Source organism: Acinonyx jubatus, chromosome A2, assembly GCF_027475565.1.
Source record: "Acinonyx jubatus isolate Ajub_Pintada_27869175 chromosome A2, VMU_Ajub_asm_v1.0, whole genome shotgun sequence".
Lineage (NCBI taxonomy): Eukaryota > Metazoa > Chordata > Mammalia > Carnivora > Felidae > Acinonyx > Acinonyx jubatus.
Window position 1 is genome coordinate 120,836,523 of NC_069383.1, and position 72,089 is coordinate 120,908,611.

A 72,089-nucleotide genomic window follows, 5' to 3' on the forward strand; every position below is an offset into this window, starting at 1 on the left:
GGTTAGTAAGTGGCAGAGCCTGTATTTGACCTTAGACAGTTTGACTCTGGAGCCTCTACTTCTGAGAACTTTGCAATTAAAATGAGGGTTTTAAATACAGCACTCTCGTCTTGAGCATCTCAAGTTCATGTTTCAACTGCCAACTTTACACATCATTTTTGTGAAGAACAGGATTTGCCGAAACCGTATAGCACAGAAGGCTGCTTGCTGTCTTCTCTTACATGGCACAGTTATTGCGGCCTCTCAACTTTATTTCTATTGGCAAAATTAAGTCACTTGTTTTAATCTCTTCTTGAAAACTTAATTTTCAACTCCCAGAAGTTCTGTGTTTCTGGAGAGTCAGGAAAAAAGAGCAACATATGAAAGAGGAATTAGAAGAATAGGGTAATTAGACCGAGTGATGTGTGGCTGGGCCTATTTCTATGGGCGCAGTTTGGTATGGAGCAGATCTCAGTGGGTCATAGATCTTGATGTTTTCTTTGCCTTTCTGAGAAATTTTCCCATCCATTCTCTCCTTCTTTGAACTCCTGATGTAGGAATCTAGATTATGCAATTTAGTATTTGACTTTGTATTGTGTAGATGTTTCTTAACTGCAAAATGTTCTAAAATTCTAAGATTTTCCAGAGTCTCAGAGAATGTAAATGACTTGCCTAAGGTCACAAAGCAGGCAAGTGACAGGGCTAGAATTGGAAGGCTGGTCTGCTTGTTTTTAGATTAGGAGTATAGCCACCAGATCAAACTGCCTCTTGCCCTTTACATTGGATTTTTAAACATCTCTGACAATATTTATTATTGCACTTAGCTAACAGACATTTATAGAATGCCTCCTATGTGCTGTGAATGCAGTAGATATTGAGGTACAAAGAATAAGCTGTGGTCCCACCTCAAAGAGTTCAGGCATAGAGACAAAAAAATTCTCTGAAAACACATCCTCACAGGTGGTGAGCAGGAACAGAGATGTGTAGAGAATGCTCCCAGGGCCTCTCTGTGTGCCCAGATGACTCCCTGGGCAGGAGTTTCCCAGATACAGTGGGAGGTGAAGAGAACACTTCAGAGGGATGGGCTTTAACAGTGGCTGCTGACTGAGAGGATGGTGTGAGGATGAAGTGGGCCACCTAGAAGGAGGCATGTGCTTGGGGAGTGGTGGATGAAGAGACTGAGAACTGTGGTCCAACCTGTGAGGGGCTTAATATGGTACACCCTGAAGGACAGCCTTTATCCTCTTGGCAAATTACTGCTGGGTTTTAAGCAGGAAAATATGATCAGATAATATTCCATCTACTGTTTCTGAAATCCCCCACACAGACTCAGGTTGGTGCTGGGAATATAAAAACATGAAGCTGGGATGCCTAGGTGGCTCAGTCGGTTAAGCATCCAGCTCTTGATTTTGGCTCCAGTCATGATCTCACAGTTCATGAGTTTGAGCCCCACATCAGCCTCTGTGCTAACAGTGCAGAGCCTACTTGGGAGTCTCTCTATTTCTTTTTCTCTAACCCTCCCCACCATTTCAAAATAAATACATAAACTTAAAAAAAAACCAATTAGCTTTTTTTAAGAAGTATAATGTATTGAGGTGGCCAATTAACTTAAAACAGATATTAGATTCAGTGATAAGTTTTCAATCACATATGGACTTTCAGGAATTTCTGGAAAATTGCATACTTCATTAAAATTTAGCAGTGTGTTGGACAACTATAATGCTTTATACATGTGGTGGTTGCTGTAAAAGTCACAGCCTTTAAGGGGTACCTGGGTGGCTTAGTCCGTTGAGCATCCTACTTCAGCCCCAGGTCATGATTTCACAGTTTGCGAGTTCGATCCCTACATCAGATTCTCTGCTGTTGGCACAGAGCCCATTTCAGATCCTCTGTCCTCCCTCTCTCTCTGCACCTCCTCTGCTAGCACTTTCTCTCTCAAAATTAAACAAGTAAAAAAATAAACTAATTAAATAAAATAAAGGCATAGCCCATATGTTCTGTCTCTTATTTTTTTTGCATGTTTTTATTGAGATGTAATTCAATACCATAAAATTCACCCTTTTAAACTGTACACTTCATTGGTTCTTATTTTGGTATATTCATAAAGCTGTGCATACATCACCACTAATTCCAGAACATTTATTCACCCCAAAAGAAACCTTGTACCCATTTAGCCATCCCTTCCTGTTCTCTGCTCCCTCTTTCTATCTCCTGACTATCACTAAAAGTCTGTGGGCTTTTTTCTAAAAGTTAGCTTATTCTGGACCTTCATATAAATAGAATTACACAATATGTAGTCTTGGTGAATGGCTTCATTCACTTAGCATTAATGTGTCAAGGTCCAGCCATGTAGGAGCATGTATCAGTAATTCATTCCTTTTTATGGCAGAATAATATTCACTTGTGCTTGTGTGTGTGTGTGTGTGTGTGTGTGTGTGTTTGTGTGTGTATGTGTAGCTGACCCCAAACAACGTAAGTTTGAACTGTGTGAGTGTGCATATCCATCCTTTTTTTTACAGTATGGCACTAAATGTATTTTTTCTTACGATTTTTGTAATAACATTTTCTCTTTTCTAGCTTACTTTTTGAGAAGAATACAGTATATAATACATGTAACATACAAAATTTTGTTAATGTTTATGTTATCAGTAAAGCTTCCAGTCAACATCAAGCTATTAGTGGTTAAGTTTTGAAGTACCAAAAGTTATACATGAATTTCTTACTGTGGGAGGGGTCAGTGCCCCTAACCCGCATTGTTCAAGGGCCACCCATGTATGTATGCATGCATGCATCTATGTATGTATACCCACACATACCACATTTTGTTTATCCACTCATCAACTAAAAAAAAATTTAATGTGTATTTATTTTTGAGAGGAAGAGAGACAGAGTGCACGCAGCGGAGGTGCAGAGAGAGAGGGAAACACAGAATCTGAAGCAGGCTCCAGGCTAAACTGTCAGCACAGAGCCCAGTGCGGAGCTCAAACTCATGAACTGCAAGATCATGACCTGAGCCAAAGTCGGATGCTTCGACTGAGCCACCCAGGTGCCCCCATCCACCCTTCAATTAATGGAAATTTGAGTTGTTTTCACTTTTTGGCTATTACGAATAACATCACATCTGTGTATAAGTTTTTGTGTGGACTTATGTTTTCAGTTCCCTTGGGTGTATGCCTAAGGGTAGAATTCCAGGATCGTATGGTAACTCTGTGTTTAACCTTTCAAGGAACAATTTTACACATCATCTGTATCATCTTACATTTCCACCGGCAATATACAAAGCTTCCCTTTGTCCATATTCTTTGTAACACTTGTTATTAATTTATCCTTTCTTCATGTGCAGTCGTTCTCCATTGGGCACGAATACCAGAATCTCACTATAATACTGCCCTACATACATGCACATATATGAAGTAGAAATGTAGAAAGAGGCAGCATGGACTAATTAGTGGAAGATGCTCAAAAGGAACTTGAGGGATACATACTGAGCATTTAATTATCAGAGGGTGACAGTGGATATTTCAAACTCACCTTGTCCTTCATTTCTCTTTGGGTTATTTCCTTATATATTGCTTATATCCTACATTCCCTTCTATAGATAGTGCAATATAATAACATTCTCCAAAGAATTTTTAAGAATACTTTGATAGACTTCTTCTGGGTTACAGTATAAATTGAGATTCTTTGCTTTTCTTCGGCTTGCCCCGTAGATGTTTGTAAATTGACATTTTGTCTTATCTATGATACTTGGATATTAAACATTGCAAGAAGATATCATGAAGCTAAGTTTTACCAATGACACCACTGTATTATAAGCCTCTGTCTTTATCTGGGGGGCCTTTTCAGTGATAATAGACAAGGCTATGTTCCCAAATTGCCAAGAATCCCTAGCAAGAAAGTAACATTCTAAGATGAGATTCACAGAGACATGTCAAGGTATGACTTTGTCTCTTTCAATAATACTCCTCATTGCTTATTTAAATGATTGAATTGCTTTGGCAGAATAGAGGGTGTTTGCTGCTCTGGGAGGAGATTAGGAAATAGGTTGCAGTTTGGAGATATAGTAGAGGCCGTCAGTATTCTGTCCTTATGTTGTTAGATGCACACCAGCCCAAGGTGTAGATGCCTACACCTGTGTCTCTTTGCCTGAGGCTTTTCCTACCTTAGTACACTGCAGGCCAGAAATACCAGAGAGTTAACACTTAAGGAACAGTCCCTAACCAATGACTGATAAGAGTTGGTGTTGTGTATTAGTTTCCTCTTGCCGCTATAACAAATTACTACAAACTCAGCAGTTAAAACAACACAGATTTATTATTTTATACTTCTGGACACCATAAGTTCAACACTGGTCCCATGGGGCTAAAGTTAAGGTATCAGTAAAGCAATGTTCCTTCTAGAGGATCTAAGGGAAAATCTGTGCCCTTGGTTTTTCCAGCTTCTGAGATTGTTTGGCTGTGGTGCTATATCACTTTGACTTCTGCTCCTAAGGTCACATTTTCTTCTCTAACTCTGATCCCCGTGCTTCCCTCTGATAATGCCCTAATGGTTACTTTGGGTCTGCCTATAACCCAGGATAATCTCCCCATCTCAATATCCTTAATCTAATCACAACAGCAAAGTCCCATTTGCCTTGCAAGTTATACAGACTCTGGGAATTAGTATGTGGATGTCTTTGGAGGTCATTGTTTACCTCAGTGTGTAAACACCCCAGTTCCCTCACTTTTTGAGTGTGAGAACTCTGAGCATATGTTCTACACAGTGCCCAGGTATTCCCAGTGAGATTTAGCTCTAGCTATCCACATCGGTTACTAGCTTGATGAAAAACCCTTTTCTGGTTTCCTTCCTGTTCTTGTTTTACAGCTCCCCTATTTCCTGGAATAATCTCCCAAATTCAAATACTTGCATTCAAGTCTGCTTCTTGTAACTGAATAGTTTAACTTCTGCCAGCCCTTAGAACAGTGAGTTTCTTTGAGTTCTCCAAAAATGATGGAAACAGATTAAAGGACAGAAGAGTCACTTGAAGGAACTCCTACTGATCAAATCAGGGACAATTGGAGCATCAAAATAAATAATGAGCACAAAGTATTATAACCTATTGACTAAAGTAAGAATCCAGGAGTACATTAATACATAAAAACAATAACAACAAACAAGAAGTGGAAGCTCTTTGTTACAGTCAAAACCCAACTAATAAATAAATGTAGGAGGGAGGATGGAATCATAAATCATTATTTGGAAAACATAGTATAACTGATCCAGTCAAGAATAGTCAATTCAGCAATTTCCTTACTGAAACCAGGAAGTGAAAGTGAGAATAACAGGAATTAACATAATCTCAAAGTATTTTCCTACAAGATCATTACAAAGGGTAAATGAGTAACTTTACAGTGGAAAAACCTGATAGACATTACCTTATCCAAATGACCTAATTGGTTGATGGGATGTATTCATAGCATATGCCTTCTGATATGATATAGAGAAGAGCTCAACATCACTTCTATGGTATTCCAGCCCAAAGTGTATAACTTGGATCTAATCTTGAAAAGAGGTGTGGCAAAACCAAAGTGAGGCATGTTTTATAAAATAACTGGCCTGTTTTCTTTAAAAATGTCTGTGTCATGAAATACAACGAAAGATTAAAGAGCTATTCCAGATTAAAGATAGGAAAACCTAAATGAAACATGTGAGCATGTGGTCTTGTATTTTTGTTTTCCTCTGAATAACATTATTAGGGCAATTGGAAAAATCTGAGTCAGAGCTACAGAATATATGATAGTATTTTATCAATATTAAATTATCTTGATTCTGTAAATTGTACTAATGTCATGTATAAGAATATTCTTATTTTTCTATGTTTAGAATACCTAAAAGAATATTCTTGTTTTTAGGAAACACATACTGAATTATTTAAGGATAAAAGGACATCACATCTGAAACTTATTCTTAAAACAGTTCAAAAAAAGGGGACTGGGATATAAAACATATATAATAAAATGTTATCATTTGGAGAATCTGGATAAAGTGTCTGGGAATTCTTTGTAGTATTCTTGCAACTTTCATGTATGCCTTAATCGTGACAGAATTTTTAAAATGTAAAAAAGTGTAAGTGATTTAAATCCTTGAGTTATCATCCTGCTTGCCTGCAGGGTGCTATCTTGTCATTATAAGTAAAATGTCCTTAGCATTTTTTTTAAATATATTTTTTAAAGTTTATTTATTCATTTTGAGAGAGAGAGAGAGAGAATGGGGGAGGGGGAGAGAGAGGGAATCTCAAGCAGGCTCTGCATTGTCAGTGTAGAGCTCGATGCAGGGCTTGAACCCAGAAACCACTAGACCATGACCCAAGCTGGAAACCACGAGTCAGACACTCAACTGACTGAATCACCCTGGTGCCCCTGTCCTTACCATTCTGTGTAATGGACACAATGTCCATGTCTTTCCTGTGTCCCAAGGATGTGTTGACTACTGAGTAGGGTTTCTGATACCTTAGCAGAGCACTGGATTTAGGATCAAGAAACTGTAATTTGAGTTCTGGCTCAGAATTTGTGAGACCTTAGAAAAGTCATTTTAATTTTCTTGGCTTTAAACCACGTCTGGAATGGTAAAGGTTTGAATTAAGTGATTCTTCTTCATCTCTTCCAGAACAATCATTTATGATTGTCTCATGTCCTTTGATTATTTAAATAACTGAATGTATTCTTCTGGATGTGGTTCATGATGACTCTTAAAATAAGTTCCACTTGATGTGACTACTAGAATTTCCATGAAAGAAATTTCCAACGTAGGGTTGTTTGTTGCAAAGAGGATAAAGCTAGCTGAAACACTCAACAAAAGTATTCAGTTTGTGATACCATATACTAGATTTCTCATAGGTAGGAAATTTTATAAGTTTAGGTAAGCAAACTTCATATTAATGACTATTGGGAACAATTTTCTTGGTGTAACAAATAAGCCGTTTTGCTGAGTTGGGATTAAGCTGGTTTGCTTCCAGAACCTCCAGGCAAGCATGAATTGCCAACTTATGCTGAAAGATAGAATGAATGGTCTAGTGGAAAAATCTAGGAACAGGGGGATCTGAGCTCAGCTACAGCATCAACCCCACAGTTGCTTTGCTCCTTGATATTTGGCTGGGGGTAATTCTCTAGTCATTGCCCTTCCTCTTTCTCAAATAGAGGTAATGAGGCTTGAACCTCTCCTTGGCTCTCAGGAGTGCTGCAGTGATGAATGAGCATGCCATTTGCAAACTGCTATGAATCCTCTGCTAGGGAGATATTTAAGTAACAAGGCATCCTCATCAGAATACAGTTAGGTCTCACTACAAAGCCAACGCCAAGAGATTTTTCATATTAGCATGATCTAGAATGTATTGTAGATAGCCACACAGGGGAAAAGGAATGGGCTGCCCTCTCTCCACACCAGTTATTCTTATCTCAGTACTTTTATTTTCTTTATTGCACTTATCATAGGTATAATCAAGTAGCTAATTCTTTAACTTATTGATTCCAGTTGGCTTTGTTCTCCTTGTGTCCCCAGTACCCAGCATGGTGCCTGACAAATAGTAGAGGCTCAATAAAGTCTTATTTAGTGGTAAATGAAAGAATTATGTAATTCATGATTTGATCTCTCTATTCCTGTATGACCAGATTTGAGGTTTCAAATTCCAATAACCAAATAGGCAGTTTCCCATTTATGTAGTTTTAAAGATACCAGCTGTGGACAACAAATCAACAAGGTGACACATGATACCTACTATGTGGGTCTCTCCTATATCAATGGGGACTTCTTAAGGAGCCTAAGCCTATATACCTGGTAGTAGTGAAATAGATAATTCAGAATGTGGATTCTTTTTTTGTTTGGAAAGTAATTTGTATTATTTTTTTTATTTTTCTCGTGAAGAACCTCTCACATTTTATTTTGTTAAGTTGCTGTAAAAAGTACATCAGTTTTATGTTAGTTTTGAAAAGCTAAATAACTAACACCACTAAAAGCAGAAAGGTGGCGAGAGAGTGGTAGGGATACACATTGGGTTTAATTACTTGCCCTGGATAATTCCAAACCTGTATCGTTTTTCTATGCGTGATTGATTTTTGTTTCTATACGACTTTAAAAGATAAGGCAGTTTGTGTATTTAACCTTTCAACAACCACCTGTGAGGATCTGAGTCATCTGTCCCCATAGCTTTCTTTCTTCTGGTGACCAAAGTTTGATGACCTGAAGCCATGCATGAAATGGGGGTGAGGAAGGACTGCATCAATTCCTTAATGGTAGTTGAGATTAGGAAATAGCCTTTGTTCTTGAAAGCTGTGCTTCTTTTTTTTTACTCTCTATATAAATTCTACTCTCTATATAAATTCTATGTAAATTTTTGTGTATTTTTTGGACACATGATCTATGACCATAGATCCCTTTGCATTCCTGAAGAATGATGTTGATTATGTCATTCTCATTATTCAAAACCTTTCACTGGCTCCCCAACACTTGCAGAATAAGATCTCAGGCTTTTATTCTGGCACTCAGTTTTCCTCCTAATCAAATTCTAGGATAGTATTGTGGTTATGAGCATAGATTCTGGAATTAAATATCTTGATTCTGCCTCTTGGGGGACCTTGAGCACATTGCTTAACCTTTCTAAGCCTTCCCATTTTCTCATGGAGAAAATAATGGAATCTAGCTCCTGGGGTTGTTTTGAAGATTAAATTAAGTTATGCACATAGAATGTTCACTTTTGTGCCTAGAACACTACAAAGTCTCAAAAAAAAGTTATTTTTACCACCTCTCTCTCCTGATCCAGCAACTGAACTAATTACTGTCGCAAACAGTATTGTCAGTACCCCATAATTTACATTTTCTTTCAGATGTCTTTTCCCTGTGCTTTTTCTTACTCCTTCCCCACTTTCCCAAGCTCAAGTGTTCTTCATTCTCTGATGCCCTGTCACAGTGTTGTTGTCTCATCTCTAAATGCTTCCATAGAAGTAATTCCTACTTTCCTGCTCTAGGCAGTTATAAGTGATCTCTCCTTTCTTTAAATTCCCTTGACATTTTTTTCTGAGTGTGAAAGTGGCAGCCACTTGACTCAAGAATGCTCTTCTGGACTCTCACTTAGGTAGTTGAGATCTGGAGCAAATTTCTTCCTTTTCATGCATCTCTGGAATGAGGTAATATCAATCCTCTGTCGCATGCTACCTGACCCTAACTAATAAACACAACCACTCTGTGACCGTGGACAACGTACTGTAGATGCTCTGTATCTGTTCAAGGAAAGGAGCTTAGCAGGTGAAAGGAACTTTCCGTGACGACCACCTATGTCACTCTATCAGAAGACCTTGTTTCAGCCTAAATTGAAATTTCTCAGGAAGTGTTTATAGTGAGATTCTAAGAGCCTTGGAGCTTTGAGCCTGGGAATATTTGGTGACATGTTAGATACATTTTATGATTCACGAATTTAAGTTGATTTTGACGATTCTATATGTAAGAGCTGAGTCTTTTTGGATTAATAGTTCTTTTCTCTATGACAGCTATCATTTCCAGTCATGGCCCAGGTTAAAAATGACTGCATGGGAAGCAGAGGGTTTTGGTATTTGAAAAGATTATGATGGATTATTTCTGTCTTGCCATTGTTTTGCTTCACAAGATGGCAGGAAAAAATTAAGTTCCTATATTTTGAATAAATGTCTCTTTTTAAGAAGAATAGATATGGCCTTGGGGAGGTGCTGCCTGTGTTTTTTCTCCACATACTTTATTTGGGTAAGATGTTGGGGGATAAAAACAGAAAGGAATTTTCCACATAATTATAGGAGCTAAAAGTAAGATTTTCATAATCAGAACTAAATAGGACCACAGATTATTCATCCTCAACAGACTAAATGAAATAAACCTGAGGCAATTATCCTGGTAATGCAAGGTAGGAAAGTCTGGGGGCAAAGCTTAAGTTTTCCTATTTCTGAAAGTCAGTTTCAGTTTCTACACTCACTGCTTGGGAGATCTTGGCCAGGTTGATATCTTTTTCAGTTTATCCATCTGTAAGAGTGTTAAGCTAAATGATCTGTGAAGGTTCCTCCAACGTTCATTTCTCACTAAGCCTCTAGGAGATGCCATCAGGTCAGAGGCACCCACCTGATGAATGAGGAAAGCAAAACTCACTTTGTATGTCAGTGTGAAGAATGTGCTCTACCTAGAGTTCACAGTGACAGCTGGCTAATTGTATTTATCCATCCAAGCAAGCCTTCCAAGGAGGACTGTTGTGGGCTGAATTGTCTATCCCCCAAATTCGAATATTGGAACCTAACCCCCAGTCTCTCAAAATGTGGCTGTATTTGGACTTAGGGCCTCTAAAGAGGTAATTTAGGGTGAGCCCTAAGCAAGTATGACTGGTGTCCATATGAAAAGAGGAATTTGGGACACAGACACAGAGGGAAGACCATGAAAAAGACACAGGGAAAAGACAGCCATCTACAAGCCAAGGAGAGAAGCCTCACAGGAAACCAACCTTGCTGACACCTTACCTCAGATGTCTAGTCTCCAGACCTTTGTGGAAATAAATTTCTGCTGAAGCGACCCAGTCTGTGGTTCTTTGTTATGTCTTTCATGGAAAACTAGTACAAAGACTCTCTGTGCTCTCTAAAGAAAAATAGAAATCCTATTAGGGGGTGGGGTGGGGGCAGAATTTTAGAAGAACTGGAATAAGAGGAAAGAGTTTGAAAGGCTACTCATAAAATTTTGTTTCCTAAGTGCTCAGTCCTTGGGGCAAAAGTTGGACATATATTTACTCATTATTTGGTTGGGGAGGAAAAGAGAAAATAACAGTTAAGATTCTGGAGATGCATTAGTGAATAAGGATATGGTTCCTCTCCTGGTATTTTCTCTTGGCGGTTGAGGTCAACAGCCTTCACAATTGCTAAGAAGGGAAAAACAGGCTTATGAGAGAAGGTATAACAGGCTGAACTAACTTAATCTGAGGGTTTGGGGGAGCCTTTTCTAAGGAAGCTGCAAGGAGAGAGTGAGGATTAGGTAAGGAAAGAAGAGGAGGTGTTCTAGGGAAGGGAAGGTGGAAAGGTATGATCAAGGATCTGAAAAGCATTGTAGTGTGGCCACAGTGCTGAGAGGAAGCAAGGATGTAAAAATTGAAGGTTGTGAGTTAGAAAACATAAGAATTTAATGCTTTTCATAGAGGAAGCATCCCAAGACTAGGGGTGGGATTGAATCATTCAACCCATTTGACTGTGACTGTGGGCCATACTAGACCCTGTCATTCATTTTCTGATCTCCGAGAGGAATAGCCAAGGGATACTTAAGCCAACCATGTGCAGTTTTTTTGAATTCATGGAAAGAACTTTTGCTCTGAATTTTCCTTTATATATTCCCCGGGGAACTGACTGGGACAACTTAAAAGAAAACCTGCCTCCACTCTTCTAGGTCTAACCTGGAGTTCTCTTGACTCCCCAGAATATGTGTTACCTGTGAGGAAGGGAACCCAAATGAGACGGGTTTGGAGTAATTGCAGCAGTGTCAGAAGCTTTGCTTAGAGGAAATGAGAAATGGAGAGGGAAAAGATCAGTTTAAAAGGCTCTTCTTTTAACAAACTTTGATTTGTCCTTTCTCTACTCCTGCCATGGTTACATGGTACAGAGCTTTTAGGGAGGGAGGCAGATGTCTGTGCACTCTGCACCTAAGCGGTTTTCAGTCTATACTGTCCCCAGTGTCTAGCATTTCTGTGATGGCTGTGTGATTTTTTTTTTTTTTTTTTTGATTCCTCTTTTGGAAAAAAGTGTCAATACTCTTTCCCAAACACCTCCTCAGTGGAGTCATTGGTAGTTATGGAACATGAGGGAGAGTGCTTACCAATTCCTGCTAGCCTTTAAAGTGCAAATTTTTCTGGGAAAAAAATAAAACAAAAAGGATGGCTGTGCTGTTTTGAATAAAGCTTTCTGAGTTTAGGGATTGGGAAAGTATATTTCACTAAACTATAAAGAACACGTACTCATCTGCATAGGGAGTATTTGAAGCTACTAAACCCAATGACAATTGTTATATACCCAGAAGAATGTGAGCTGGTTTGTTGTGTGTTCAGGATGGCAGCTTGGGGGCTAAACACAAATCCCAACAATCCTGGGTCACCACAAGTAGCTCAGCGTAAGCAGATGTCCTTGAGTTGCATGATTTCCACAAACTTGGAATGACGTTAGGGGAAAAATTCCCAGGCCTCAATACAGAAGAAGAAAAAAAAGAAAAAGAAAGAAAGAAAGAAAGAAAGAAAGAAAGAAAGAAAGAAAGAAAGAAAGAAAGAAAGAAAGAAAGAAAGAAAGAAATGCTATCTGTTTCCCAAATCAACCAAATGCCAGCTTGCTGTCTGCAGCAGTCTAAAAATCTATTACTAGACAAAACAAAATCTAACTACAAAGATGAATCTGCTTCTAGCAAAAACTTGTTATACACTCCACAGTCAAAGTTATGAATGACTTCATTCATTCAATAAACCTCTATTGACTTTTGGATTGTCCAGTGTTTTTCATTGTCTACAACACTGCTTGTCTCAATATATGCTTCTAATGGGAAGCTAACTATAACTTACATTGTCTGTCTGGGGAAAAGGAATGGAATGAAGCTATCTGTAGAGTGGTTATTTGAATCTTTGTCCAGAGAGAGACCAATAATTCACAGGGTGGGTTGATGGATTCTGAAAGCAGCCTGGACAAATCTCCCAATGATAAAAACACCATTAAGTATTGTGTCCACAAATATACTTGTTAAAAGCAGAATTAGGGAAAAGAAACATTTGTGCTAATCCTTCTTGTTATCATGAATTTCTATTCTCAGGAATTAACTAAATTAAGAATCCAAAGGAAATCCTGTAGGAATAGATTCTACATTCATAACTATTTTGTGTTAGGTTACACTACAATGTCTCTCACCTTTTTTACTTTTGGGAACAAAGAGGGTGAGGTGTGTGAATTTGGGAGTAGATGTATCAAACTATGGCTTGTCCTTTATTGCTATTCCCAGCATGAGATCTTGTTATAACACTAAAAACTCAGATTTTTTTTTTTTCTAAGCAAGTGAACCAGAAATATCTGCATTTAGTGGGCAAGGAGCAAGTTAAACAGAGGATTAATTTGTACTTTAAAACCCCACATAATCAGTTTCCATTTTCTAACCACACACTTCCTATTTCTTTGACACCACAGACACCAGAGGAAACCTGTACTGACTGCAGGCCACTGACTGGGATCGAGGTAAGAAATTTGTGCTATCTCTCATTTGTTTAAAACTTGGGTTTTACATATTACCACAGCTCAGATTCCACATTGAGGCCCCAGGGCATGGGAGGTTTATCAAGCTGCTCTTGTAAGTTTCTTTTATCTCACCAGGAAAGTACCTCCCCCGGGATGACATGGAATGGCTACAAAAAATTAAATCAGAAACAAAGCTCTTTCTGGGGCCCATAGCATCCTTGTATTACTCAGCCTCTCCCTCTCACCTTTGCACAAAACCTTGCTATCTCTTCTCTCCTACCTCAGCATCCTATTTAGTTACTCTAAGTTTTTGGTAGCCTCTTCCCCATCACTAGAATGCTTTCAGAATCACCAGTTTATCTGGAAGCTTTCTGCCAGGTCCTCGGACACTCTGCAGTCAGGGGGATCTGCCCCCTCTGCCTGAGATGCCCTCCCTTTGCAGGCTGGCTTGTTAAACACTCACCTCATCTTCTAAGTTTGAGCGTAAATTGTGAGATTTGACGTTTGAGTTCCCAGCCTGACTGAGGCTCTTCTTCCTTGTGCTTTTGTGCCATCATTTCATCCTTTTGGTGGTAGTCCTCATCCTGGGTAGTCATTTATAGAGATGTCCATCTTCCTCTGTGACTGTGCCTTGGAAAGCAAGAGCACAGTAGGCTCATTTTTGTGCCTCTGGGGCTTGACATAGAAGAGGTGAAATGCCCCCAAAAAGAAGGAATTGTTCAATTACTGGATAGTTATATAATAGATCGTTATACAGATTCTAACATCATGCTTTCCAGAAAATTTTAATAATATGGAAAAATGTTTACTTCTTTGTGTGATAGAAAAAGAACCCAGTATACAAATTATATATATCACGATTCTAATTCTATATTCATAAATTCTAAAGTATATTTATAATTATAGGTATGTATTCATATATGAATATATGTGCAGACGGGTAAAAGAGTAGAAGAAAGTACACCAAAATCTCACTTGTTTTGTTTGGAATTGTGGAATTATATGCTGGTTTTTTCATACATATTTTTCTCCAGATTCTCTATAGTGAACATATATTACCCTTATAATTAGAGTAGAAAACTACCATTTCAAAATGAATGGCAGATAGGACCTATTTTCTGATGTGGAGGAGGGGAATACACCTAACCCGGTTAAAATAAAATTAGGTGAAATCAAGCATCGTTTTAAGTGTGTGATGTTTTAACAAGAAGGAAAATAACATGGGAGCGTGTTTTTTAGTTAACAGTCACAGTGGCCTTCTTGGCACAATTTCATCAATAGAATGGGGGATATTTAAAACAGTTTGCCTCTTAGAAGATAGAGAGTAATATATTTTTTTTTTTAGTTTTTAAAAATTTTTATTTATTTTTGAGAGAGAGAGACAGAGTGTGAGTGGGGGAGGGACAGAGAGAGAAGGAAACACAGAATCTGAAGCAGGGTCCAGGCTCAAGCTGTCAGCACAAGGCCTGATGCAGGGCTTGAACCCACAAACCATGAGATCATGACCTGAGCTGAAGTCAGAGGCTTAACTGACTGAGCCACCCAGGAGCCCCAGAAAGTAATATATTTTCTAATTAAGGGCTATAAAGATCACAAAGATATGGGATTAGGTGTAAAGCTCGTCACTTTAACAGTTCTCTAGGGAGGGTATCCTCCCTGCACCCCATGCCCTGGAATGATTTACAGGAAAGTTAAGATTAGATAACCCTGGGCGTCAACAAGTCTTTGCTCTGAATACTGTGCTATAGCTTTAAAAAACAGATCAGAGAGATGATTAAAATGTGACTAACTTTACAGGTTACAAAGGAAAAGGATTGAGTAAGGATTTTTCCTCTTACCTAACTCTGTGGCATTAATTCTATGTTAACAAACATTTTAAGAAAAAAAAAAAAAAAAACCCAAAAAACAAAACACGTTTTGTAGGAAAGTCCATGAAAGCTCCTAGACAGGTCAGGAAACCTATTTTTCTTGCTCCTAACTCTCCTAGAAGAAATAAATCAATAAAGCAAATGAGATGACCAGCCTAGTAGTTTGAGTGCCTATTAACTAGACAGTAGTCTAGTGTTTAATCTGGGGCCTTGGAATCTGACAGCCAGGGTTGAAACCTTGACTTCATCACTAATGATTGATGAACTGAGGCTCAGTTTCTCTACATGAAAAATATACCTACTCATAAAGTTATTAAATGTTACATGAGATGATATAGGTCAAGTGCTTAGCCTATGTGGAACATACCAAGTGTTTAACACTTATGGTAGCAACTTATGATACCTACTCACACTTCTAACCCACTCCACCATTTTTATGCAGATACTGCATTTTATTTGTATGCACATATTGTCACACACTTTAAATAGTTGTCCTTTATCTTTTCCTTTCTTTGGCTTGCTGTTATTTCCATGTATTGATCTCAGGTTTGGGCCTTAAATTAGACCCCTGTGACTCTGAGGCCTCACTGCTGGGCATTACCTCCCTTTGCTCCTTTTTTCCCTTCTGTCTCAAGGCCAAATTGATTTTTGGGCTCTCTGTTCTACACTCCTGATCCATATTTAGCTTGCAGACCATTTTATAAGTGAAATTCCACAAATTTTAGTCATAAAGACCTGGAATTTAAATTCTTCATACCAGCTGATTTCAGTTAAGTTGCTTGTGTCTCTAAGGTTGAGTATACATTTTTATCATCTCTAAGGACAATAGTACTCACCTCCTGGACCAATTAAGAGGATTAAAAGTAAATGATCTATGTGAAGTTCTTAAAGGAGACCTATATACACAGTGATTTTTCTCCTATTCCTTCAGAAGTCACTATTGTAAATGGTTTGTTTTCCTTTCCTTATGAATATCCTGTTTTCTGCTTATATCAGTGAGACATGCTAACATGAAGACTGATGCATTAAAATACTACTTAATTCAGGACATCCCCCTTATTGGGAACTCGTGACCATTCTCTCAGGGCCCAGGATGAAATTTACCTTGTCATTTTAATCCTCTGGGAGAATGAGGACAAGGAAGAAAGGAGAAAAATGGCGATGTCTGACCCATCTTGTGCCCAGAGCTACTTTAGTGAGGAGCATGAGACTGGTTTTGGTTCATAAAAAAGTAGTATATAATGAACAATGGGACATGTTGGGAAGGCTATTGCATTTATTAAAACAAGAAATGGAAAAGACAACTTTTTAAGGCTTTATAGTTTCCAGATGGACTATTTGAGGGAAGTTTCCTGGATATAAATATCCCACAAATTCCAGAAACTTGGGGATTATACAAAAGCCATGTGTTTCTAGGTATGTCAGACACCACCCTTACAACTGCCCAATTACATGAACTTTACATTTCCCCACATGAGCTTTTGAGCTAAACAATGAATTTGTCGTTGATTTTACATTAGCCTTCTATGGTTTACTGCTGAGGAACGAGCTTCGAATCTCCTGTACAAAAATGTTTAAAGCTTTAATTATGTGCGCAGGTAACAGAGAGGAGAGTATAGGGAGAAATGAAGATTAGAATTAAAATTTAGCCTGCTGCAAACGGTTTTGATGTGTAGTTCACAGATCTCCAGCACATAAAGCTTGTTAAGGGAGAAGAGACAAGGAAGGAAGCAGGAAGCAGAGAGAAGCACTTTAAGACAAAGCTTTCAGTGTCCTCTCTCATTAGCTCTCCTTTGCTTTCTTTCTCTGCCTTACTCACCGTGTGCCCTGTTACCTCTGGTCTCTGCCCTTTCAGATGCTCCTCTCCCCACTTTAGAAGGGGGTTGGACAGGGGAAGAGGAAACAAGAAGCGAAGAGCCCCATCATGATCATCCACTTTATGGTGTCACACAAATGACTACACCAGTGGGCCTTAGTTTCCTCATCTGTAAATTGGAAAGAATAATACCCAATTCACCTGAATAATTTTGGGGATTAAGTTAAATCCTCAACTTCTCAGGGTCTTTAAGACACAATAGTACCCTGAGATATGCCAGTGGTAAATGGCTGTGGGAAATGCTATGTACTTTATATTAGTGCCATCAAGTCTCCGAGGAATTCTACAATACAAAAAACCCCATTTAGTTCTGTTAACCTGTGCTGGGCAATGCTGAACCAGCAAGTACAAAAATAATGAGTTCCATTAGCATCTCCTTATTTTTACCATAGGTCCTAAGTTCCCGACTTACAGTTCAGAGAGGAGTTGACCAGTGCATATGGGGGGCAGGAGGAAAGGACAGAGAAACCCTGCCCATCTCAGATGAAAGCCGAGATTTTTGGCCAAGATCATCCCACAGCTCTGGAGGGTGATCCTAAAATTCATCTTTAAAGAAACATTTTCCCTCCAGTTAATCCTAGTTAATAAAGCTAATATTTGCAACCTGGGTAGGAGGTGAAAGAATTGAGGTGGAGAAAGCATTGTCATTTATAGTTAGGATGCGTCAGAAGTAAATTCCCCTTTTCAATGGCGAGTAAGGCAGAAAGTATGGTTTTCCTGGAGATAAAAAATGTTTTTGTCCCCCCACTAATAAAAACAGTAATGAAGCAAAGAAAATGCTTTGGAAGATGAATGCAGAGATAGAAAGCAAGCAGCAAGTACAGTTGATTGTGGTGTTTTTAGCAAATGAATAAATGAATAAACAGAAAACCACATGAGAAAATAATGGACCTTGGTAGTATTCATTTTGCTAAAAAATGGATGGAGAGGATTCCTTTTTGCTAAACACACAGCCAAATTAGAAAAACTGATATTCAAACATTGCATTTGTTTTTATATTCATGGCATCAGTTCCATTTGTCATTAATTAAACAGGCAAATTTGAGAATGTCTGTTTTAAGAAACTCCAAAAATAACCTTTATAAAATCAGGTTAGAAATATATTAAATGTCCTGAGGGCAACAGGAAGCAAAAAGGAAAATATGAAATTAGAAAGTGACCTGTAATAGTCACTTCACTGGAGGTGATATAACCTCCATTATCAATTAGGAACTACTTGGATGCCTAATTTCACCGGCTGTCTAACTTATCAAATTAAATTAAGCACAAATGAAGAAATACTTGGCTAGGGAAAAAAGTACCATGCCATTTTGCTTTTTCTCATCTGAAAACCAACCCAATTAGCACAGACAAGGAAAAATAAGCTCAAAAATATTTTATTGGAGGAGGAAAAGTTAAAAGGGATTATTTCCCCCAAACTGGCCTGGCAAAACATAGTTGACCAAAACACTTGGATTCCCTGGTGCTTGGTATATATTCAGAGTAGAGAGATGGTTGTTTTCCTTCATATATTCCACTAATATTTGAGTGCTGATTACGTGCCAGGTTCAAATCATTGCTTTATAGGACCAATTATGCCTCCTCTTTCCTCCCTGCTCTAGGCCTAATGCTTTAGTGCCTCTCCCTTCATTGTTTGCAGAAGTACCGGAGAATTTGTTAGATGGTGTACTACTCTCTATAGATATTTGAAAACAAGATTCCCCCAACAGAAAACTCCCCAACTTTGGTTGCATCCCCAGCAACTTCACTTCTCTGTCTCCTACGTGTACTTGGTAATAACAACAATGTAGAAGCTTTCTGGACCTCCTGGTTCTGCCCTTGTGCTGAATTTTGTCCTGAGTAAATGAGAACTTGAGGATATAGTGCATTTTTGAAGCCATATAGCACCAGAGGTTGTTGAGAACTGTAAGCGATGAGCTCTGCAGAGGAATCTGGAAAGCTGCTGGACCCAGAGCAGTAGAGTTCTCAGGGGGGCAGGAGAGTCTGACCAGGGCAAGTTACAGTTCTGTGGGCATAGATTTTTCTCACCAAGAAGCAAAGGCCGTGGGAAGAGATGCTTGTAGCTCAGACACTCGTTTCTCTGCTACAGCTCACTTGCTACAGCATATGAAAAAATTCCCCCCCCTTTAGAAATGGGGAAAAAAAATGATGATCTTTTCTTCTAAATGATTCATGAAACAAGGAATGGTACAAAGAAAGAAATCCTTTCAGCTTGCTTCACTTGCGTGTATTTTTCTGCTCCCTTCTTCTTGCTTTTGCTCAGCTGGCACCTGCTGGCTCTCTGTCCCTTTTTACAATCTTATCATTCCTGGTGTGATGGCATGTCCTAGAAGCAGGTGCCATCTGGAGAAGCTTCTCTTTATTTCTCTGCATTATTAATCTGCATTCTCAAATGGTTTCTTTCTCTAACTATACCTTCAATTCCCACCCCCCCCCCCGCCTCCAAAACACACACTTTGTGGAACTGACCTTTTACCTAAATCTAGCTTTTTCTGTCCTAAATTTCACACACACGTTTTCCAGAAACACTTAATTCTGCCAAACTGTCTATGTTAGTTGGCTGAAAAATGCCAAATGTACAGAAATTGTTCTGTTTTCTAGTAATCATTTACTTGTCTCAGCAGATTTTTCCACTGGATATATGGGTTTTAATATGGGTCTAAGCATATAGATAACCATGAAAAAAGGAATAGCATGTAATACATTTTGAAATACTGCATAGCTGCATATTTTAGACTTTGATGGAGAGCATGGAAAACAGTAAAAAAAATTTGGATTTTAACAAAACCCTTACAGAAAAAAATGTGACATATCTATCACTTCATCAATATGTATATCTCTAGTTTTTCAAATCACGTTTAGTTACGTATGGGATACAGTAATATGCCTTTTTGTTCATAAGAATGCTTCCCTCCATTAGTTCTGATCAGTAATATTCAAGATATAGAAATCCTTTTCATTAAAATATCTTCACTAAAATAGATATTTCTTCCCTTAGAAAAAGAATTCAAAACTTTTAGGGCCTAGTTTTAAAAAGCATCACACTATAGTTGATTTATTTTGGTTGTTTGTATTAGGGATGTGAAAAATAATCACCACTGCCACTAGCAAGAACTATAAATGATACATTATTGCAAGTGTTCTAAAAAAATCAGAACAAAACTAATTTATTATAGTTCTGTCTTCATTATACACCACATGTTGGTGAGTTAAACACAACAAAATTGTCTTTTCTTTTAAAAGTGTCTACTAAAGATAAAAAGAATAAGGTAACAATTAACATGTAGATTGTTACATAAAAAATCTGATATACATATTTCTATTGCCTGTTAGCTTGTTCTAAGCCTCTTTAACTATTACAAAAAAGGAAAAGTCATTGTTCAAAGGCAAACATTCAATTCAGTTGATACAACATTACAGTACAGTCAACTAACATCATTCAACGAAGGTAACAAGTCTAGCCTTAGCTTCTTGAGTTAAAAAGTCTGTAGACCAGATTGCTACAAAAGGTTCAATGCTGCTTCACAACTGTGTTAGCTTTTTGGAGGACTTTGTACTTTCTACTGATGGCTTCAGAAGGGGTCATGCTATTGGTAAAAGCACAGGGAACCCCAACCTGTCATTAATCATTTTATTGAGCATTGTAGTTAGAACAGCATTATTGAGTTTAGCACAACAACTAAAACAAAATAATAATAATAATATAATAATAATATAATAATAATCATAATAATGATAAGAATAAAAACCAAACACAAACTGGAAGCCTAGAGATGCTGCCAGCCGTGTCAAACCCTTGCGATACGCTATACTAAAAAAATTTGAAATATCCACCCGTCCTCTCCACTCTGCCACAAACTAGCAAAGTCAAAAATACAAAAGTCTTCAACTTGTTACTTTTGCAGAATAAAGCAAAAACGTCTTTGTGCTCCTTACTACCAGAAGCAAAATATCCACTGAGTTACCACATGTAATAGCTTCTGGATGTGTCAACCTGGGTTGGCTTGGTGTCTGCAGAACCATCTTTGTCTTTCTCACTGTCACCTTCCCAGAGATTAATGAGTGGTGGGTACAGCTCATTTAGTGGGATTGAAGAAGTTTTTTGCATATACTTTTTTAATGAGTGGTGGTAGTTTTTTCTCTTAAACCTTTTGGCAATGTACACAGCAATAGATGCAAGGCTAATGACGGCAAACATGGACCCCATTACTGCAGCAAGGGCTGTACTTGTTTCTTGATCAGAAATGTCCAGTGCAAAGGCGGCATTTTTAGTTGTGACATTCACACATGACTTCTGAGTCTGCTGATGAATATTAGACACTGTGAGACACACTTCATAATCTGTAGAAGGCTGCAGATGTGTTAGGTTGTACTCATGAACATCTACCGGGACCCTGGCAGTATAGGTTATGTGAGGATTGTCAATCTTCATGGTGGCAGATGACCATTTTAAGTTTGATGTCATGACATTGGAATTGACTTTCCAGGACACTAAGATGGAATGAGATTCTGTCTGCTTGACATATATTTTCAGCACCTGGGTACCATCCAGAAGGGTTCCATTAACCTTAATTGTCACTACACGTGTGTCAGCCCCTTCAACATTCTGGGCGACACAAGTATATCTTCCTGAGTCTTCAATTTGTATGTTAGATATTTCTAAAGTACCTTCGCTACTTAGCTTGTATTTATCTGAAAGTGTATCCACAGTTATCTTATTTCCAAGAGGAGTGACCCAATAAATTTCGGGTTCTGGCTCAGCCATGGCCCGACAATCTAGGAAAACTGTTGTGCCAATATCCATGTTTAAATGATTTGGGAATGTGTCATGAGCTATCATTGGGAGGCACTGTTCACTTGAATCTTGGATTAAAACTTCCTTTACCTGCTGCCCTCTATATTCAGGTGGCATGGCACAGAACATGGACAAAGGCTCCATGAAGCGGATGTTTGTTTTGTTGGAGTTAATCCAGTGGATGACACAGTCACACCTCAGGGGGTTGCTATGGATACTGATCTCACGAAGATTGGGAAGGGATTCTACTGTCTTTTGGTAAACAGCATTCAAGGCATTGTTGTTCAACATCAAGCTTTCCAGGGCAGGAACACTTCGAAAAGCCAAGCGGTGGATATAAGATAATTTGGGGTTATTGGTGGCTTCTAACTTTGTGAGTTCAGGCAAGTTATCAAGGGCATAGCGATCCACAGAAACAAGTTCCCCCATATTGTTGATTCCTAGTTCTTTTAGCCGAAGCATATTTTTGAAGTCCCCTTCTTGGATTTTGTGGATGGGGTTTTTGTTGAGGTCTAAGAATTTTAAATTTGGAACCTTTTGCAGGGCAAGTTGGGGGACCTTGACCAGTTTGTTATCATAAAAAGACAGGCTTTCAAGGCTATCCAAGCCCACCAAGGCATTTCCAGGAATATCAGTGAGATACATTCCTGCCAAAACCAGGCTTCTCAAATTTGAGAGGGGTTTAAAGTTCATATCCAGAATTCCAATCACAGGGTTTTCCCCAATCATGAGAATTTCCAGGTTGGGTGTTGAATCAAACCAGCGGCTATCAATGATTTTCAATTTATTGGAGTTCAAGTGGAGCCTTAAAAGATTTTTTAAGCCTGAAAAAGCATTAGCAGAAATAGTGCTAATCTGGTTATGGTTGATATAGAGTTCTTGAAGGTTGCTGAGGTCCTGCAGACAGTAATCAGTCATTTCCGTAATCTGATTTTCCTCCAAATGTAGAGTAGTGAGCTGGGTCAGGTTTGCTAGCCCGACCTCCTTAATATTTGTGAAGTTGTTTTGGGAGAAATCTAGCTCAGTCAAGTTGAAAAGCTGCTGGAGCTCATCCACGGTCTTTGCGATGTTATTGCTCTGTAAGAGAAGCACTTGAGTATCACTAGAAAGGTTGCTGGGAATCCTTGTTAAGCGGAGATCATTGCAATCAACAGTGGTGGCTTCTCTGTATGTGGATTGCGGGGTGAACCAGGGCCTAATTTCACATACGCAAAGTTGTGGACACTCACTATTTTGTAGGGAGTACCCAGTTAATGAAGTCATTAGCAAGCCCAGCACCAATTGGCAAGCTGCTAACACAAAGCTCATTCTAGCCATGCTGGCTTGCTGAGCAAGCTCAATCCTGACACTCCTAAATTTTAACAAAAGGTGAATGCTAAATAGTGATAGGTAGAATAGGAAGCAGAAAATGTAAACATTCAAGCAAAGTCTTGGTTGAGATGGGTACAATTCTGGGGTCTGAAGGGATGGTTTTCAGAAGTTTTCAAAAGGCAAGAAGCAACTGGGAGTCTTTTAACTGTGTTTCTCAATCCCAGGCATGCCCACAGCTCTGTGGTAGAAGTTACTTCAGCCAAATCAAAGTCTGGAGATGTGCCTGAAAATTAGATTAGGACAGATGTTATGTTTTTTCCATATACTTGCTACATTACAGCCTTTCTTTTGTCTACTAAAAAGGCATAATCACAAATCTATTAACAGAATGTTCAAAATAACTACACAAGCTTTTAAATTACAGTATACTTTCCTATATTTTCCTTCTTACACTAAAACTAGTTACCACTTTTACAATTTAATTGGGTAAAACCCTCAAACACACACACACACACACACACACACACACACACACACACCAAGGACACTCAGAAAAACACACAGATATCATTTCTTTAAAAACAAAGTTGACTTGAGAAATTGCCTATTTAAGCCTCCAAGAAGAATCAAAAGGTCAAAAGCAAAACATGAAAGGCAGTTTATAAAACACTCAAAGTTCATTTTTAGTTTATTATATTTTAATAGTTGTTTTTATTTGTTTTCAGAAGTTTTTTTTTTCCAAATGGTATACTCTGAAGACCTATTCAGTCAATGCTTTTCTAGCTCAATTATTCTTATGCAAAAAATTAATCTAACTCAACTACAAAAAGAAAATATCAGGGGCACCTGAGTGGCTCAGTTGGTTAAGTGTCCAGCTTCAGCTCAGGTTATGATTTCACACCTCTTGGGTTTGAGTCCCACAACAGGCTCTGTGCTAATAGCACAGAGCCTGGAGTCAGCTTTGGAAACTGTGTCTCCCTCCCTCTCTGCCCCTCCCTCACTCACACTCTGTCTCTCTCTCTCTCTGTCTCTCAAAAATAAATAAACATAAAAAAAAGAAAATGTCAGTTTTTCTTATATTCTAATGGTCACAGCTAATCTTGGACTGAATAAAATAGTCAAAGGACTTTACCCCACTATTACCACTGGTCTTCATGAAAAACACAAATGTATTTACACATTTAATTTCACCAATCTCATGGGAATGTCACTAGCCACTTAGGAGTTATAAAGCATGGATATACTGGATATGTTTCTTTTAGTGGAGGGGATATGTTCTTTAATACATTGAAGCCTCAGCTTCTTTATATAAAATGGGTTTGGTCATTAGGATTATTGAGAGAATTCAAGGAATTGATATAAAGCTCTTAGTGTAGTGCTTGACAGATATTAAATGTTCACAGAAGTTAATTATATTTATTGACATCTTACTATATCTCTTATCCATATTAGTTCTAGCTAACTAGTGGTTGTTGGAGAATAGGTAAATGAAGGAAAGCTGGGGACATTTGACTTATTCTGTCATAATCTAATGGTTTGAATGAGGTCTTCTGAGGTCAAGTATGTATTGCTTACCTGCTTATAAAAGATAATATTAGCAGTTAATGGTTCTAGTTTTCTGGATTCCAATCAGGTATAAAAAGCCACTGAGGATCTGTGGTCTATCTTACTTTCTCAAAACTAGGCAGTTACTTACTAAGATATTAAATGTACAGTTACATGTTTCCTTACATTTGTTTTTCTATATTGAACTTCAGCTTTAAGTATTGAAGAACTTTAGTGGCTGGTGTTTTCTTTAGCCTCCTAAAATTACTGTAAGGATTCAATAAAATACAGCACATAATGTACTTGAAGCCTGGTGTCCAACACATAGCAAGCTTTCGATTTGTATTTGGTGCTATTATCTTTGAACTTTGCAAAATACAGTTTTCTTTGTGATTGACCAAGAAGCAAACTAATACAAATAGCCAGTCCTAAAAGTTCTGTATTTGTCATATTTTAGTAGAAAGAAAGCAAAGTGCTATATTTTTGTTGTTGTTTTAGAAAATATGCAAACCAAGTTACTGGTCTAACAAGATGGTATTTAGAAAAAAAATCACCTGATCCATATTTGGCATTTGGAGGTAGGAGAAGGAAATGGATGTGTTGCATAATGCTGATGCTGGATACTTTCTCTTCCGTGTGGAGAGGCAACACTGGCATTCCCCTCACCCTAATCTGGTTCCTTTACCATATATTATATATGTACAAAACTTTTCAACATTATAAAATTACCTGATTCTGACTTTTATCAGGAAAATCCATAAAATAAAAACATACCTCAGAGAGCAATAATTTTCCAAATATCATTGCCTCCAGAAATTTATTCCTCTTTTTGTTTCCATTCAGAGTAATCCTAAAAGAGGTACAATGACCACAGTAAGTTTTCTGTTAAGTAAATTTCTGCCACATGTTATTGCTTAATCTTAATTCAAAATAGAAAACCCAAAGAATAAATCTACTTTTCATAACTCTGAGATGGAATTTCAATTAACATTTATGTTTTGACTGAACTTAAGGAAACATAGCTAAAAGTAAATATGTGCTGAAGTTGTGTGAGTCTCCCAAAACCATCTGTTGCTACTGAAAAATATCTTTAATGGGGCTATACTTCGAATATTGTCACAAGTAATGTCTCCATTTTAGTTTAAATTATATGGTTTGAAGTAATTGCATTGCAGTACTCAAATCTATTTGACATACACATACCTCTTTAAACAAACAAACAAATAAATAAACAAACCACACAAGTTGAGAATGTTAAATACCATATCAAACATAGAGGGAAGACTTTTTCCTTCCCCAAACCTGCATTTGGCTTCTTTGAGAATGGAGAATGAAACTTCCTTGACATAAAAGGAGGTGTTTTAAGATGTTTCTAGTTGTGTACCATTCTGAATTCTTTTTAACATATTTTCCAGCCTAATTTTTGAACATGACATTAGCCAGAGAACAAAGCTTAAAAGAATGCTTAAACCATTTTATATGTTTAAAACATAAGGCCTGTCTCAGGAATTATTCACTAATGGTGTTTAAAAGTAAATCCATTATCACAACAAGAGAAGAAAACTACAGACCAATGTCCCTGATGAATATTGATGCAAAACTCGTCAACAATACTAGCAGATTGAATTCAACAGTATATTAAAAGGTTTATACACCATGACTGAGTTGGATTTATACCCAGAATGTAAGCATGGTTCAATATATGAAAATAATTCAAAGTAATAGACCATATTAATAGAATGAATGACAAAACCCACATGATCATTTCAGTTGAGGCAGAAAATGCATTTGGCAAAATTCAACACCCTTTCATGGTGAAAACACTCAACAAACTAGGAATGAAAGAAAACTGCCTCAATATACTAAAAACATATATTAAAAGCCCACCGCTAAAATCATATTCAATGTTGAAAGAGTATAAGCTTTTCCTCCAAGATCAAGAACAAAGTAAGGATGACCACTTTAACCATTTCTATTCAACTTAGTATTGGAAGTTTGAGTCAAAACAATTAAGCAAGAAAAAAAAAATAAAGCATCCAAATTGGAAATGAAGAAGTAAAATTGTCTGCAGATGGTATGATTTCACATGAAGAAAATCCTAAAGATGTCACAAAACCCCCCTAAACTGTTATAATAAACAATTTCAGCAAAGTTGCAGGACACAAAATAAATACATAAAAATCAGTTGTGTTTTTGTATACTATTAATGACCAATCCAAAAAGGAAATTAATAATCCAACCTACAATAGCATCAAAAAGAATAAAACACTTGGGAATAAATTTAACCAAGGGGATGATTTGTGCACTGAAAACTACAGAGCATAAAAGAATAAAACATACAAATGAATAGATATATATCCCATGTTCATGGATTGGAAGACTTAATATTGTTAATATGTCTATCCTACCTAAAGTGATCTACAGATTGAATGTAAGCTGTGTCAAAAGCCCAACAGCAGTTTTAGCAGAAATAGAAAAAAAAAATCTTAAAATTCATATGGAAATTCATGAGACCCTGAATAGAGCCAAAACAGTCCTGAAAAAGAGCAAAGTTGGAGGCCTCATCCTTCATGAGTTCAAAACATACAATAAGTCAACAGTAATCAAGATGGCATGGTACTGGCATAAAAGCAGACATATAGAAGAGAGCACAGAAATAAATTCTCCTGGACATGATCAAATGACCTTGGAATTTTGTGCCAAGCCTACACAATGAGGTAAGGATACTTTCGCCAACTGTTATTGGATATCCACATGCAAAAAAATGAAGTTGGACCCTTACCCTCCATCATATACAAAAATTAACTCAAAATGAATTAAAGACCTAAATGTGAGACCTAAAACTGGAAAACGCCTAGGAAAAGACAGAGGAGAAAAGCTTCAGAACACTGATTTCTTAAACACCAAAAACAAGCAATAAAAGCAAAAATAGCAAATATGACTAAATCAAACTTAAAAACTTCTGCACATCATAGGAAAAAAATCAACAGAGTGAAAAGGCAATCAACAAAATAGGAGAAAATATCTGCAAATCATATATCTGATAAGGGACTAATGTCCAGAATTACATAAGGAACTCCTATAACTCTGTAACAACAGACAATTCTCCAAAGATATCCAACTGGACAATAAGGACATGAAAAGACGCTTAACATCACTAATCATAAGAGAAATACAAATCAAAACTACAGTGATATATCACTTCATACCCATGAGGATGACTACCATTAAAAGAACAGAAAATAACAAGTAAAATGATGCATCCACTATAGAATGTAGAATGGCTGTTCTGCAATAAATTAAAAATATAATTACCATATGATCCAACAACCCCACTTCTGGGTATATATCCAAAAGAATTCAAAGCAAGATCTTGAAGAGATATTCACACACCAACATTCAATGCAGCACTGTTCACAATAGCAAAGAGATGGAAGCAATCCATATGTCTACTGGTGGATGTATGGAAAAAGAAAATGTGACATATACACAAAATGGGATATCATGCAACCTTAAAAAAAGAAGGAAATTTTATCACATCTATGATGTGGGTGAACTTCAAGGACAGTATCCTGGATGAAATAAGTCCATCACAAAAAGACCAATACCATGATTCCACTCATATGAAGTATCTATAGTCAAAATTATAGAAACAAAAAGTAGAATGTGGTTGCCGAGGGTTGTGGGAAGGAGTGGGGGTATTTGTATTTACTGGGTATTTAAGTTTTATAAAATGAAAAAGCTTGAGAACTTTGCTAGACAACAATGTGAATATATTTAGCACTACTGAACTGTATACTTAAAAATGGAAGATGGCAAATTTAATGTCATTTTTTATCATTAAAAAATGTAAAACCATTCTACTTCAGGCCTACTTTGTCACATATATACCAATTAATTATCTTAAATTCTGCAACAAATTGAAAAATGGCCAGTATAGATTTTTTTAGTGGAATTGTTTTGTTCTAGGGCTTACTGGACTAAGTCGGTCAAATGTGAGAAGAAAATGTCCTACTAATTACCAGAATGATGTTCCACAAAGAAGTCTGGCAGTTTAAAAAAACAATTCCTTAAGTGAGAAACCATGGTTTTAAAGGCTCAGTATTGGCAAGGGATGCATGTCAAACAAACAATTACATAATTACATTTGATACTTCTTTTTCCAATAAGATATGTTTGGGACACTCTGCACTGAATATAAAATTCCAAGGGAAATGGAGAGCATGGTCATAACCATCAAGTGAATTTGACACTGATCCCTATTTTCCCATACAATCATGAGATGGGATGTCAGTTTAACAAAATCACAGTATTTAGTATAACTTGGGTTTGGTTCCTTATGCATTAAATTCTTACAAAGTTGGGTGAAAGAAAGAAGCAATCACAATAACATGACGATTAAGTTAATTCTAGTTATATTAAAACCCAGATAGCTCTCTGTAGAAATAATTCTGTGTTGGGGATCCAGTGATCTGTATTCAGATTCTGACTTATTCACTTATTAGATGTATTACCCTGTGTCAACTATGAGAATTCTGTCTCACTTTCAATGCCTAAATTAAGGCTAATTATACATACTTCATATATGAAAATTATGATAACTAAAGAGCCTGGGAAAGAGTCCAGCACAAAGTGAGCCCTCAGATACTTATTTGAATCTCTGGAACCTCATCAAGTTTGCCATTAAATTTCATTCTCACTCTGCAGGGCTATTGGGAGGTAATGAATAAGCAAATCTCTTTAAGACCTTTGGGCATGACAGGTGTTTGGAAAAAAGTCATTGTTTCTTTTTACCATTTCCGTTATATTTCCAACCAGTATTATTGGAATTAAGTGTTAGAAATTCAGAGACCAAATATGGCCCTGTGCTAAATTAAAACCCTATGGAAGCAAGCAAATTATGAAATACAAACCTCCAACCTAGAAATTAACATCCTTTTATAGACAGTAGTCACAGCAATAAAAAGCTTAATTTTTGATCCCCTAGAAAATGAAAATGCCCTCTTAGGACATGTGCATTTATGTATGCTTTCTTTGGTGGTCAAATTCACACTGTATATGTAATGTTTAAAGAAATCATTTTTTAGCTCTATTGGTCCCCAAATAGATCCAGAGCTAATGCAGCATTCAAATTTGCTTATCTTCTTTTGGGCATGGCTTAATAATAGGACAATGGGATTTTTGTTCAATGAAGCTTTCCTTCTGGTTAAAAAATACATTGTCTCCTTATAAATTCTCCCTGTAGCCACTCTTGTGGGGGGAGGGGAGCAAGGTAGAGCTAGGTAGACTCCATTCACTGGATTGACCTCCCAAAGGTAATTTCCCTGTGTGGAATGCCAGCATGACTTTGCTTCAGGTGCACATGGCTGATTGTTAGGCTCAAAAGGCTATATTAGCTTTTTGAAAGAGGAGTTTAGCAATAGAGTTAAGAGTGTGGCTTCTGGAGACAAACCTGGTTTCAAATTCAGTTCTGTGACCTTGGGCAAGTTATTGAAGCTTTCTTTCTGAGTCTCAGTTAACTTTTTTTTAGAAAATGAAGATCATAAAACCTACTTTGCAAGGGTGGTGAGAGAATTAGAATGACAAGTTAAATGTAAAGCTTTTGGCAGAGGGCCTGCCACATAGCGAGTGCCTGAAAGATGTTACACATTACTATTTACAGGTTTGATGTCTCATTGGATCTGAGTCTTTTTAATGGGTTTGAGTATGAAAGAAAGGAGTAGGTAGTTGAAATCAATACAGGGTACCTTTTGTAACATCAGCAACTACGAGTTCTGAAAACAGCCTGGCCAGAGACAGAGAGAAATAGAGAGAGAGAAAGAGAGAGAGAGAGAGAGTGAGAGAGAGAGAGAGAGAAAGACAGAATGATCACAGCAAATTCTTTATGGAGGGTATATTTCATCTTCCTTGGGAAGGAAATAAGGCATTGCAAATACATTCTGAATATTGAAACTGCATGGACTATTTTTAATTTTTTTAATCATTTTTTAAAAGTAATCTCTACACCCAGCATGGGGCTTGAACACATGAGTCTGAGATCAAGAGCTGTGTGCTCTACTGACTAAGCCAGCCAGGCATCCCTGCATGAACTATTTTTAAAGACATTAGTTTCTTGGACTTTTGTCTGGTCCCTGGCCCTTTCTGAATCTTAGATTTCTTTCTCCAACCATTTCCCAAAATCATGTTCCTTGTTCACACATTATCCCAAGCAAAACACCCTGTAGTGTGTGTTAGTGATCACAGATGGAGGGTTCCTATGGGAGGAAGAGCTATAATAGTCTCCATAATGCATTAAGGAAACAATAAAGTCTATCCCCTTGCAAGGACATAATGGAGCTTGGTGAAGCTCTTTTGCATAAGGAACTGTTCCTGAGAGCCCACATTATTCATCAGCAAGCAGTGCAGCAGCATGTCTGAGTGGGCCAAGCAACAGAATGAGGACACCAGGGAAGAGATTCTTAATTTTGGCTTCACCACCAATCTCCTAGGTGACCTTGAAAGAGTCTAGTAACTTTGTGTTCTATTTTATTTATCTTACAGTAAGTAGGTTGAGAGGAAAGGAAGTCACAGCTTTCCAGGCTAAGAAACACCTCAAGAAGTCATCTTACCAACCCATTCTCCTGGTGTCATGGAAAATTCCTTCTAGCCATTTTCTGAGATGCAGCAAGTTTGATTATGCCAAGGCTCTCAAACTCCAGTGCTTTCAGGGGCTAGGTAGGTGAAGTCAACTGAATCTAACACAGTCATGTAAAAAGCTGGAGTGTGCCTGCACTCCAAAGGCATCCAAAAATGTTAACTATGCAGGCCAAACAAAAACCATCTGCTTTCCAAGGCCTTTTGTGGCCTGTGGTCAGTTTGCAACCTCTGAAATACATATAAATATAATAGACATCATATCAGTTATAATGCTAAGCTAATAGGAGTATTTGATAAGTAGATGATTAAATATCAACTTTAAAATATTACTGGCAAATACTCCACATGTGAAAGCCTATAATTAGAGATTCACTATATTACAGTGTGAATCTTTGCTCTGAAGAAAACTTGAGTTTAAAAAAAAGGATGGCATTTAGAAAAATTCATTTTATACTCCTTTCTTTTGGAAGACCTACTTTTAAAGGAAGGCAGAACCTTAAAGGTCCCCTAAGTGATCCAAGATGACCTAGTTAATTGGCAGAGAAACAAAATAAAACCCAAACCCCTTGATCCCTAATTCAGCATTTCCTAATCTGACCACTTTAAATATTTATGGTTTTCCTGGTTCCCAGAGAAAAGTTTGATTGTCCTTTCTCTAGTTTTATTTTATTTTCTTTTTCTTTCCTTTCTTGTATTTATTATTATTATTACTTAATAAAGTCTCAAAAATTCTCTGGTACACTTGGGTGGTACAAATGCACTACTGTGCAAAGAAGAGGATGTACACAAGTGATCTTTTGATTCCCCCTCATTTTCCTTCCTCTTTTGGGCCAGGGCAAATCCATCACACTGCAGGTGCAGTGTCGGCCAACATCTCTGGGAAAAACCCAAAGGCGCAGCTGGTCTCCAAGCTAAGCATTGAAGCTGGGGTCACAATTCATTCAGCTCCTAAGAGGACTAGGCATGGACAGCACATTAGCCCTTGCAGGAGGTTTGGCCAGGCACAGTAAACAGAGCAAGGCTGGACTAGATGGACTGAAAAATTACAAAAGAAAGTTTAGAAGGAAGGAAGGAAAGAAAGAAAGAAAGAAAGAAAGAAAGAAAGAAAGAAAGAAAAAAGAAAGAGAGAGAGAGAGAAAGGAGGGAGGAAAGGAAAGGAAAGGAAAGGAAAGGAAAGGAAAGGAAAGGAAAGGAAAGGAAAGGAAGAGAGACAGGAAGGAAGGGAGACAAGAAGGAAGGAAGGAAGGAAGGAAGGAAGGAAGGAAGGAAGGAAGGAAAGAAAGAAAGAAAGAAAGAAAGAAAGAAAGAAAGAAAAGAAAAGAAAAGAAAAGAAAAAAGAGAAAGAAAGGAGGGAGGGAGGAAGGGAGGGAGGGAGGAAAGGAAATGAAAAGAAAGGAAAGGAAAGGAAGGAAGGAAGAGAGGAAGGAAGGAAGGAAGGAAGGAAGGAAGGAAGGAAGGAAGGGAGGAAGGAAGGAAGGGAGGAAGGAAGGGAGGAAGGAAGGAAATTAAAAAGCCAAAAGCCCAGACACAGCCAGCAGGCATGAATCCAAATTCAAGTTGGTGGCTTGGCATGGTAAGGAAAGGTGCTTGTGGAAGAAGCCTTGGGAAGAACATCTACTCCAGATTCTTAATTGGCTTCAACTGATCAAAGGCAAACAAGCTAGCCTCCCTGTGAAATAAGAGAAATACAAGCTGTGAAAGTTAGAAAAGGCCTTAGAGATCACCTAGCACATCTAAAACAACTTCTCATTTTATAGAAGGTACCTCAGAGAGGTGAGGTCACATATTCCGAAGCCAACTTGACTCCATTTCTACTCTCCAAATGCACAATCCTTTACACTACAGAACCCCACACTGCTTCACTTAGTGTAGGGTTAGTTGAAATTTATATTCTTGATCACTTGGGCAGGAACTAAAACTCTTTGAAGGATGTTAGCCTCTACTGCTCCATAATCAATTATCATTTATTAGAAGCATAAGAAAACATCATTCAATTTAGGGAGAGTGAAATAGCTTGTTTAATAACCTCCATCTTGACCTTTGATTAGGTAGATCAGGGATAGTTCAATCAATCATGCTGATGCCTAACTTATTTGAAAAAATTAAGTCAGGTCAGCTTAATCATGTTCATTGATTTTTTTTTTTTTAACGTGGCAGTGAATTGATCATAGTTGACCTATTCTACATAAGCATGGCCAAATCACAAGTATAATTTTTAGAATGCATACATTAAGCTTCTCTTAATTTGATAATGGATAATGTTTTGCACACTCTGTAAGGGCATAGAAATTCAAGTGTAGGAAATGTAAAGTGTATTTGAACAATTAGTAGGAATTGGAAATGGGCATTCAAGATAGAAGAGGCCTCATGAGTATAAATGTAGCTACTTTAGTAACAGACTTACTTAATGAAAGATTTACTATGTATTAATAGCTATAGTGAGTGACTATATGTGTATGGTGTAAAGTGTATCATCCCTGCTTTTCACTTTGTTCCAAGATCTTGAATAAGATAGCAAGTCAAGGACATAGGGCTCATGCCCTAAAGCTATCTAGCTCAGAACCCCTATCTGATTGTCAGGTAGTTTGAGAAGCAATATGGTAGAGAGACTGAAGTAATGAACCAAGAGTTAGGGGGTCCTCATTTCCCACCAACTCAGATCATGCTGTCTATCTTCCCTACCTGTAAGTGTTGAGGTTGGGCTAAATCTAGATGATGTCTTAGGGCTTCTCCAGCTCCAGGATTTTAGGCATTTGATGATTCTTTTCTGCGTTTCTACTTTTAAAGGCGCCCATGTAGGCAGCACTCCTTATGGTTGAGAGCAAGACACTTGATCATGGCTTAAAAAAAATTCTATGTTTAGTATTTTTTTTTTTTTAAGAAAAGTTATGGTCTCAAGAGGCAGACAGAGCTAAGTCCATATCCTGGTACTACCTATGGTGCCTTGGATAAACTGTCCACCCCTCGGAGTCTTGGTTTCCTCATCTGTTAGAAGGACATGGTTATTATATACCTGCCTCATGTGGGTGCTGTGCAGATTAGATGAGAGTACAAGTCTTGAGCTGCAGCTGATACATAGTAGAATCTCAACAATCATAAATTTCCTTTGGAGTTCTCAACTTAGAAAACTAGAGTCATGTGCTAAAAATGTAAGTTAACGTTTGCTCTTCCAACAAAGAAATTAATGGTTTTCTTGAGAACTATCTGGAACAGATTTCCTTACCTCCCTCCCTCCCTTCCATCATACTTTTTCTTTCCTTCCTCCCTTCCATTCTTTCTCTTTTTACCCCCAACCTTTCCTTCTCTTTCCTTCCTTCTTTCCTCCCTTTCTCTCTCTCACTCCATTTGCCCCTCCCTTCCTCCCTTCCTCCCTCCCTCCCTTCCTTCCTTCCTTTCGTCCTTCCTTCCTTCCGTCCTTCCTTCTTTCTTTCCAAACCCAACCCTCATTTGGTGCTTTCCTCATAACACCCCTGAGAGGTAAGCTGTTTGTCCCTTCCACACGGAGGAAACCATGCATTGAAATAGTAACTTGCCCAAGACATATAGCTAGACAGTGATGGAACAGGACTCAGAGACAGCCTGGCTTTAAAGCCTGTGCCCTAAACACTATCTCCCACATGTTACCCAGGCTCCCAAAGAACCCCCAATTTTGAATCGATAAATGGGACTGTCAATGAAGTATCAGAAGTATAGTATAGACTGTGTGGCTGGGAGCATTTATAGCTCTTGAAAGCAATGCAGAGTCTTCCCGAATGATTGGAGTTTAACAAATCATAGTGAACGTTTAGGGATGGTTCCTCTCTGTCAAATAGCTTGGTTACCACTGAGACATCCTCTATCCTTCAGCTAATAATAGAATAGATTTCTATAATATGAGAAATGAGAAAGCAAAAGCACAAGAAGATTTCTGCAGTTTGGTCTACATTGAATTTTATGGGAGAATCTGGTAGGTCCAAGATTTTTATTTTATTTTGTTTGAATATGATATTCAGGTACATAAGCAGGTGTCCTCCAGCAACAATGGGTAGGGCTCAGAAAGACCTGTAACTACAAACTCCCCAAGAATCACATGACTGCCTTCAAACTTTAATCCCCCCTTTTCCTAACTCATTTCCAGGAAGTATTTTCAAAGGCAATGTCATTTTTGGAAGAGAAAAGTCACACATTTATTTTAATGAGACCATGCTAATTAAATCTTTGCATGCTAGTTACTTAGGATTTCAATTTTGCAGTTTAATGGTAAGCCTCTTTAAAGGATTCTCCTTTGCAACTATGTTAAAAAGTGCATACCTCTCTCACTAAGAGGTTGAATGACCCCCAAAGCATTCTGTTCCTGATTGTCTTGGAAAGAAGTGTCCCAAATGAATAAGATCTTTCACCAAGAAACAATGGGCATTTAGCAACACATTTCAATCTTAGTTACTCTGGGTACAAAATATAAATAGTAAGCAAAGGGAATTATATTGTTAGGCCAAGAAAGACAGGAAACCTCCTTTGCAAATAATGAAGTATTTTCTAGCCATATAAACACTTCTCTGTCTCTCTCTCTCTCTCTCTCTCTCTCTCTCTCTCTCTCTCTTTTACATTTAATGTTCGCTGCGGGGTCATTCTGGCTGGGTAGTAGTCATGAGAATAATAGCAGTTAGTACTTACTAACAGCACTTAGCTCTTACTATGCAACGTGCACTGCATGGAGCACTTCACATAAATTACTTAATGCTCACAACCCCACGAGGTGGGAACCATTTCCTCCCTATTTTCCCCAATGATGAGATGGAGACGTAGGAATAATGAATAATGAAGGTCTTTGAGCCAGGAGAGTGGTGGAGGTTCTATGTGATGGCAGGGATCTGAGGCCAGAGCCTAGATCATACTCCTCCCATCCCAGCCTGTCTGGGCAGGGGGAGTCCTTGCCAAAATGTTAATCTGCTAGAACTAGAATAAGTATCACAGGGCAGGCCCTGTTTCTGTTTTGTTCACAATGAGTCATCCAGGGCCAGGCACTGGCTTGGCATCTACCTCGTAGGCACTCAATAAATAAATAAATAAAATAACTGAATCAGTGAAAATGTGCTTTCCAGGTACCTAAACATAACAGTAATTTTAAGCTTGCAAATAAAGTCCTACTGGGTCTCTTCTATATCCGGGGTGATGCAAAACAAAACAAGACAAAAATAAAACAAAACCAAAACCCTTACCATTTAGAACATATCTGCTCCCCATACATCCTAATCCTTGTGACTTGGGAAAAACCTGCTCTCTCATTCATTCTTTTCTCTACACTCTGATGAAATCTAGATTCAGACTAAATGCAAAATAGATCCCATAAACTAGTGCCTAATTTAATTAGAGTAATTAAATATTGATTGCGTGTTTACAGTGTCACAGGGCCAGAAAGACCAGACCCTGTCACTGAAGAGTTTATAATCCTGTAGGGAGACAAGAAGACAACTACCCAAGCGACTCCATAAAGGAAGGTACATGTCAAAAGGGAGGGGTGAGTGAGCAGATGTGTGGATCCTTGGGAAGGAGAGCAGAGAATTGCCAACCTGAGCTGGCTCCATCAGCATTTGCCACTACAACACTACGAAGACAGAAATGTTCTGTGTTGACATCGCCCTACAGGGTAGTTACTGAAGCAACTGAGTACTTGAAATGTGGCTGGTGTGAATCAGAAATGGAATTTAAAACTTTTGGGCCGTGAAACAATATATTTCTGTTGTTGTTTAAGCCAACCAATTTTTGGTACTTTGTTGCAGTACTTCTAGGAAAGCAATACAGTGCTCTGTGTGTATCAACTACTGCAATTATTTTTTATTTGAATGCTTATTGTATTAAATACTTAAGGTGCTGACTCTCCTCATCCTGTTTCTCCCTACTGCATACCTACTACACGTAAGAACTGATTATGAAAGGAGATGTTTTCTACCATTGCCTGTAATCTTACGGATAGTAACATGCGCTTTTCTTAATTTTAAAAGCAGTTAATGATCTTTGCAGCTTCTTCTTTTAGGACTTAGCAAGCAAGACTAATACTTTTTATGAACTGTCTCAGCTCTTTGCCAAAATAATTTTTCCTTCAATATTTTAAAAGGCATACACACCTGGAGTGCCTCGGTGGCTCAGTCAGTTAAGCGACCAACTTTGGCTCAAGTCATGATCTTGTGGTTCATAGTGTGAGTCCCTCATTGGGCTCTCTACTGTCAAAGATCCTCTTTCTCCCTCTCTCTCTGCCCCTCCCCACTCATGTTTTCTTTCTCTCTCTCTCTCTGTCTCTCCCTCTCTCTCAAAAATAAATAAACATTAAAAAAGTCATGCACCAGATACAGTTTAAAAGATTCTTGAACCTATGGTCTTTCAAATCCCTTTTAAAAACCCCAAGATTCAAAAAATAAATGAAATGAAATGAGATGAAATGAAATAAATGAAATGAAATAAAATAAAATAAAATAAAACAAAACATACCTGAGATTCTATGACAGGCAAAGTAGGACCGGGAGAAAAATTTTGTTTTGTGTTCAAATCACTTGTAGGATCAAGAAAGTTTGAATCGTTTTCTTTCTTTGTAAGAAATTAGCTATTTGCATAGCTGGAATCATAAAGTAGCAATTTAACATTATTGAACTGAGAAAGTGACAGAAGGCTAAACAGAACAAAACATGAACGAACAACTGGGCTATTTTTATTGCTCCTTTTTAGTACCAGCAAGTGTAGTGATATAAAAACTACCATGAAATCAATTACTTTTATTCTTTTTACAAATTATTTTAATTCTCCTCCCATAATAGGTCTATATGAAATAATTGCTTTGTAATTACCAACATGATTAAATGTTAAATAAATGTAAAATCTTCAGTTTGGCAGCCTTAATATGCCTAGAAGGCTCAGTTTCATTACTTCTTTTTAACTACTTCACAGTATATTGCTTAGTATTTTCACTGCAGACATAGATTTCACCATGCCACGTTAATAAACGTGTCATAAGGAGCCAGTTGCTACAATGGTTCTTGATTATACATTCAGAACTACAGATAGACCCGTGAAAAACCAGACTTGTCCTAGTTGGTACTCAAAGTGCCAATCTGTAGCCTGCTAATACCAATACCAAAGAGTTTTGGATGCTAACCCAGCAAAGCAGTTCCATTAAATTATACTAGATTTGCTTTTGCTTCCAGACCAAATTAAAGTTTAGTTCATAATACTGAAAATAGCTTCTCATCAAGAAAATAGCAAACATGTTCACATCATTTTCAGAATATTTATGGTTTTTCTTTGCTCAGAAAGAGTTCTATACCAACTTTTGTTATATTTTTTAATCCACTAATAATCTTTATTAACTATCTGATATTTTAATGAAATTTTTACTTAAAAAAATAAAATATCCAGTGTCCTTAAGATGGGAGGCTATACTTTTACCTCTGATCTATTGGTATTTCTCTGAAGAGTCTGACTGCTTAGTATTTGCCAATTAGGAGACTAAGCGCTCTTCAAGCGTTAGACTAAGAAAATGTCAAAAACATATTCCTTCCACATTAAAATGTTCTTTTAAAATGTGGAGACTGATACATGGAAATGTACATATATTTAGCTTTAAAGTTCTTGCTACTCAAGGTTAAAGACAGCCCTGTTCGGGTAAATGACAGTATTTGCCCTTAGACTTGATGGACCTCAAGTATGTTGTATCTCTACTGAATGTCATCTCTTTTAAAGAAGGAAAATAAAGCCATCTGTCCCTGAACTCTGAAAATAAACTTGGTGTCAAGTTGCTTCTCTCAATTCTTTTTATATGACTGTTCTAATAAAGGAGTTAAAGAACTTGATTTTTTTTCATCATCGAGAGAGAATGAATATAGTAAAAAGTGTGCCTGCCTATTTAAACCTTCTCTCTGAAAGCTTGGGGCTGCAGTCGTTCTCTGAGAGAGTGTCACAATTGCCAAAAGACAGTGATAGAGAGAGGATACTAACAAAAGGGGCAGTGCCAGACAAAGTGCTTTATGTCCTCACAGCACCCAATGGAGGTAGATGTGAATATTCTGATATTACACATGACTTCAGGGCTCAGAGATTAAGTGACCTATCAAAATTCCCACAGCTAATTGGTCAAAGAGCAGAGATTAAATGCCAGTTTGTCGTGTGCTGAAGTCAGAGCCTTTTCTGTAATACTACCTGCTTCAGTTGTTTTATTGGATCTCCAGAAAGATTGTGAGTGCATACAGCATTCTCTTAAGTACACACAAGAAAACTAACCTGAAGAGTAAAACCTGGGTTAGCTGGAAGATTAAGCTCAGGGAATTTGCACGTTTAATTTTCTGGGTAGCTGAAGGTTTCCTAGAAATCTTTTAGTTTCAATCTTTAGTATCCATTTTCTTGTCTTTGATAAAGGTAGTTGTGCTTTAGGTTTCTTTAAGGCATTTTCCTTTAAACCCTGATAATGAACTCCTATTGGAAATCCTTTTTTTTCCCCCAAGTGTAAAGTCTTGATTATTAACTTATTTTCTTACAATTTTCCCTTTTCTCCTAGAAGTGCACTCCAGAGGAAAAATTTCCAGTTAATTAGAATTTCTGGTAATCAAGGTTTTTCAATTGTTTTGGTAAATGAAAATCAGGTGAAAGCTACCTCCCTGAATTTGAAATTGCTTCTTATCATAGGTTCTTCTTGATGCCAGCATGTTCTCCTATGTTAGTATGCATTTGAAACTAATGGTCCAATATTCAAAGTGCTCAGATCGTTCATGACCTGGACGCCATAAATCCACCAGAGCACATTAGTGGGATGGTCCTTAATTATACAGTTTAGGCTTTGTGTAATCAAATGGTGCAAAAGAACAGCTGAGAACATTAAAATGCCAGCAGGCATTATAAATCATAACGCTTTCTATAGTCTTTCTTCAATTCACATGTTTTGTTAAATTGGAAGTAAAAATAGAATGATTTTTGTTGAATATCCATATTGGCATTTATAACCATTAAAACATAAATGATTAACATAACACATATTAAAAGATCATCTTTATTATTTTACCTCCTAGTTTTCTAATAGAAATTGCAGTTATTTTTTTTAAAACTTTAACTACAGGAATCATCTTGTTAATGAAATAAAATTAAAGTTATCTCTTAGAAAGGTAGATTACACAAAAAGCCTATTTCTTAAGAAAATACAATTTCAATAAATTGCAGTGCAATCTTTTCCATCTAGGACTAACATGCACCTTAAAAGTTTTCTGTAGAGTTTTAGCTTTAAGAGGACACAATTTAAATTATGGAATGTTCAAATTGTTATAATAGAAAGGAAATCTATTTAAATGGTGGTTTATTACTTCAAATTATATTTAAATGAGGATAATGAAGACCACATTTGAAAACAAGACCAGCAAATGAGAATCAATTTCTTGGAGCATTAAGCAACTTTAAGTAGTAAGCTTTGGCAACTTGGCATAAAATATACAGCTTATTTTTGCTTCAGGGCTTTTAAGTCTCAAAAATCTAACTAGCACCCATGTCAGCCCTCAAGATTAAGAATTATTACCATCAGCATAGCTCGTGATTCAGTACCATTCCAAATGCCCACAGGAGTGACAGAAATCAACCAGAATGGCTTACTGAGCAGCAATTCTGTGTAAGGCCTGGGGGGTAATGGGGTAGGAAACAGGGCATCCTTGCTGAAGGGGAAGGTGTGTGCAAAGCAGTGGTGTCCTGAGTCAATTGTGAGCATTTCTTTCCAAATCCACGTTCAGAAACATCGTGTTAGTCACTTAAAAACTGGTCCTGGTTGGGTGTATTTACACCACAGGAATTGGTGAACACTACAAATCAGAACTTATCTTTTTGGAAAGCTGGCTGTCAAACTTTTACCAGCACACCCTGGATGTAAAGGCACCAAAGCAGCAGAGCTTGAATAGGTACGTGGAATGGGAACTATTTCATTTTGAATGGGATTTAAGGTCTGCCAAGCTAGGAAAAGAAACCAAAATAGAAAGGTTGGATGGTATCTAGATATGGAGGGCCTTTCATGCTTCACTAAGGAGTTTTCTTTCATTTATTATCCTTGTCTAAGACCTAGCAGAAAACAGATGGTGCATTCAAAAAGGAGGTTTTGAAAAGGGAGTTTTGAAAAGGGACCATTTACAGGGCATGGATAAGGTTAAGGTACTGACTCACACCCCTCGGCTAGCTGCTGCAAGAAGCAAAAGCCAACAAGAAGCCAGATGGCAAAGGACCCATTGATGCAGTCCATCTGAGTCTGATTCCCAGAGTACAAAGCAAAGTAGAGAAGGGTAGGGTGGATCTGGAAGGGTATAGAAAATATCCAGCACAATCCCACAGCAAGTGGGTACCACTAAATGTCTTGTAATGGGAACTAGGGAATCATGTCTATAATTCAGAAACACTGATCCATCAGCTGTGTGTAAGACAGACTGGGGAGGGTACATAATGGATGTAGGGAAACCCATTAAGAAGCACTCTCATTAAGCTAAAGAAGAGGCAATGGAACTGCGATCATGGTGGTAAGAACAGAGAAGGGCCATGTTTAGGAAACAATAGAGACTGACAAGTGGAGAGGTAACTATTAGATATACAGCTGACTAGATGTAAAAATGGGGGAGGAAGAGTTAAAAATAATATCAAGGCACTGAGCCTGTTTGACTCTGATGCTAGTGATTGCCAAAGTAAGACAGGGGCATGCAAGAGCAAGACCTCACTTTGAAAGTGGGTTGACTTTCTCCATTTATGTGATTGGGTGGGAAGAGAAAGGTGACAGCACTCTCTACCAGTTCTCTCTCTGCTGGGCCAGTTTGTGGAGGCTTTGTTCCTCTGCACAAGGCTATGGGATACTCTTACACAGCCATAGCTCATTCTGTATCCTAAAAACCAGTGCCTCCCTTTGAGCTTTCTGGGATGTGATTTTTAGGGTGAAAATAGCCAGCAGGCATTTGGAGTTTGGGAGTAAAGTTATAACCAGAGAGAAGTTGGATGTTTGTCTCATAAAGTCTAGTATAGAAGACTTAAGATCTCAAGAGGCATAGAGACAAAATGAAATGAAAGGGCTCAGTGGAGCCAGAGATGTACTACCATAAAACACAGTACAAATGGAAGGTTAACTCTGCCTCTTACTGAAAAATAAGTGACTATCTCCACTATCATCTCCTTGATAACTACTTGGTGATAGTGTCTGAATTTAGTTATATGTCAATACAAAGATGGAACTAACACAAATTGTTATAAGGGCATGCATTAGCAACTCAGTGTTGAAATGATCTCTGCATTATGAACCATAATGATTGAGATGAGGCAGAAAAGTAGATCTCTCCATGGAGGACAAATCAATAACAACTAGGTTTTATGGTCATTATGAACTAATGAAATTACTTACCATCTAAATCTCTTGGAGGATCTTGAACACTCAACATCCGTCACCTCTTTCATGTTAACACCAGCCAGATGTGGCTGTACATAATGGAGATCATGAACAAAAATATTTCATACATGAAGCATTTGCATTCCAAGCAAGAGGGATTTTTAAAGGCATCCCCAAACTAGTATTAAAAAAAAAATTCCATCTGTGGGCAACACAGGTGATGTGCTATCAATTAGCTAGTGCCCTAATTCAAGAGTTCATCTATAATGAAAGGGGATTGTATTACAAGGGAAAAATAAGCAATAGAAAGCAGAAAATAAAAGAAGGTAAACTAAATTACAAGACATTATGTGCCATTTTCACATACATTATATCTTTAACCAAGAGTCACACAGAAATGAAGTAGAGACTTTCTTCCTGTGTGCCCTTTAGCTCTTGGAGCTTGGTGTGTGCCAGTCCAAACATGCCACGCACTAGCACGCCATTCAATTCAGCCACTCCTGAATCCCTGCTTATGTGATTTCTCTCCAGATATTCAAAGCCTTCTGTCATTATCCCCCTTCCTTGACTAAATTCAACACATCTCATCCCTTCTGTGCATAATGCACAGTCTCCTTTTGTCGAACTTCATATTAACTAGTAATTCTGTTTTCTCCAAACTTCAAGTGTACTTTGGAGGAATGGGCAAATGAAAGTCTGAGATTTATGATCTCCCCCCCTTTTTTTCTTTTCTAAGCCACACTGGTTTTCTCTGTTCTTCAAACCCATCAAGGTCCTTCAAACCTCTGGGCTTTGGCTTCCAAAGCTCTTCCCTTGCACTCCCTGTGCCTCCATAACTTTCACTCACCCTTGAGATTTTGGTTGAAATGTCACTTCTTTACGAACGACTTCTCTTAGAATCCTCCATGTAATACTCGCTTTTGGCCTTGTGCACTTCTCTTTCACTGAACTTAATACAGCCATACTTCCACAGGTACTTGTGGATTAATGGATTAATGCTGTTACCTCTATCAGTTGGCAAGCCCCACGTGGGAATGGACCACATTTCATCTGTCTTGCTCACAACTGTATCACCAGCTCACAGAAGACCTGCACAGAGGTGGTGCTGTTGATATTTGCCAAATGACTGAAGTGAGTAACCGTCATGTTCTAAGCACTGTAACAAGCTTTCCCACACATTCTTATAGCAACCCTGTGGATTCATATTATTCCTCCATGGTGTAGATGAGAGAGCTTGGAGGTCAAATAAATTTGAGTCCTTTAACCAAGATCACACAGCCAGTATGTGATAGAGTTGAGATTCATACCCGGGACCATCTCATCTAAGCTCTGTTTTCTTGTGGAATTTCCACAGATGATCATTTAATCATTTTCTGTCTTGTTTCTATTCATTCTCTCTCCCCAGTGAGTCTCAAAACTCACTTGGGATGGAAGTTAACACCATGTACATTTTTTTTTCATCCCCCACATCACCCTTCTAATAGCACTTGATATTCTACATGCATTTAATGAATACTTTTTGATTAATAACACTTCCTTGGCATTAATATCATAAAAGCATCCCCAAATGAGTTCAACTTTCTGTAATAACCTCTCTAAAATAGTAAGGCAGTACATCTCTGATATAATACAGGTTTATAGTCTACTCGTTTCTACCAAACTGCATAGGAAGTAATTTTGTAAAAAATTTTTAGAAAAAACAGTATGACAAAGTGAAATAGATATATGGAAATCCGTTTCCTCTTTCATTCATGGACTATTTGCTAAGTGCATTTTCCATGTGCCAAGTGCTCTTATAGGTGCCAGGGATCCAAGTCTAAGTAAGTCAGAGTCTTTTCCCTCAAGGAGCTGCTGTTGATGGTGTTATTAAAGAGTGAAAATAAATAATCCTAAAGTATATACTTGAAGTGAGGACAAGCAAACGTGTGAGAATCAAGGCCAGTGTGATGAACTCAGCCTGGGGGAAAACCAGAGTGAGTACCTGGTCCTATATACTTCCTAGTTTTAGGTATTGGGTCAATTCCTTGTCTCAGGGTTTTTTTTGTTTTTCTCTTTTAAAGTGGGGATAATACCTCCCAGAGTTGCTGTGTACTCCTCTAAGCACACTAAAAACATGCTATTTATTGGCGTACAAGGGTTGCTGGAGGAGACTAGTGAGGTGGTGGTTCTAGCTATCCCCCAGAAGTAAGAGTACAGATATCTTCAGTTACCCCTAAATGCAGTCACCTATCAATTGGAAAACTTTGATTAGGAAGGTTAAACAGGACAGTGAACGTGAGGTTCTTTGTTAAAATTATTATTTCCAGCTCCCAAAGCATTCAAAGAATAATGAGGCAGTTAATGCATACTCTCAACTTTGTCCTTCAAGTGCATATGACAATTTGCTAGCTGTAACAGGGTAGAGGCTAAGTCATAGCAACCTGTCCCTGTTGTCAGCCTACCAGGGGTCTCCTTAAGGGTTACCTGATTTGGCTTGCCTGGTGATTTTTTCTTGCTTTGTGACTAACCCAGCAGCCAAGAGGACTCTTGGTTATGCCGCATTGGGTTCTCATCTTGTCCCAAACAGGAGCCTTGCAGTTTGGTCAAGAAGCAAGAAAGTGATGTTATGTAGATGATGATACCAAAAATCAATAATATCAATGGTAGCAGCATGATTTATCGAGCACTTACAAGATGCTAGCCATTGTTTTAAGAGTTTTACGTGCCCCCAACTTTATCATATAACACTGGATCCCTCAGAGTTGAAGCTTATGGGTCTGTTAGTTCTGGCAATGTCTTGAATTCAGTTCCTTTTTGGAGAATGGTAGCTCTGAACTGAATCTGTTCTTTCTGGTTAGAAAATGTGATTATATGAATTATGACTTTGGGGCATTGTAATATTTTCAGAGTGAGAAAAGAGAGTGGATACAGAACATAATTTGGAAACAAACAAAAAAGGCTCTAATGTATTCATCTGTCTGCCTTTTCTTCTAAAGCACATAAGCTGATATAAGATTTCTTGAATGTCTGGGCAAATATAAATCTCTCTTGGGGTCTAACACAAAGGTAGACTACTTATGAACTACTGACTTTCCAAACATCTGGTCTGAATCTTGTTGTCTCTTAAAGTCCGTTCACTTGCCTCTGAGTAAGGATCCTTGGAATGCCTACACCATTTAGTCAGAAATGTTAGATTTCAATATAATACCACTCCTACCCATTATTACTGTTTATTTACCTTGGGGTCCAGGAACTGTGCAAAAGGCTATATATGCATGATTTCATGGAATAAGTCCAGTGATTCTGTAAGGCAGGGTCTGTTATTATTTCCATTTTATAGATGAAGATACTGAGGTTCACTGAAATGACTCCAGACCACAGAGCTAAGATGCAGTTTTGGAAGTAATTCCTCTCAACTAAGTCCTGTCTAGTTATCCACTCTCTTTGCCCTGCTTTGGGCTATACGTCCTATAACACTTATGGTAGTGACTCACATTGTTCTGATGTATCACCTGCATGTCAGAAAGATCCCTTAAAGCAAAACACTCTTTAGAAGCAAATCTTAAATAGTTTTCATTATTGCTAGCAGTTTTAAGCTCTTGTAAAAAATCATTCAATACTTTTCATAAGATTCAGCAATCTGCAAATATCCAAGACAGTAACTTTCCTCAAAATTAATCATTTTACTTCTGTCTTTTTTCCGTGTAACAAAAAGATGCTTTTTGGTTTTCAGAAACCCTCTAAATTCAGACACTGATGATATAACAATACGCAGTGTGATGGTAATGGTTAGGAGAATGCAATCTTTAGGTATTTCGGCTCATTAAAAATATTTTTAACTTAAATATGACTTTAAAATATGCTGTTAATAACACCAATATAATTTTAAAGAATAATTCAGTGATTGGATAAATAAAAATACCAAAGTTGACTCAAAACTTAAATAATAAAATAGGGGCACCTGGGTGGCTCAGTTGGTTGAGCGTCCAACTTCGGCTCAGGTCATGATCTCACGGTTTGTGAGTTTGAGCCCTGCGTTGGGCTCTATGCTGACAGCTCAGAGCCTGGAGCCTGCTTCGGATTCTGTCTCCTTCTCTCTCTGCCCCTCCCCCACTTGTGCTCTGTCTCTGTGTCTCTCAAAAATAAATAAATGTAAAAAAAAATTAAAAACAAACTTAAATAATAAAATACATCATGTTTTATTTTATAGAAACTCTACTTTAATAATGGAATTACAGACTTTTTAGGGCCAAATGGGCTATGAGAGCTAGTCCAATCCAATCCTTTTGTTTTATAGTTGCAAATAAAGATGAAGAAACACAGCCCAGTGCTTTAACAGTGCAGGTTCAGAGTCAGACAGGCCCAAGTTCACATTCTTGCTCTGCCACTTACCAGCTCTGAGACTATCTGTCATCCACAGTCACAGAGCCAGTTCTTGAAAGCACCTTGCCTAGGAAGCAGGGCTGCTGTAAACTGAGCATTCAAATAAAAGACTTTCACGTCTAAAGCAGATGCTTATTCATTCATTCATTTGACAAATATTTACTGAGTACACACTACCATGACCTTGGGCAAGTTACTTGTTTTGTGCCTTATTCCTGAGCTGTAAAGTGGGTATCCCCGTTATACAGTTTTTGCAAGGATTAAATGAGTTAATGCATAGAAGCTGCATGGGATGTTCCCGGCACAGTGGAAAGGCACACACAATGTTGGGTATCATTACTTTTCTCCTACTGTTACTACACTCTGTGTTAGGTAATCTAGTGGGGCTCTGGGGATATAATTCAGGAGCCCTATGTAATATTTTCCTCCTAATTACTAAAGCATCTCTTGTGTATGGAGTGAATCGCTCACTCCATTGTCACTCCTGAGGGTGAAGCTGCTTGTAAGCTTATTTACAAGGGTTCTATTTTGACAGTGCTATCCTTCAAGCATGAAGGGAAAAATATCTCACCTGCATTTGCTCATGTACTTTGTGTTTTTTCCTTCAGATGGCTTTGAAGACACTCAAGTTTTTCACCTGGTTTCCCAGGTGAGAAATGATGAGTTTGTGAGTATGTGAGGAGGTTGGCTGGGATTCCAGAGACAGGTTGTCCCCACAGGACATAGCAGAACTAACTAGTCCTTTGGGAGTGTTAAACTTTACATGTAGTCCTTACTGCACAGAACCATAATGAGCTGGAAGAACAAGCAGAGAAATCCAGTTAATTGCCACTCCAATGTCTTCAGTGGTTCTATCATGGTTGGATGAGTTACTATAGATTCCATCAGTGTTCTGGACATGAGCTGAAGTCCTATATAACTATAGCACTCATGGAAATCACAGAATTATGAAGGTGAAAAGGACCTTAAATGGTCATGTAGCTTCTCACAAGAGAACGTTACACTATCCTAGAGAAGTGAGAAGTTACATACATCTTTAAGAACTTGAGAGAAGGCTCTTTACAAAGCTCATTTTGATGAACAAGACTTATTATTGAAACAAAAACATACGCTTCTCAGTATGAAATCAAGTATGTCTCCTCTGTTTGTGTGTATGTGTGTGCACATGTGTGTATGTATATACAAAGTTAAAATACCCCTGCCAAACAAAACCAGAAAACCATGCCACTATCACTTTTCTTTTGTAGGCAGAACACCCTCAGTTCTCTTTCATCTTCTGGGCTATCTCATTTTCTTATCCTAGCCATCTTTAGCCTATGAACCTTTCTTCCCAGCTTGTCACAAGTTATTTTTTTAAGCCTCTAAGGTCAGTTTAAGGTAAGACATTAGAGAGAAAGTCTGATTAGTTCTTAGGTGTCTGGGAAACCCAGCTTAAATTTCCCTGCATGATACATTTTAACTGATACATCCCAGGTCCTTGCTCTCCTTGGTAACCCAAGAGCTAAAGTGCTGAGTCACTGTCATATTACCTGTTCTGTCACCACAGTTCAGGAAACAGGCTTGGTACAAGCAAGGAGCCTCAGGTCTTATCCCAGATCCAGTCTTACCCTAGATGTATGATCTTACACAAGTTCAACTTAAGCTAGGAAAAAGAAAATTGCAACCCTTTTTCTTTTACAACTTAGAAATGTATTAAGTGACTTGTCCAAGGTCACACTAAACTGCTCCATGGCTCTGGTCCCTTAGTTATTGAAAAAAGAGAGAAAGAATGATATTTGGTGTCTCAGAATAGTAGAGGTCAAATGAGATACATATTTAAGGACTCTGCAAAATGTGAAGTTGTAAAACATGAGGCACTATTCATTTTGTCAGTGCAGCCCATCTTCTTTTTATGCAGCATGTGCTGTTATGTTTCTTGCAACTGACTTTGATTCTGTTTCTAGCCTCCTCTTCTGCTTGCTCAAGACACTCTGAATTCTAACCAATTCAGAGGCGTCTACCCTCTCTAAAGCAACCATCCCACTCACTGGTGTTCAGTGAGACTAGATTTAAAATGGTCTCCTGCCAAATACTTGTGTTGCAGGTGATAGCCTGTTCTGTAAATTAACCAGAAGGTTTCTTAAAGCCTTTGCCAATGGCCAAGGCCCCTGCTTCTGTACTTTTGTAGCTCACACTTTTGCCATCACAGCACACTTTATTGCACCTGTCACTCTCCTTTCTATAACACCAAATAGACATTAACTCAGGGGCAGAGTCAATGTCTGTTAGAACAGGGTTTGTCAAAACTTTGGTACTATTGACACTGGACCAAATAATTCTTTGTCATGGGGGGACCATCCTATACATTTTAGGATGTTTACCGGCATCCCTGGCTTCTACACATTAGATGCCAGTAGCATCCCCCACCTTTAGTTGTGACAACTGCCAAAGATGTCTCCAAATATTGCCAAGTTCCTCCTGGAGGTAGGGATGGGTGGGGTGGGGAGGTCGAATCACCCCCAGTTAAAAACCCCTGTGCTAGATCTAGCAAAGTGCCTTCTTCACTCTATAACTATTTGTAGAAGAATACGTGACTGATGGAAACAAACTGCTTCTGATGGATTTAATGTACAAGCTGCAGAAAAATCAAGCTAATTTCTTTTGGTTTTAGTACCTCCTATAATGCCTGGCACACAGCTGGGGCTCAGGATATATTCACTGGGTGAATGAGTGTTCCAAGAACATAAACAGCTTCCTGTATCCCAGGTAAAATTATTTCCCTCAAGAAGACCCAGGTGAGGTGATAGGGAATTATCACATTAGGAGGAGAAAATTTTTAAAAGAACAACAAAAAAATCTCTTAGCTGTGAGATTAGAAGCCAGAAAAAATACCTTGCAGAAAAGAGCATCATGGCTATGTTCCCCACACCTTTAGCTCTCCGTCCAATCATGGCATTTAGGGCAGAAATAAAATTCTTTGCAGTGCTAATACTAGACACTTCTAGCATTTCTGCACCTTTGAAACAACTCAGTTAGGGACATGAAGTACCAGGCGGGTTGCAGGACATCTAGAAGGTCACACATTCAGGCATTAGTGTCAGAGCTGGGAAATGAGCCTGCGCCTTCCTGACTCCCTGGACAGTACTTGATTACAGTGATTATTATGGATGCAAATTAAGACTTATTACTATTGTGAAATAACAATGCAGGTTAATGATATTCTTTATTGCCACACTAACATTTTTTTCTAGAGGGGAAAATTATAGGCATGAAACCAATTAAGCAACCTTTCTTTCTTTGTAAAGCTTTTTAGTGTTCCTAAATGAAGATTCTCTCTTTGTGCTTACTGCTTAATAGTGCAAACTGATTTTTTGTCTCTTAGGTCTTGCTGAGATGGATGCTAATACTGGTGCTGTCTTTTTTTCCTGTATGAATTGAAAATGACTACGCTAATACATTATCTCACAAAGGGCAGTCATAAATAGGACGAGCAAATATTTTGAAATGAATATTTAATGGACATTCTCCTATAGAGGTTAGGCATTGTTGGAAATGCCTCCCTTGGAAATCTTTGTTAGCCGAAGTCTCGCAATTGCCCTTTTCTGGACACCACTGAGGGACAGCTCTCCTCCTGTGATTGAAACAAGTGGCTCCAGAAAACAATGGCAGATTAATTTATGTATCCCCCAAACTTTACTTCGTTGTCCTTTACTCCCAGTTCTACAAAACACAAAAACCTTTCCCGTAGAAGGGCGTCATGTCACATGTATATTGTTACTGTAACTATGGGAACCAAAAAATGCCACCAGTGTGTCTGTTTCATACACAAATGAGGGGACAGCTGTGGAGTCCACATGTCTGCCAGTGGTATAATAGATGAGAGGCAGGATGGCCTGGGTCGGAAAATTACTACTCATTTATATTAATCGAAGCTTTCAAATAACATTCCAAACCCTTTGCTATAAAGAGTGTAAATGGAAGGCAATAAGCCACATAAAAGCAGTTTCATCCCATAGCTTTCAAAACTAAGTGTTGTAAGTAGATGCACCAGCATCCTAAGTGCAAAATGATGGAACTTCAGTGTGTATCACTGAAAGTTTAAGCTGAGTTTCTCTGCATGTCAGGGATGACGGTCAGTCTGGTAAGTACAGTGGTTCGATCCAAGTTCAATGTTTGTTAGTTATGGCATTTGAAGCACAGCTTCCTCAAACCCTTTAGCAGTTTCACTGAAAGTTAGTCCTTCCAGAGCTAGTCACTCAACATTATCACGTTACAGGATTGGCAGGGTTAAGAAACAGCTAAGATAACCTAGCTGTGACTAGACAGTAGCTTGTTTCCCAGTTAAATAACTAATAAAATTGCTGATAACATTCTACCTTTGCTAGACCTTTGGAGAATAGTCAAAAAGTAAAAAAGATGTAAGCCTACGTGTTTCTTTTTCAAAAAGCAGTGTAACACAAAATAGTATAGACTTTCATTATTGAATAATATGGGTACCAGTTCTGTAGGTGCCATGGCTCTGGAAACATATACTATAATATTTTATCACGTGTCGTAAATGCAATGTCAATGAACTATTTATTACATGTCTGTCTATGGTTTAACACTTGGAGGCCACAGTCTGTAACAGATCTATAAAATAGGTGAACAGTAATATCCTAAAAGAAAAAATTAAAAAAACAAATTTCATTTGAGAAGACTTGTAGAGCAAAGGGTTCCCTTGGACAGTAACTACTGAATTGTACTCATAGGGTTTAACTTTTGTCTCTATCCTATATTTTAAGCCAAAAACAAGAGAGAATATGGGTTTTCCTGACTTCATCTATATAATTATATTTTCACCCTGAATAAAATATTAATCAAAGCTATATTCATGAGTCAAAGAAACTTCCATTGTTCCCAGAAACCAAAATATGATTCTAAAATGGAATTTGCTTTATCTCCAGATTGGCTTAACCCCAAGTAGATATTCAGCATAATAATTTTGAAAAATTAAATATAATAGTTAAGCAACCTTACATTAGTGCTCAAGTGAATCATTCAAAGAACTATTATTTTGTAGCCTAAAATAAATTTTAAGAAAGCATTATGAAAGTCTAGCAAAAATGACATGCAGATCCTATAATTTACCATATTTTATTTATGATATATGATTATTTATGGTGGCATAAAAAGCCCACCATTCTGTTTATTTATAGTCATACCCAACTGGCTTAGAAAGTAGCACTATAACTCTGTGGAGGCAGATTTTCTTTAGTACCTACCAGTTTGTTGCCATGAGTGTCACTGCTTTAGGATATGTGGTAATTGCTCTAGCAATTCAGGTCAAGAAGCTAGCCTTAGCAGGCCCCAACCAGAGAGAGATCAATGGGTGAGTTTTTCCTTGCTGTTTTTGAATTCCAGACACTATCCAGAGCTCCGTGTGTTATTGTTCAGCGGCAGAGTCTGCAGTTAGATCTGGTCTAAGATTTTATTTAGCACAGTGATTTTTTTTACAATAATAAGTACTTTATTACTTTTATTTGCCAAGGACTATGCTCTAATCTTCCCTTTCATTAGACTGGCAAAGATATCACATAGGCAGGATAATAACCAAAGAGAATTTCTTACAAATGTGAGGCTGTGGTCAGTTTAAAGTTACCAGGTTTGTGTCAAAAATACCTAGATAATTTACAGTAAAATAGTTTACAACCTAATTTAGAAAAGTCAACTGTATTTTATAGTTAACTCTCAAGTGCATAATGAAGACCGAATCTCAGGCTTAAGTCACATATGTGTGTATTCTAATGATTTGTTACTTTCTGACTTCTTGATAGCATTAAGACATAAAATGAAATCTTGGCTTTAACATTTTCTTACTTAAATTTGACTCAATTCAGTTTTCCCCTCCTGGGAAAAATACTGCCTTATGTGTAAAAGTCACTGAACCAGCAAAAATAACTTAAAGGAAACATGTAAAATAGCAGACTAACATCTGTTGTGCACCCCTCCCCCACAAACACTGAGCCCTGAAAACAATGTTGTCTTGGGGTGGGGGGTGGATTTTAATGTCCCTTTCAGTGAATATACAGAATACTGGGCAAGCACTGTTTAGTGAATAGGTTCTTTTTTCTCTTCAACAATGTTTCAGACTGACAAAAGAAGAGGCCAAGGAGGCTGGTTTGTCAGTAGGTATAATCCCAGGGCTCACGTGCAGCCCACACCGCTGGCCTTTTGTTCAGTAGTCGCACTACTCTAGGAGGTGAGCAAGCAGTGGTCTATTAGCTAATGTTAAACAAGGCGGAGATTCCCCTAGTTTGGACTGCCTTCCACTCATGGTTTTGTCCTGTGGCCCGAAAACCCATTAGGTGACTAGGAACATGCCGGTTTCATCACCTTCACTTCTACAAGTTTGATGCCTTAAGAACTAAAATAATTTTGCTTGAACAGTGAACATTCTAGTGAATGTCAATTACAACTGTCTCTTCCTAATTGTTTTAGCTCTGAGGATGGAGAGCAAATGTGAGCCGGAGATAAAATGACTAAAAGGAAAAGAAAAGAAACTCTAAAAGTTGAAAGGGCAGTTCAGTAATCACCTCAAACCACCAGAAGTGGATTAAAGTTACAGCCTACTTCATATAAATATTTTCCTCACTATCCAACTCAGAACATGCAGCTTCAATGTTCCACAAAATACACAGCCAGGTAAAGAGCAAGAAGTACTTTGAGCTTTCAACACAATAGCACTCAGAGAATTTGGCTCTTGAAGGTGTCAGCAAGATATGGAATTCCTAAACAGAAAAACTCACACTGCGCCTTTATTCCATTTTCTTAAGGTCTATTGTTAACTAAAGACTCCTTGTCTTTTCAAATTCCTTCATGTGAATGGATGAGGCCAGACATCTGCCAGGATTCGCTCACATTTGCATGCAAATCAGAGACTTCGGGACGCACATGGCCAAGAAGCCAACAACACCACTTTTACTCTAGATTTATACTGATCAAAGTGCCTTCCTGAACTTTCAACATCTCTAGTTCTAGCTCTTAAAAATGAAGTAATAAGCATATTTGAGTAATGTTATTTAGACTATCGTGCCAAAGCACACTGCCAAACAAAACAACATACCGTCTTTCAGAAAATCCTACAAGCAAAAGCCCAAATCAGCAATACCTGTTCCCGCATTGAATCTAGCCTTTCCTTTACTATGTAGGTCTGGAAATGAAAATGCTAATGGTGACGTGAGATTTAGGGAAGGATCCATTTTCTCGGACTCTTGGCTTTTGCCTGTGTAGTTCAAATGCCTCAAAACTATTCACACCCTGGCCATTCATGCATTCATTCTTTCATTCCCAGGCACTGTATTTGGCCATGGGGATACAGCGGTGAACGTAGCAGGTAAGATCCTCCTCACCCAGAACAGGTACCACCTCCGAGGTTCTCACTCCGCATATCTACCTCGACCCCTTCTAAAGGGTCCCGGGACGGGTTTTCCACCAGTCCTGGGCGCGTGGCGCCGTTTCCGCGGTTGGATCTTTCTTCACCACCCCAGCCTACCAGGCAGGGACTCCCACCGCAGGAGGCGGTCGCAGCAGGTCCCTTGGAAACGCCGAGTGGGGGGCTGCCCACACCCCTCTCCACGCAGCACAGAGGATACTCGCTGGCAAACTTTCCTTGCTCTGACCCCGGCCGAGCGGGAACCCAGCACCTATTTGGTTCCTGGAACGGACCGAGGTTCCCTGACATTTTAGCATCCCTGACAAGCCTCCTGAGGCTGCTACTTCTTCTGGACTCAAAATATGTAGGGTAAGGTCTTTCCCCCAATTATACTGCCCGACCACTGGGTAGGTCCTTCCGAATGCTCGGGCTTCATTACACTTCAGTGCTTTGTGAATTGTGTCCCTTGCTCCTTTCTTTAACAACAAGGCCACCACCAAGACATGCTTCCTCTTAGCTCTTCCCACTACCTGCCACCTTCCTTCCCATCTCTTCCTTTCTCTTTCCAACTCCCCAGACCCCCTTTACGCGCCCTTCTCCGGCCCCAGCTGTCTTACCCGTTCACATCCCAGCAGTCCTCCTTCCTGTGGATCGCCGGGCGACACCCTCCCCCGCGCTGGCCCCTGAAATTCAGCGGGCTCGCCTCCTGTCACTGCCTTTTGCCCATTTCTGCCTCGCCTTCATTCCAAACTGTTACTCTCCCCCATCCCTGTGGGGTATTTTGGGGAGGGGGGCTGGTGGGAAGATGCGAAAAGGGTTACTAGATTGCCATTTCCCCGACTTGGTCATTTTCTCCAGCTCCATGAGCCGCGCCCCCTGATCCCCCGTAGGCCCGCGATCTTATCCCGCAGTTCCCCATACCCTGTGGGGCCCGCCACGCCGCCAAGTTTGCCTCGACTTCCCCTTTGCAGCCGCCCAAACCTTCCGCCACCGCCCGGCTAGGCGAGCGCACTTACCCCGAGGCCCGGCTGGCGGGGTTGTGGGGTGCGCACGGACCCGCCGCGGCAGCAGGAGGAGGAGGAGGACTGCCGGCTGAGCGGCGCCTCCCTCCCAACCCGCAGCGCGTACTGGCTCCTTGGGGGGCTCCCAGCAGAGCACCAAGACAGGAGGCGAGGCAACGACACGAGCAACAGCTGCTGCGCGGGCCTGGGTTCAATCCGACTCTCGGGGGTCGGGGCAGAAGCAGGCAGGATTGGGAAGGAGGGCAGGAGAAGTGGGGTGCAGAGGGCGAGGCAGAGAGAGGCCAGGTCCCGAAGAAGGCGCCCGGGGCAACTAGGGATGCCACCGCGCGGATGCCGCCGCCTGGGCTAACGCCACCAGCCCCTCTCCCCACGCGGAGGGCGCTGCAGGCGCGGGCGCACGGGCCTCGCCTAGCTCTCCGGCTCGCTGCCGGCGCCCTCGGTGCGCCCCGCTTTGTGCTCCCCGCAGCCGGCGTGCACCTGGTGTAAGCAAAAGCGGTCAGCTGATGGGCTGCACGCCTATTGGCTGCTCCGCGGTCTCCTCCCCTCCCGCCCGACCCCCTTCCTAGCCTCCCCCTCCTGGCCTCCAGCCTCCGGCTCAGCCCCTTGCTGGGGCACCATCTGTAGCCCGCCCAACAAAGGCTCAGCGCCACCGGTCTCGGGTGGCCCCGCCGTCGTCCGCCGCCGCGGCCGCTGCAGGGAGCAGTGGGCCGCCGCTTTTTGTCTGAGGGACGGCAGGCTGCGGCTGGGTTAGGGAGGCAAAGCATAGTGCCGTTTCTTAGCAAAAGAAATACCAAAAAAAGAAAAAAAAGAAAAAAAAAAGCACTTGCTGGGAGACCAGTTAGGTACAATGGGGCCCAATCTCTGCGCAACATAGAACTTGGGCTCAGAGACACAGAAGCAGACAAAATTCAACCCGAGAGAGAGCCAAGTTAAAGTATGAAATCTGACCTTCGTCTTAAAATGCATGGTGATTACTTGGGCTGTGTGTTTGCCTACCTAGGTGGCTGTGCAACTGGCTGGTGCCCTTGTCGCGGGAAGTAGTATTTGCGGACACTTAAATGAATGGTGAAGCCACTTCCGATTTAAGGAGGCTCCAGAAAAAATGATTCTGAAACTTTCTAATTACAGCCTTTTGCTTTGTTACGTGTGAAACCGATTGGGAATGCAGTGTATTCGGAGTGGGGGGTGTCTGAGATCAAGAGGTGGAAATGGGTCTTTGGAAACTGCACGTGAACCTGAATCTCAACTTCCCGAGTCCGGTTTAGAACCAGGCTGGAGAAAAGCCTTTGGTACTTGTCGCTGAGGAATCTGCTTTAAGCTAGGCAATTATTAACCCCTCATTACTGAACAGCTTTGGGTGCGAATGTGGTAACATTTCCTCATCATGCTCAAGCTTAGAATTTGTGGGGAATTTGGAAGGACACATTATTACAGAATCTATCTTTTGAATTCCGTGAAGACATAGTGTAAATTTAATAATAATCGTATATCTTGGTCTTTATTGCATTTCTTGATGTCTTTCCTAGATGTCTGATAAATACAATGCTCCTATATGTCCTTCCCCTTTATGTTATCCTGAAACTATCATGTAGTTTCCAGTGGGTCACAGTGTGCCTTAGAACCTTTAGGGAAAGAAGATATTAGGATTGTGGGCAGAAGGTAGGTAAAGAATAGAAGAGCTATGCAAAAAGGCTCATTGCAACTAGGGTAGGAGAGTACTGCCTCTAAGTGAATAGGATTTAAGAACTTTCCAAGCAAGTTGAGTCTTTCTCAAGATTCACATTTTTGTCTCTTTCCCCCCTTCTGATACTGGTTATACGCAGGTTAGAGTTTGTCTGAAAGAAGGCAGGGCTCTGGTGAATCATCAGGGAAAGATAGAACACAGGTTTCTTAGGGAGTCTCCCTTAGGTTTTCCAGCTGTCTTTCTGGGAGAGGAGGGGAGTTGATGCTGCACCCTGCATTGTGGGGCTTTACAGAGATGTGTCATGGGAGGGGGGCAGTTGAAGCGATTAATGATGATGGGGAATTATTCTTTCTGGGAGGCAGGATGGATAACAGCCTCCAGGTTTGGGAAGAGACTTCATGAGAATGGTATGAAGCCCAGCTAAGAAGAAACCAATTCAGGCATGAGTGTGTGAGGCCAACATTGCTTTAAATCCCAACACTGCAATTTATGAGATGTGTCCCTCTGGGAGCAAGTCACTTTACCTCTCTAAGCCTTAGTTTCCTTGGCTATAAAGTGGGGTTAATAACAGCACCTGTCCCAAAGGGTTGTGCTGATGAGAAAGTGTAAGCACAAAAATTTCTTGGTGCAGTTCTTGGTATATAGTAAGCAGTCAGCAAATGGAAGCAGTAGGCATTATTATCCAGGTAGTGAAGACGAAAGCCAAACATCAGTTCAGACAGATGGGATAATTAATTCACAAAACTGTCACACAGGTGACAGAATATCTTAAAGGCATTAGCACTTCCAATGAGAGAAACAGACTGTCTCCCAACTCTTCAATTCATTTCTTTTAAAAACAGTATCTTTTATTTAAACGTATTTCCCTCTTCCCCAAGGCAAGAGTAAGAATGGAAGCTCTGCCAGTTTCTACTTGACCAGTGCAGTTACTTCGCTCCAGGCAGAAGGAGAATTGTCAGTAGGAAGAAATGGGAAGGGGACTTGGGCAGGAGGACAGGGATTGTTTGGTTTGGTTAAGATTGCTGTGGGACAGAAGAGGACAAATGTAGGCAGAGCAATTACCAAGAAATCTGAAATTTGGTCTAGTGGTTGGAAAATTTAATAAATTGCCTGGATGGCTAACTGGTCCAAATTTTAGGAACTGTCATTTTGTGACTCTTTACCTGTAGGGATGAATGAAGAGGAAGCAGCTACTCAATGGCCCAGGATAACTAAACCAAACTCACTTGTTTATTTTTTAGAAGTCTGTCTGGATTACTCCTAGTGAGCTCACCCAGTCCTGGGGTTCTAAATTTATTAGTGGAAAAGGACTTATCATAATACTCATTTATTTGGGCCATTGTAGAAGACCTTGGAGGCTTTGGAGGACAGTAGAAATGGATAGAAGGGCCTAAGAGTTCCCAAGAGAGCCAGATCCTTCTACTGTTATAAGGAGGAGTTCTTGCCCCTGGAGCTGGCCATGTTGGGACCCTACAGATCCCTCTGGGCTCCCCCCAAGCTCCCCTTGAGGTTCTTTAGCTTTGGTTTGAAGAAACATTATAATTGGTATTAGCCTAATTGCACTGATCTATGTGGTAAATGAGGGGGAAAAAAAGAAAGATGGGACTTTAGATGGTGATCATATTAGAATAATCTTTAAAAGAACATCTGTATTTTGAGAATAAAGTAATAATAAGCCATTTAAAACCACAATTTTTAAAAGTTGAAAATATGTTTCTCTCTAATTGAAATATCAATAGAGTGCTGGAGTCAAGGCTCTGAGTTAATATTATAGTTTTAAAACAAACACCACCAAGCTTTTAGAGAATGATGACTCTACAGCTCATAATTATGTGACTGCTGTGATTATTGTTAAATTTCATACCAAATGTGTTGTTTCCCTAAGAATTTTTGACAATTGAGTAGGTTTACTATATATAATTCCTATTCTTCCAGTTTTGTTCTTCGTACCAATTCATTCCAACACAATATCATTCCAACACACCACAAAACTGAGGTTTCTGTAATTTTTTTTTTTTTTTTTTTTTTTTTTTTGCATTTAAGTCTAATAATTTGGTATGGAACTAAGGTGACCAGTCATCTTAGTTTGCCTGGGACTATCTAGGAAATAGGCCTATAAGTCTCACATCTCAGGAAACAGCTCATTCCAGGCAAACCAAGATGGTTCTTTGTCCTAAGTGGAACTCATATTAGGAAGTATATGGTACTGTTGCAATCTTCGTTGAATTATAACCTTGCAGATACAACAAATGATGTTCTAGCACCAGTAAGAGGGATGAGATCAAGAATCCTGTTTCCACTTGTAGAACTTAGTTGCTATAGAGCCCATTACAATTGTCTAATTCAACCTCCTTATTTTATAGATAAGGAAACTAAGCTCTAGAAAGAGCTCTGCCAGTCTGCTGACAAAGCCTACACTAGAAAGCTAGATTGTATACTGTTTGAAGGCAGAGACCAGATGGCTAACTCCTAGCCCAGCATTCAGCATGTATTAAGTACTCATTAAACATTTTTCAATCACTGAATTTAATAAATTAAATAAATGAATGTCTTTATGTGATTGGAGCTCATTATATCACAAGCATTTTCTTCATATCATTAAAGTCTTTGAAACTATAATGCTTAATGACCGTATAATTCCACAATCTTCTGTTGGCGAGAAATAAGAGCTTTATCAATTATTTGCTATAACACATTATAATAAACATACATGTAGGAAATGTCTATTTTAGTTATTGAACTATAGATACATAAACAATAGTTTGGATTAGCAATTTAACATTCAATTTTTTTCTATTTTTCTTACTATTTATAGTTAGACAGGCAGACCTTAATAAAAAATAAAAGGTCATTTGGGTTTTTTGCTCTTATAAAGATTTTAGTTGATAAAATTTTAGAGTCAAGTTTCTTTCTTTTCAATTATTTGCTCTCCATTTTGATTTCTCTTTTCTCTGTATAATAATAGCTAACATAAATTAAGTACTTTGTACTGGGTACTAAGTAATGTTTCTTATGTTGAGATAGGCAGTACAGTACAATGGTAATGAGCTAGGGCCCTTGATTCGTGCTTCTGAGGTTTATATGCCAGCTTGACACAGCTGTGTGAATTTTAACAAGTTAAATTCTGTGTTTGTAACATATCTATACCATGGGGTTTGTGAGAATAAAAGAGATGGGTATGCGCCCAGCATATAGCAAGCATTCACTAGATATTAACGAATTAGTTACTAGAATGCTAGCTGCTGGAACAAATCAACCAAAGAACCCTGGTGGTTTAAATATGGCAAGTTTATTTTGCACTCATGTAAAGGAGTGTGTTCCTGGCTGGGTGGACTCCTCATGATCATTCAGGGCCATGGCTGCTTCCATCTGTTGGTTCTTCCTCCTCTATTTCCAGACTTTCTTTCCATTCACACAGAGGCTGGGGAAAGAGAAAGAAGGGACCAAATGGGAAAATTTTATGGACTAGGCTAGGAAATGGCTTACATTGCCTCCATCCACATTTTACTGGCAAGAACTCAGAGAAATAGCTGCATCTAAGAGCAAGGGAATGTGGGAAATGTAGACCATGTGTATGCCTGAAAGGGAGAGGAGGAAATCTTGCGATGTATGATGATCTATAGTAAAAATACAGGTACATATGTAAGAAATATGCCTATCTCTCCTCTGTGGCTTTCATCTTCCTTCATCCTAATCATAAGTCTGATAAGGTAGGCAGAAGGAAATGACTGGATCAGAGTCATACGGCAAGTAAGAGGCTATCATTATAGCAAACAAAATATACTTGAAACAACTACCCGGCGGGGCTTTCCAATGATCACTTCCTTTTAAAACTGTCCCTGGGTGATTGCCAACCTGAATGCCATCACACATTACCTTCCTAAAGTTCCCAGAGACCTCAAGGAGGGAGAGGAAGACCATTAGCTGCCCCATCAGCAGCTTACTCCTTTTTCTCTCAGTAATACCCTTTTTCTTTCAGTAATCATAAAACTTTAAGGTAGTTCAGAATCTTTCCTCATAGGAAAATGCTTAGAGACTAGTGCACTGGTATTCAGTGCCCCTATTATCATAAATTTAATATCCACATTTACTTTTGGTCCTAGGGGCCTAACAGGCTATAAAACAAAGATTGGCAGGTAGAGTAGATACAACTGATTTATATACGTTCTGCAGAAACACTGAAGCTCACAGAATTTTCCCTGCATTTCATCTAACACCTTCCTCTGTCAGGTTTGTCTGCATTCTGCCCTCATTTCATTTTATTTTTATAATGGAGACGCTCACACTTTTTTTTTTTAATCTCTGAGCATGTTAACAGTCTCTTCTAAGTGAAGCATTGCCCAAATTCCATTTTCATGGATAACTAAGTACCCATCTACCAGACTGATCATCTGTTGGAATCCTTATTCTCTTAAATTTGATTCACATTGTGCCCTTGACTCTGTCCCTGCCCAAAACCTTGCACTGAATGCACGCTGTCTTTTGGAAAAGGGACTTAGCTTTTGAGTTTTGTGACTTTCGGAGAAAGAAAAGCTGCAGAAAGATATGTGATATCTAAATGGTGACTTATGCTAATCACTAGAAACAAGTCCATAGTGCAATTCAATTTAGCAAGTACCATCAGAGTTGAGGACTGAAAAAACCTTAGAGATAATCTGACTCAACTCTTTCATTTTACAGATGAGCAAATCCAAGTCTCAAAAACACTAACACCTCCATGTACTTGAAAGTATCTGGGAAATTTGCATAGATTTAAACCTTTACTCAAGGTCATACTGCCTGTTAATAGGAGAACCAAGCCTAAAATCTAGTTCTCTAGATTTTCAGATCAGGAATCTTTCTCTAATATTTGTGTAACCTTCCCTGGGATCCTCAGACCTTCCAGAAGTTTGTGGATATACTCTCAAGAGTCTTGTGGGTTGGGGCACCTGTGTGGCTCAGTCAGTTAAGCGTCTGACTTTGGCTCAGGTCATGATCTCACAGTTTGTAGTTCGAGCCCCACATGGGGGTCTGTGCTGACGGCTTAGAGCTCAGAGCCTCAAGCCTGCTTCAGATTCTGTGTCTTCCTCTCTCTCTACCCCTCCCCTGTTAGTACCTTGTCTCTCTCTCTTTTAAAAATAAATAAACATTAAAAAAAAAGAGTCTGGTGGGTTGCTATAAGAAATTTATATTTGTTCTTTTTAATTTTTTTTAATGTTTATTTTTGAGAGAGAGAGAGAGAGAGAGAGAGAGACAGAGTACGAGCAGGAGAGAGGCAGAGAGAAAGGAAGACACAAAATCTGAAGCAGGCTGCAGGCTCCAGGCTCCGAGCTGTCAGCACAGAGCCCTGTGCAGGGCTCGAAGTCATAAGCAGTGAGATAATAACCTGAGCTGAAGTCGGATCCTTAACCGACTGAGCCACCCAGGCATCCCAAGAGATGACTTAATTTTAGAAAAAAGAAAGAAAAATATTCAACTATTACATGAAATTGACCATTGAACTTGGGCTTAATTGGTTTGGTAGGTTTTTTTTTTTTCATAAATAGTTTTATTTAAGTGTAATTGCCAGTATGAGTTGAATTGTGTCTCCCACAAATTCATATGATGAAGTCTTAGCCCCAGTACTTCAGAATGTGACTTTATTTGGAAATGGGGTCTTTGCAGATATAATTAGTTGAGTCCTACCGGACGGAGTAGGGTGGGCCCTAATCTAATATAACAGGTATCTTTATAAAAAAGGGGAAATTTAGAACACAGACATACATCTGAAGGGAGAACACCATGTGAAAACACAGGCAGAAATCAGGGTGAAGCTCTACAAAGCAAGGACCAAACCTAAGATTGCTGGTCCACTGCCAGAAGCTAGCAGAGAGGCATGGAGCGGATTCTTCCTCATGGCCCTCAGAAGGAACCAGCCCTCAGACACCTTGATCTCCAACTTAGTTTTCAAGACAGTGAGAAATATCTGTTGTTTAAGCTTCTCACTTTGAAGTACTCTGTTATAGCTGCTGCAGTAAACTTTTATAATTGCTATAGAATAAATTACACATATCTACACATACTACAAAATATGCAATTTTGATTGTATATAGCTGTGAAACCATCATTGCAATAAAAATAATGAACATATCCGGGGCGCCTGGGTGGCGCAGTCGGTTAAGCGTCCGACTTCAGCCAGGTCATGATCTCGCGGTCCGTGAGTTCGAGCCCCACGTCAGGCTCTGGGCTGATGGCTCAGAGCCTGGAGCCTGTTTCCGATTCTGTGTCTCCCTCTCTCTCTGCCCCTCCCCCGTTCATGCTCTGTCTCTCTCTGTCCCAAAAATAAATAAGCGTTGAAAAAAAAATTTAAAAAAAAAATGAACATATCCATGATCCTTAAAGGGTTTTATGTGCCTTTTTGTACTTAATTCCTTCTTACCTGCCATGCCCTTTTCTTTTCTGTCCATCATTAGACTCAGTAAACTTTCCTGCTTTCTGTAATTATAGATTAATATGTATTTTTTAGAATTTCATTCAGCATGATTGTTAGAGATTCATCCATGTTGTTGTGCATACTAATTGTTTTTTATTTCTAACTAGAACTCCATTGTATATCTTTATCACCATATGTTTATTCATTCACCATTTATGGCCATGTGGGCTGTTTCCAGATCTTGTCTATTACATATAAAGCTGCTTTGGGTATTTGTGTTCAAGTCTTTGACTCGATATTTGCTTTCATTTCTCTTGGGTAAATATCCAAGCATGAAATGACTGGATCATATGGTAGGTATATGTTTTACTTCTTAAGAAACTGCCAAACTGCTTTCCAAAGCAGTTGGTACCATTTTTCATTCCTACCAACAGTGTGTTAGTGTACCAGTTGGCTTGCACATTAAAAACTCTTGAAGGTAAATGCCTTTAGGGAGGTAAGGAATTTTAGATGATTCAGTCACACCCTGCCTATCTGCCTTATACCCAGCTTGATTTACACACTTATGCTACCTATCTGTATGATTTTGAATGTGCAACCTCTGATTAATAAATTGATTCAACATTGGCTATTCATATATGTGATTCATGCATTATATGTGTACCAATCTGTACAGAGTCCCGGACCAAAGTCAGAAGATATGAGTGTACCATTGCCTACCCATGTGCCTCTCAGTGTGCCATCGGCTGCCCCTTCTCTTTAATGTACTCCCTGAAAATTCGGAGTAAAGACATTTTACTTTGCCTCCTTTACTTGCCTCCTCATAGAGTTGTTTTGTGGATCAAATTGACTATTCAAGGAAGTAATTTGCAAGCTATGATGTAGACCATGTTTTCATGATGGTATGATAGGGAAACGCTCTCTGAGAGATGGGTTTCCAGAATGAAGGTCCCACAGATTGTGACAGCCGTTATGATGTGAGTGGTGTGTAATGTAGAGTGCACTGACCACCTGTACTTGCTACCATCCCCCTCATTTCTGGGCAGAAAACAGGGTACCAGTAGACTTTGAGACATTGGCTAAATGTCCTACCGAAAAGTTTCTCTTGATGCCTCTAAAGAGTCTGGCATTGGAAGTCAGGAAACAACAATAATAATAAATATAGCAGCTAATTCTTATTAAACAGGTATTATATGCTAGGCTGGTTTTATTACTTTTTTATTGAAGTATTGTTAACATGCAATGTTATATTAATTTCAGATGTACAACATAGTAATTCAACAACTCTATGCATTATGCTATTCTCACCACAAATGTAGCTACATGGTACAATTTTTGCATGAATTTCATGTAATTCTTACAACAATACCACGAGATAGGGAGGTATGATTATCACTCTTGTTTTTGTAAAGTAATTGTGATATTAACAAAGGTAGATTTCTTGCCCCAGACACCAGAGCTCTTGCTCTTAGCTATAGTATACTCCATAGTGTCCAATCCTATCTATGCTGTAATAGTATAATCTGAAAGGCTTATATCATTTCATCATATTGACATAAACACACCTATTGGGAAAATTTTTTTAAATTAAAAAAAAAAAAAAACAGACTGAAGTAGTATCCCAGGAACTGTCTCCAAATATCTTAATATTTCAGAAAGTAAGAATATGAGGAACACTACTCAGATTTTGTTAGAATAACAATGACATTCACAAAATAAGAGTTGAAAGTCCATAGCAAGGGATTTGAAAATCATTGAAATGTAAAAAGCAATGAAATTTCAATTTGTAACACAGGAGCTTTTGGACAGGTATGTATGAAGGGCCAGCATGGGCCACCTAGTTGATTCTGAAGGGCTGAGCAATCATATGGGATATAGTTTGCCAAGGATGGGTCATGGTCACTTCCTGGAAGATCACTTAGTGAGCTTATAGAGAGAATGGATTCTAGTCTAAGCTTTACCATTAATAGGTAAAGGTATCTATTACCTATTAGGTACCATTTCTTTATGTGTAATTTCTTTATGTGGAAAATGAGGTTGCTGATAAAATGTGTGGTTTTCATACATTTTATTCCCCTCAGAATTCTTTAGTTAAATTAGATCTTGAGGAAATACCACATGAAGACATAAAAGCAAATTTGTCTGGGTTCTTGGTTACAACAACCAAATCTACTTTAGGTAGTTTGGGTAGTATTAAAAAGTACTAGTTAGTCTTTGAGCCTCTGGAAGAGCTGAAAGAACGGGCATGCATGTTGCATAACCAAGAACAAAGCATCTAGAGAACATGCCCTACCACCATGCACCTATTCTAGTAGAAGGAAGCACCATTGTCACTGTTGTCCATCACTTAATACCTACCACACTATGGTTTGGAATCTAGAAACTCTATACAGCCCTCTCTTAGATGCTGCCTTAGTTCTTGCCAGATTTCAACCCCCAGCCTGTGGCTGCCTTTTCATGTAGCTGACTTGTACCTATGTGTTGCTTGACTGAACCTAGGCCTTGTGTTGAACAGAAAGCCATCTTGAGAAAGGGGTTGGACTGGGTGCTGAGTGGGCCAACTCACAGTATCAGTGAGTGCCATCAGTGCTCCTTTAAGATGGCCAGAACTCCCAGTCAACCTTCATTTGTCCCTGTTCCTTGATGATAATGGGGCCAGGTTGGCTAATCATTCACTAAATAGGCTTCCAGCGCTCTGTAGACTGAAGTTAGAAAACCACCAAACTAGATTTTTCTAGGATTCTCTCTAGTGCTAAAATTCCTTGATTCTATTCATTTCCAAGATTAAATTAAAGTAGAGGTGCTTAAAGAAGTATTTTCCTATAGGGCTTGGCTAATTCCAAGATATTCTCTGTAATTATTAGTAGTTAAGAATATTATACCCAGAGAGTATAGCTTCATGTACATTTGCATTTTCATTGAATTCCTCAGTTAGGTATATATGAACATCCAATCCATCCATCCATTGGATTAAGAACATCCAATTCACACAAAAGGAAAGGAAACAGTAAGAGAAAAAAAAAAGGAGAATATTTGACAAAGATATGTAAGATTTCTTTTCAGAAGGGTGTATTTTGAGACTTTCAAGGGAAGCATTTTTAAGTTGGGAGTACTTGCAGATGCAGTTGTAGGGAAAACGCTTACAGTGTTGGCATAAGTTCAGATTTACAGAATCTAAGCACAAAGTTGCAATAATCAGAAGAGAGAGCAAGCAAACTTAAGCTGCCTTAAATTGTACAGATATCTGTTTACATAATTGTTTGCAATGTAACATCTCTCAATGACCAGAAAATAACATTCTTGTTATCATCAAGGCACTCTAAAGACATCTGAAATCAGTGAGATACCATATTATTAGACATGGTATATCCATCAAGTGCATGGTAACTAAAGATGTACTATGTCTCTGTGCCCAAGAGCTTGGGCTCTGCTTTCAGCCCCTTTAGAGGCTTCCACTTACTTACAGGATAAGAATAATGATAGTAACTGCATCATGTTGCAGGTATTAAATGGGATAATGTGTGATAACCTACCGGCATGTTCCCTGGGATATAAGAAATGTTGTCTAGTATAGTCATCAAGACACATACACTGGATTTTTGTCCTTTGCAAGCTCAACTGGTGTTGGCAGCCAAGCAGTGATTTGGGGAGGCTGCGGCCCAAGGAGAGGAAAAGCAGTTCCACCAGTTGGTTTTCCAGAGAAGAGAGACATGATATTCATAAATGTGCAATCAACCCACCATTGTCCACCATCACCAAGACATAGAGATGGATCGTCCCTACTTCCCTGAGTCTTCTTTAACTATTTAAGATTGCTCTTGCCATTTGTTAGGACTGATTTCATCTGTATTTGATTCAGTAAACATCTCTGCACATTGACTACATAGATGCCAAGCACTATGGCCTATGACCTGGGAGACCAGACAAACATGGACACTGATTTAGCAAACATTTGTTGAGTTTCTACATTTGTTGAGTTTCTACTATATTCTAGGAACTGATTTTGGCTCTTAGCATTAGTGAGGCTCTCAAGGGTCTGAGGTGGGCTGGGTGGCTTCATGGGGGAATGACGTTAAATAAGCAGATATTAGGGTTGACTGTGTCCTTCTACATATGGAGAAACCATAGGTAGAATAAACAATCATCCTAGTTTGTCTGGGACTGAGGGGTTGCCTGGTGCACACAATTTTCTATTTTAAACCAAGACTGAGTTATTTCTCAGGATATGGTATTTTGGAGCTAAAATCAGGAATGTTCTAGCAAAATTAGGATGCATTGGTTATATTAACAGGTTGTATATCCCCTATTGGACAGTCTCTCTGCCTCTGAGGAATTTAATTCCATTCATTCAAAATGAGGAACTCTGCCCTGGGATGTAACTGTGATGTGGCACAAAGAAGTCTGGAGTGGGATTGCAGAGAGCAGCTAAGAACTCGGTCCTAGCTCTTGCTATTGTGATGACCCTTGACAAATTACCTCTCCTAACCATAGCTTTTTCCTCTGGAAAAGAAAGGAGACTTATGCCTTGGGTGTTTGAATAGGTTACATGAGATAACATATGTACAAGTGCCTGGCACAGAGAAGAAGCACAAAATTAAAAAAAATTTTTTTTCTATTTTTGAATAAGAAAACATATAGTACTGGCTTAAAACTAAGAAGTTGCATATATACATGGTGGTCTACATTAGCTTTCCATCATTTGTACTTCGTGTATTGCCCTGGAAATGCTCTTTAAATGTTTCCATTGGGCGTGTTCCAAGTTACTAACAAAATTGTAAAACTCCCTGAGTGCAAGCATGATCTTTTAATGTTTTGGGTATCTCTACCCTAAAAGCTTCTAGAACGTAAAACCCTAAAACCTATCTCCTAAAAGCTTCTAGAACATGGCATGGTCAGATCTTGGGAACACAAAGGGCTGAGGCTGGTTTGTCATGCCCTTGGTATAAATTAAGCGGTAAATACTGTGTTTATTTTTTACCTGCATTTTAAACTACAAATCTTTCACCATGAATGGTATGCTTATATAGATAAAAAGAGCTTGCTCAGGTCAAATGGTTTTGATGCCTCCTCCTTACCTAACTTATTGCATTTTAATCCCTTTATCTGTGTGATTTCCTTACGATGTGCAAATTTAACGGGAGGGAAAGGTGGCAGGAGAGGACAGATGTATACCTTGCGATGCTAAGTAGGCAGAAATCCCTCTGTGCCTCTGAGCCTGAGAAAACAGCTTAAATGTCAAAGCTAACACCGTGGGTCCTAGAGTTATAAGCAGCAACAAGCCAGCACATACAACCTCACATTAGCCAAATGGAGATAAACTTCTTCGTAATTTCGAATTTTCTATTAACATAATAGGTTAGTGGGTCTGCTCCTTTAGGAAATCCTAAAGAGATTTCTTTAAAAGTACCAGCTAGAAGAGAAAATGTCACCCATTATTATCTAGCTTGACTCTTCCTGTATTAATTCCCCATCTCTCTTTTTTCAGCCTCTCTCCATATCTTTCACATCAGGCAATTTCTGCCACTGTTTTCTTACCGTTCATTCAGCATCTTTGACATACATTGTTGTATGATGGCTGTAATGGTCTTCACATTAGGTCTCTTCTCCTGATAATTGAATCAGCTGGGCCAAATGCTCTTATGGCTAAGGGCAGCACAGATTCTGAGAGATGGCTCATCACCAGGTCATTGGGATCAACCCCTAAACCAGACTGGAGACCTCTACTCAAATCTCATTACTAGAACCATTCCCTTCTGGTGCTTGAAGGAATAGATATTCCTGAGTTTGTGCCCATAGAGTATAAGAGGTCATTCCCTCTCTAACCTCTTTTTTTTTTTCTTTCCTCTCCCCCATGGTCTTCTGTTAAGTTTCTCAGGATCCACATAAGAATGAAAATATATGGTATCTGTCTTTCTCTGTATGACTTATTTCACTTAGCATATCACCCTCCAGTTCCATCCACATTGCTACAAAAGGCCATATTTCATTCTTTCTCATTGCCACATAGTATTCCATTGTGTATATAAACAAAAAAGTGGTTAGAGAGGGAGGGAGCCAAACCATAAGAGACTCTTAAATAAAACTGAGAACAACTGAGGGTTGATGGGGGGTGGGAGGGAGAGGAGTGTGGGTGATGGGCATTGAGGAGTATACCTGTTGGGATGAGCACTGGGTGTTGTATGGAAACTAATTTGACAATAAATTTCATATTTAAAAAAATAAAAAATAAAAAATAAAATAAAATAATTAAAATCAGCTTCTACAAAAAAAAAAAAAAAAAAAAAAAAGAGGTCATTCCCAGTGTTTTATTTTCAGGGTAGTAGAAGAGTGGGGAGGCTTCCACAGAAAGTTTATAATTGCTAAAAGAGCTAATGAGAACTCAGTCTGTATTTAAAAAAAAAAGTATTGTGTTTAAAACAAGAGAGGATAAGTTTTAACAGAACATGAGCAGCAGTCCTCAAATTAAATTATTCACTTATTCAACTAATATGTATGACACCTACTCTGTAAAAGGCACTGGGCTGTGAAAGATACAAATATAACAAGTAGCACACTAACACAAATATAGATTGTATTAAGTGATAGTCCTGTGCTGCTTTTCTTCTGGTTTGGCTCATGGGACTGCCAGAATCTTAACTATGGCAATCACAAACCAAGATATCTACACAAGGCTAGCTGATAAGTGAGTAAAATAGCCCAGTGCCAACTGTGCCAAATTGGATAAAACATGCCCTGTTTGAAGTGGGCAGCTGCTATTTAGTACTATTAGATTGCCATCTTGTGAGATGTGGATCTGGTTTTACCAAGAGATACTGGAGATTCAGAACTGCATATGTAATACTTCATTTAAAAATAGTGTCAAAATGGTAGCTAATTCAACTATTTAAAAGCTCTGTAGAACTCTTGCCTGTCTTTGGGCTACATCCTGCTCATGGGCTTTCCATTTGTAAATTCTACTCTGATCAGTAGGTTTCACCTAGTCAAGGTATATTTGCCAAAATTTAGAGGGGCTCTTGAACTTCACATAAATAACCATTTGGTATAGATTGCTGGGATCTGTAATAAGAATGACTTAGTTTACTTAATATAACCGGTAGGTGAAGATAACTGAATGACATATGTGTATTTTATAAGATTTTTGATGGAGGGAGTTGGTTCTCCACTCACAATAGAAAGTTTTAGCATATTCAGCTGCCTCTGTACTATACTAGAAGCATTTCACACTTCCACTGAGACAGGGTAAGGGGAATAAAAACTTCTGGTCCATTTGGTAATTTGAGACTGAATAAAGCTTTTTCTCTGGAGGTTTCTTAGGATGGATTTACAGTGGCCTCAGGCTAAAGTCTCTAATATCCATTATAAAGGAATGGGCTTTCTCTGTGTCCTCATGAGAGAAATGCCTGTGCTCAGTTACTGGGTGGGTACCTCTTGAGTAACTTCTGGCATTGTCTGGATGGAACCTCTGTTTCTTTGGAACAGCCAAGTTTCACCCCTTTCTCTGATGCCTGTATCATACCAAACAGAAATGCCCAACTAAACCATGTACATGAACCAGCCCCATTAATAAGGGAAGCAATGGGCCATTTTCTTCTCAGTTAGTAATTATGCAAAATATGGGGCACCTGGGTGGCTCAGTCGGTTAAGCATCCGACTTCCGCTCAGGTCATGATCTCATGGTTTATGAGTTTGAGCCCCGCCCGCATCGGGCTCTATGCTGACAGCTCAGAGCCTAGAGCCTGCTTCAGATTCTGTGTCTCCCTCTCTCTCCGCCCCTTCCCTGCTTGCCCTCTGTCTGTCTCTCTCTCTCAAAAATAAATAAACATTAAAAAAAAGTTAAAAAAATTATGCAAAATACATTTACAATACCAAATCTGGTAATGGTTACCATTTAATTGTTTGCATAGAATATAGAAGGTAGATGGTATATACTTCAGTCGGCTTTTTTTTTTTTTTAAGTGAAATAAGTAGAGTAATGGTTGCCATTATAAGTGAGGGGTGATCATGCATTAGTTGCAAAGTAGTGAAGGTTTGGCTGGTATATTTGTTCAGATTTGTCCTTCTAGGAGTGAGAAAGTTAAAATTCAAGCAGAAACTGTCACACAGAAACTGGCTAACTACTTTACCCCTGACTCACCTGGATAAGGCTGTCCCTCATTAGCATAGGTAGAACATGATTAATACGCTTTGAGACAGGGCTGAAGGAGGGAGGAATACATTTTATACTTGGTCATGAGATGAGCAATTGAAGCAGTATTAGCTGTTGAACTTAGAAAGTTTAAAGCTAAAGGTGTGAATTCTGTAGCCACTCTGTGGGTTTAAAACCAGCTTTGCCACATTCTGGCAATGTTACTCTAGAAAAGTTATCATAGCTCTGAAGTTTCCTCTCCTGTAAAATGGAGATTTGAAATGATACCTCCTCACCCAGCCTTGAGGGAGTGGCCTCATGTAAGAGATGAATCTTGTCATTCAGCGCTGCCTCAGCTCTTGGTGGTCTCTCAAAACTTTGTGCGTGTCCAAGTAGCCTAATATATTTTTAATATAACTCTGGGACAAGCAAAGAGGCCTCCATCACAGAAAGGCTAAGGGATATGCCTCGGTTTTCTGTCTGTGCAGTTCTCAGGGTGGTAGCCTTCCAGGGG

The 72,089-nt window shown here is 38.8% G+C and overlaps 1 protein-coding gene across 8 annotated transcripts; it reads right to left on the reverse strand.

Moving 5' to 3' along the window:
* Nucleotides 1-20,095: 20,095 nt before the first annotated feature.
* Nucleotides 20,096-55,868, reverse strand: LRRN1 (leucine rich repeat neuronal 1). 8 transcript variants are annotated; one of them, XM_053219032.1, is made up of 6 exons: nt 55,370-55,868; nt 47,532-55,147; nt 43,604-43,703; nt 42,614-42,687; nt 25,381-25,456; nt 20,096-23,344 (listed from the first exon to the last, which is right to left on the reverse strand). In XM_053219032.1, exon 6 carries the CDS (start codon nt 23,065-23,067, stop codon nt 20,917-20,919), a length of 2,151 nt encoding a protein of 716 aa, XP_053075007.1. In that variant the 5' UTR covers nt 23,068-23,344; nt 25,381-25,456; nt 42,614-42,687; nt 43,604-43,703; nt 47,532-55,147; nt 55,370-55,868; the 3' UTR covers nt 20,096-20,916. The 8 variants fall into 8 exon arrangements, with proteins under 8 accessions (XP_053075007.1, XP_026898313.1, XP_026898312.1 ...); XM_027042512.2 differs by lacking the exon at nt 47,532-55,147 and having other exon boundaries at nt 43,604-43,687; XM_027042511.2 differs by lacking the exon at nt 47,532-55,147.
* Nucleotides 55,869-72,089: the final 16,221 nt, after the last annotated feature.

Coding starts and splice junctions, on each gene's coding strand:
- LRRN1 (XM_027042516.2), bottom strand. CDS start 23,067: ATGGCTAGAATGAGCTTTGTGTTAGCAGCTTGCCAATTGGTGCTGGGC.